The 72,089-nt window shown below is 34.5% G+C and overlaps 3 protein-coding genes across 5 annotated transcripts; 1 reads left to right on the plus strand and 2 right to left on the minus strand.

Moving 5' to 3' along the window:
- The first annotated feature begins 9,905 nt into the window (after positions 1-9,905).
- Positions 9,906-16,499, plus strand: LOC132313386 (TOM1-like protein 6). The gene is made up of 9 exons (XM_059812131.1): positions 9,906-10,332; positions 11,066-11,144; positions 11,355-11,453; positions 13,476-13,589; positions 14,044-14,207; positions 14,309-14,390; positions 14,501-14,586; positions 14,767-15,048; positions 15,242-16,499. Exons 1-9 carry the CDS (start codon positions 10,205-10,207, stop codon positions 16,236-16,238), a joined length of 2,031 nt encoding a protein of 676 aa, XP_059668114.1. The 5' UTR covers positions 9,906-10,204; the 3' UTR covers positions 16,239-16,499.
- An 891-nt stretch (positions 16,500-17,390) lies between these two features.
- On the minus strand, positions 17,391-39,751 carry LOC132313385 (regulatory-associated protein of TOR 1). 3 transcript variants are annotated; one of them, XM_059812129.1, is made up of 23 exons: positions 39,021-39,751; positions 35,409-35,511; positions 32,575-32,657; positions 32,345-32,503; positions 32,139-32,255; positions 31,898-32,058; positions 30,729-30,883; positions 30,469-30,613; positions 30,307-30,385; positions 30,082-30,183; positions 28,772-28,855; positions 28,565-28,675; positions 27,966-28,319; positions 27,675-27,864; positions 23,664-24,236; positions 23,121-23,450; positions 22,897-23,020; positions 20,266-20,390; positions 20,010-20,155; positions 19,818-19,919; positions 18,782-18,867; positions 18,395-18,479; positions 17,391-18,207 (listed from the first exon to the last, which is right to left on the minus strand). In XM_059812129.1, the coding sequence occupies exons 1-23, from the start codon at positions 39,318-39,320 to the stop codon at positions 17,869-17,871; spliced, it is 4,053 nt and encodes a 1,350-aa protein (XP_059668112.1). In that variant the 5' UTR covers positions 39,321-39,751; the 3' UTR covers positions 17,391-17,868. The 3 variants fall into 3 exon arrangements, with proteins under 3 accessions (XP_059668112.1, XP_059668113.1, XP_059668111.1); XM_059812130.1 differs by having other exon boundaries at positions 23,739-24,236; positions 32,333-32,503; XM_059812128.1 differs by having other exon boundaries at positions 32,333-32,503.
- Positions 39,752-61,306: 21,555 nt separating this feature from the next.
- Positions 61,307-65,913, minus strand: LOC132313387 (alanine--glyoxylate aminotransferase 2 homolog 2, mitochondrial-like). Its single transcript, XM_059812132.1, has 9 exons — positions 65,442-65,913; positions 65,087-65,317; positions 64,801-64,971; positions 63,343-63,486; positions 63,066-63,245; positions 62,144-62,369; positions 61,948-62,061; positions 61,770-61,856; positions 61,307-61,638 (listed from the first exon to the last, which is right to left on the minus strand). Exons 1-9 carry the CDS (start codon positions 65,676-65,678, stop codon positions 61,595-61,597), a joined length of 1,434 nt encoding a protein of 477 aa, XP_059668115.1. The 5' UTR covers positions 65,679-65,913; the 3' UTR covers positions 61,307-61,594.
- Between the last annotated feature and the right edge of the window lie 6,176 nt (positions 65,914-72,089).

A 72,089-nucleotide genomic window follows, 5' to 3' on the forward strand; every position in this document is an offset into this window, starting at 1 on the left:
TTAGTTGAATAATACATCATATTTTATTTTATTTTTTGCATAAAACTTGTCTCTATGTGATGAATCAAGATCTATGAATTTAAATCCCTCGAAAAGTTTTTAAAACTAGCACGTTTCCCAACAGTGGTATCAGAGCATGGTTTGATTCATTACTAGAGATCATGATTTTATGAAAATCATCATTCATGGATCCAAAATTATATTCATATATATATTTTTATTGATGTATGTTGATGTATGATTTAATATGTTGATATATATTGATACATAATGATGTATGAATAATTGTGAATGAATGATGATGTATGGTTGGGCCATGGATGAAGCTTATAGGTTAAATTAATGTAATTTTATCTTTGGATGAATGTAATTAAGGCTTTGATTTAGCCGTTTGAAAGTTCAATGATGTAATTTAATTTTTTCCATTGTATTTCAAATTGTAAATATTTTTAAAGCCATGTAATCTTCGTCAAAGGATGCTATGAAGCTTCAAGAAGGTCCAAAAGGGTTAAATTATGCTTCAGTAATTTTCTGGAATTTTTTGGAATTTTTCTGGAATTTTTTGAGGCTTAATTTAATTTTCTGGCATTTTTTTTGGATTTTTTGGAATTTTTTCGGCGTTTTTCCGGTGGCCGGAGCTTCGCCGACGGCGAGAAGGGGCGTCGGAGGTGGCCCGGATCAGGTGTGGCGTCAAGATGGTGAGCCTGGCGCGTGTTCCACACGCGCCAGGAGAGTGCACATGCTGGCGCGTGCATTGCACGCGCCAGCCAAGGGAGCTTGACCTCCACGCGCGTGAAGGCGTGTGGAGGCGCGTCCCACGCGCCCCAGGCTCGTGGGAGCACGTGAGTGTGCATTCCACGGGCCCCAGGCGCGTGCCGGCGCGTGGGAGCACGTGGGAGCACGTGCAGCTTGCCCTAGGCGCGTGCCAGCGCGTGTGAGGTCCTCCGGGCTCGTTTCAAGCGGCGTTTTGCTTCTCCTGACGCGTACAAGCTTCCTATGGGTGTTTACAGACAGTTGAAGGATGCCCGTACAGCAAGAATAGTTTTTAAATGTTAAAAGCTGAATCCATTGGCCATTTAATTTGCTTTATCTGTCATTTATTGTTGTATGTGATGCATGAAATAATTAATTGCTAATTATTATTGTTCATGCATTGGATCCATGATATTTATTTAAATGGCTTGATTTATATTAATTAAATTATGAAAATTAATTGGATTAGATTACTAATTAATTTGAGGGCACTTATTGGGAAACGAAAAATTATTTTTGTAAATTATTTTTAAAGTGTGCTTCAAATTAAATATTAGTGAATCGTTTAAAGTCCAAATATTTTCTAAATTTAATGGGATTAAAATCAAGACGTTTTGCATGCATTATATCATGTAAATGAATAAAATGAAAACCCTAATTATGAATGATTAAAAATTGAGTGGGAGCGGGGATTTTTATACATTGCCCCATGGCCTTTGTTATTAACACCATTGTAATTAGATCTTCAAAAATAAGGCCCCACGCATGATTTGAAGAGTCTTAATATTACAAGAATGGTTGTCTCATGAAAATAAAAATATTAAATGTTCATTGTAATTAGATCTTTAAAAATAAGGCCCTACGCATGATTTAAAGAGTCTAGATTATAATGACAATATATTTAATGTTTTATTTTTCGTTAGAGCATTAATAATGTTATACACTCAATCTAAAATCAATAGTGTTAGCTCCCCAACGGAGTGGTCTACACTAGGTGATTTTAGAAAGGCTAAACATAATCGGGAGTCATTTCATATAGATAGACAAGGCATTGTCTTAAGAGATATGGAGATGATGGGATTTGCCCGCCAATAGCAATAATGAACTTCGCCAACCGAATAAGTTATTGGTGTATTGGTTATCCGATTTTTCATGCAGTGGTTAAGGGACCCACATACTATTTTAATGGAAGTGCTCACCTAATAGTAAATGAATCTCAACAATAGTAATAATGAACTCCTCCAACAGGATAAGTTATTGACATATTGATTGGTTGATTTATTATGCTACAGAGTTGAGGGACCCGCATTAATTAAAAGGGATTGTTCACCAATAATGATAATGATCTCTTATTCGATTGAGATTTATTGTATTATGTGGTTAACAAGCTCATTTTAATTTTAAATATGCATGACATTATTAATAGTTCACCTTGCATATTGTATGAATGCATTTATATTCAGATTAATTATGTCTAATCCAGTTTATCTACTTGCTTACATATTCTATGATATTGGACCTTATTTATAATGACTGGAAAATGAGCTTAGATATTTTATTCACAACGTAAGGGTACAAATGTATTTACTACTCCTAAACCTAATCCTTTTACTTTAAGATACCCAAGAGAACATTAATGCTTTGAATAAGTGAAATAACGCAAATGAGATGACTTGGTGCAATATTCTAGAGTTTACCTCGAATACGCTCCAAAGCTAACATTTACATTATTTTATTTTCTTTAAGCATCATGTTAAATATCAATAAGATGTTTTGGTGAGATTAGATAGAGAGTATGCTGAAGTACTATATCAGACTTGAATAGCATCAAGATAGCCTAAGGAACTCCAGTATGAAATCGAATTTTGGAAAATGATTGTTTATTATTTAAAATTAGCTGGAGATCAATAGGGCTGACTTGGGTGGTAAGTTTCAAGTTAACATGATTATTGCCTTGTTACCAAACTCGTTCGACTCTGTTAGAGTGAATTAAATAAAGAATCAGTTTGAGTTCACACTCGCTGATATTCTTATAGAATTGGTAACAGATGAAGGGATAATCAAGAGTATGGGCGTTCCTATCAATCTAACCTAGTCTATACCATCTTCTTCTAGGCCCAAGTGGACGGGCAAAGCAAAGAAGAAGGATGATAATAGGACTAGACTAGCACAAAACATGGGTATTCAAAAAGGTTAAAGGGAATAAGGCAGTGTAGGTTGAGGGCGAAGAAACCTGTTTCTTTTGTCGCTAACTAAAACACTAAAGGACGAACTGTTTAAAGCAATGACGTGGCATAGGAAAATATATATTTAATCATTGAGCCATGTTATGTGGTTGCGTCTATTAATTCCTGATGGATAGATTCTGGAGCCACTAAACATGTTTGCAATTTATTGTAAGGATTTCAGGAATCCAGAAGCCTTGATGATATGGATATATATTTATCTTTTGACCTGATGCCAAGGTTGTAGTTAAGTCAGTGGGAGTATTACATCTGAAATTAGAGAGTATGAGGATATTAGTATTAGAGAACTATCTTTATGCACAGAAGTGAAACACAATCTCATTCTTATTTCACTTTTGGTTTATAAAAACTGTGTTGTTATTTTGTAAAACTGGTTTTATAAAATTGAAGAGATATGCGATTGCTTCTGGTGCATTGAAAGATGGTTAATATACTATAATCACAAACTCTTAAGATTTGCAGGATGTAGAAACTAATGTTGCATCTTCTAGATTGAATGTTAAGAAAAAAAAAATTGTTATTCCTGACTCATTGTATTTTTAGTGTCTATTTTTTGGTTGTTATCAATCAAAATAAGATTCAAAGATTGGTCAAAGAAGGTTTATTACCTAGTAAGGTAGGGGAGCCTAAACCAAACTTGTGAACCCTGTTTTGAAGGATAGATAACTCTTAGGGCTTAATCAACCAGATGAAATAGACATAAAGGACAATTGGAGTCGGTACACACTGACACGTGTGGTCTTATGAACATCCAAGCAAGATTACTCATGTTTTGGATAAGTTTATCTGATGCAACACAAGTCTTAAACTCTTGGTATTTTCTGAGAAGGTTAAGACTGATGTGGAACACATATTAGGTAAACTTATCAAGACACTTCGATCTGATCGAGGATATGAGTATTTCTTGGGATAGTGCAAAGACTATATGGTCAATGAGGGTATTATGTACCAGTTTTCCGCAATTGACGCTAAATGTATTTAGGTGTCAAATAGGAATAACAGAATTCCACTTAACATGGGTAGATCTATGATCAGCTATGCAACATTATCTCTTTCATTTAAGAGTTTAGCGTTAATGACATCGATGCACATTATGAACTGCATTCCATCTTAGTCTGTCTCAAGGATACCGTTGAGCTATGTTTTTTTTACTAAATATTAGTTTGAATCATATGCACATATGGGGTAGTCTTGCACATGTGCGCTTGATATGAACAAGTAAGTTGGAAGCAGATCATAGGCATGCTAGATTTGATAGCTACTCTAAATGTCACTAGGATAGATTATTTTATGATCTCAAAGATAAAAGTTAATTGTTTTCACTCACTGTTTATCTATAGGAGAATCATATTATGAATCACATACCTAGTAGCATAATGTTAGAGAATTTGGTATGAGTACCAGATGTACCACATGTGAACACACTTATTATAGAGATTGAGAATAATATATGAATTCCCTATTGATGCGTTAGCATCATCTACTACACAGATTCTTGCATCGGTACATTGATGTAGTGGGAGGATTATTATCCAATTCGACAGAATCATGTTTTTAGGTGAGACCATTATGGACATCCCTGTTAAACATGAGTTGGACCCAGTAAGCTACACGGAAGCGTGAACCGATGTGGATACAGATCGTTTTGGTGAGTTACTATGAAATCAGAGTTGGAATCTATGTATTCTAATAAATTCTGGGATCTTGTAGAACTTTCTAGTAGGGTGATTCCTATGGAAGGCAAGTTAATCTACAAAAAGATACCAGAAGATTTCTTAGTGAATAAATCATGAGTGTACAAGGGAATGTCATTATTTTTCTTAATTCTATATATTGATGACATCCTACTCATTTATAATGACGTGGAAGTTTTGTCATCAATTAAAAGGTAGTTGTTCAATTACTTTTAAATGAAGGAATTTCAAGATGTAAGCTATATTCCTAGGATCAAGCTTTTGCAAGATCAGGTTAAAAGGAAAATAGGCTTATCTTAATAATCCTACATTGATAAAGTTTTGACCAGGTTTGGTATGCATAACTCAAAGAATGAGTTCTTGCTTTATTGATATGGATCGCTCTCTCTAGTAACTAGTTTTTCAAGACTAGCAGAGGAGATTGAGCAAATGAGACTGGAACAATATGTTTCGGCATATGAGAGTCTCATATATGCCATGGTCTATACCAAACAGGACATCCGCTACATAGTAGGGATAGTCAGTAGAGATCAGTCCAATACTGGCCTTGACAACTGGTCTATTGTGAAAAATATCATTAAGTACCTAAGGAGAACCAATGATATCATATTCATTTATGGATGTGATGATATGGTCCTAGTCAGGTATGCTAGTTCTGATTTTCAATCAGAAGTAGATACTATGAGGTTCATAACTTAGTGTATGTTCACTTAATGGAAGGGAAATCAGTTGGTAGATTATCAAGCAGATTTCAACTGTTGACTCAAACCTACAGGTGGTGTATATTGCAGCCTTAAAAGTGGCAATATAAGCCTATTGGTTTGATCTCACTGATTTAGAGGTTGTGGAGCATACTAGCTTGCCTATCGAGCTATATTGAGACAATAGTGCAGAAGTAGTCCAAACCAATTACCCAAGGTTCCATAGATGAACAAAATTACACTGATAGGAAGTATCATGTTCTACATGATATTGTCCGGCAAGAAAATGTACTTATAGCTAGAACATTGCATTGGAACACAACTTTGTTGATCCATTATCAAAGGTGTCATTGATCAATAATTTTGATCATCATCTGGATAACATTGGAGTTAGGTGCAATTTGAATTGGCTATGAGGGCAAGTGGGAACTGTTGGGATTTATATGCCCTGGCATAGCAAATTCCTATCTAGATTGTATTGACATATGTTCCTGACATATCTGAAATATTTATGATTTATATAATTGGTGAATTCAATGTATTATGTTTCGATTCACTATGAAATTGATAGTGTCCAGTTAATTACAAGAAATATTTATATATATGTATGTGATGACAATCAATGCATGATATATAAATAGTAATTATAAATTGTTCATAGTCGGTAATTATGGATGGACTCATAATTAATTAAGACTTGAACTGGATCCGCGTTAGGTTGAGATATATTGCGAGAGCCGTCGTATGCAATTACTCCCTATTACCGTCATGGCATTTGACTCTTAAGCATGAGAAAAGTATAGACTCTTTTATTAATTAATAATTACTTTGATTTGTTCGGCGGATTCTTCGGGATCCTTAGACCGACACTTTGGGTAGTTATGTAATTAATAGTTAGAGGGTTATATTTTCAATATTTGCATCATTGCTACTTGTATTTATTTTGTATTGATTATGGTTGATCACAAAGTAAATTCGAAGGCCTTCGTGTGTTTTTAGACAAAATGATTTATTATATATTTATTTATTTAAATTATTATTTTTGTCAAACAAATGTTTTATTGTGATCGAGCCAGAAATAATCAAAGGTACCAAAATAAATATATTAATTAAGTAGTCGGATTGATGGCTATATTTATCCGATAACTAATTATGCATAGAGGGGTCAAAGTGCAATATTGACTTAGAGGTTATTTATTATTTAATTGGAGTTCAATTAATTTCTTTTAGTGGAGTAGAAATTAATTTATGAATTAATTGAATTGGGTCCATGGACCGGGCCAATTATTAATTCATTGTAGCCAATAAAATAATAGGCCCAATGGATTCTCACTCATAGCCCAACTTGATATTGGAATCATATTAGATTTGAGACATATGAATTAGAGATGGAGAAGGATTTGTTGTTTCCTTTTCTTTATTTTTATGTTGCCTATAAATATACATGGTCTATGTATATTTTAGGGGGTGATTTTTATGAGAAGGAAAAGGAATAAATTTTCTCTCTCTAGAAAATTAGGGTTTATGTTCTCATCTAATGGAGGCTCCCACAAGCCTAGTTTTCCAAGGTCATTCAAGGAGGCTTATGAGTGATTCCTAAAGGCAAGACCATTACCAAGAAGATGGAGATCCATGGAAAAGATGTCTAGCAAAAGGGATCTACAATAAGTGAGAACATTCACTTTAGAGGAGAGATCTGAGGTTTACTCAAACCTTGATGTAAGTATTCAATCTTTTAGTTGAATAATACATCATATTTTATTTTATTTTTTGCATAAAACTTGTCTCTATGTGATGAATCAAGATCTATGAATTTAAATCCCTCGAAAAGTTTTTAAAACTAGCACGTTTCCTAACAGTTAGATCTACATAGTTGGGGCTTGGTGTAGAATATCTATCAGGCTTTACTTTATCCATCAAATAATTATGTTCTCAAGTTATGATTTGAGTTTGAGATTGAATATTAAACAAGTAATTTTCGAGTCAAGCTCAGCCACTTTTATACGAAATCTCAAGTTGAGCTCAAACTCGAGTTTGAACTCAGATCTAGTTTGAAGAAGGAAAAGTTCAGCTTAAGGGACTTAATTGATACTTATCACCGCACTTGGATACATATTTCATTTATGAATTTAAATTTGTTGGAATATAAATTGCAACATATACTACAGGGTAAAGATATATATATATATATATATGGATTAATTGGAATATGAATTTATATGTACATTTAAGTGTAAAATAGATGCATATATAGTATGTGCATATATATATATATATAACCGGCCATGGAGTACCATGGAGTAGAAACTGTTGCTATTGTATGTAATATATATATATATATATATGCACATACTATATATGCATCTATTTTACACTTAAATGTACATATAAATTCATATTCCAATTAATCCATACCAATATTACATACAATAGCAACAGTTTCTACTCCATGGCCGGTTAAGGCTCACATTGAAGCGTCTATTGCCAATCCATACATATTAATCATTATCATTGTTAAAAAAATCATGATCAAAGATGCTTCAGAGGCTTAGTTATCATGATGGTGTGGTTTAGTCAAAGGTCTACATTTCCAACCACCAATTCAGGTTCCATATATATATATATATAACACATTGATATTTCCGACCAATATTTTGTTATAATTACATATTAATCATTATCATTGTTAATAGAAGCTATTGCTATTTTTATCCATATTTTAACTCTGTTGTCACATAAAAAAAGTTGACGTAAGACAAGCTGGTTTTGACTCCTTTTTGTAAAGGATAATAATCACTTAAACCTGCGCGTGACCCATGTCATTGGCATTTATCCCCCGCTTTTGTTTTCTTGCAGTATTAAAAAATCATGGCGGACTACGAGAAATGATATATTTGGTACAGCTTGACCAGTTGAAATTAAATATATATAGATATAGGTATAATCTATACACATATTATATATATAGACCCAGGTTTAGATATATCACGAGTAACACATCCATTGGTCAGGCTCCAGAAACCACAACCTAATGATCTTCCCCTCTTTCCTATAAACAGCCCATTGAGACCCAAAAGAAAGTTCCAAGTCAATTTTGGATGAACGATAAAAAGTCAAAGAAAATTGAATGATGGTGGACATTGATTATTCTAAAACCTCCATCATCGTTGATCATCTGTCTCCACACCTTATCATTAATGAGAGAATAAGTGATATTGGTAATTTCATGCAAAACTTGGGCTAAAATCTGAATAGACCAGCCCATATAGGTATATAGAGAGCCGGCCCGATAGAGACAGAATATGGGTCTCTTTAGCCAGCTCGCAACCCCAACCAATCCAATCCCTTTCTCTCTCTGACTTTTTATTACTCTTTTTTTTTTTTTTTAGGTAAAAGACTTTTTATTACTCTTCTGCTCTGCTAATTTTAGCTAAACACTGTTCTAAAAACTAGCAAAAGTTGCAAGAATTAAAGCAAAAGATTATCATCAACTCATCCTCACTCTCGAGAGCGTGTTTACACCTTCACACTCGCTTTTTGGACAACACAATCTTCCTAAATTTACTAAAATCTCCCTTGTAAATAGAGCTTCGTATGAATGGACTAGTTTGTGCATTGCTCAAATTCAACCCATCATATTCATTTAAATAGGTTGTCATCGTCATATATATATATATTTGTATATCTCTATCCTCAGATAGGATTGTTACCTTTTAAAATTCTTTTACAATTTTAAAAGATTTCATACTAATTTGTTAACGTCAGAAGTGATGATATATATAACAAATATATGAAATCACTTTAAATTATTTTACTTTTTCAAACAATAGATATGTTTAGATCACAAGTGAAGCATATGCATTAGTAAATTTTTAGAATAAGTAAGTTAGACAATGATTTGATAATGACAGTTTAAATTCATGAATAAAGAATATAATTAGTCTGAATTTCAACTTCAATTTCTTCTTCTTCTTCTTCTTCTTCTTCATCAATATTTTTCAATTATATAAGTTCACTTTTTTGTAAATTTGATAGTGCAGCGAATAACGTGGGACGTCATAATTCCTCCTCCTTAAGGTTTAGCATCCTGCATTATTATTGACGATTTTTCTCAAAATACAAACTTCAAGATTTTGTGTTCACTTGACTAATGACATATATATATATTTTTTAAACGAATCTACACAATTAAAAAATGTAGCAACTTATTCAATTAGAAGATGAAACATAAAAATGAACTAAATTGAATGCATCTGAGTGAATTAAAACAGACTTTGACTATATCACGAATGAGTGAACAAAAAGTCTAAAATGAACTAAAACTCTATCATTGGTCCAAACAGAATCGGATAAACTAAATAATTGAGTAGGTTGGTTGGTTCATTTGCAATCCTTCTTCCAACCAAACAGCCCCCATATTAGAAACGCGTAGCTTCCAGATTGTTTGAGCGCGTGAGCAAACGGCTGAAAAGCATTCCAAACTTGGAAGTTGATAATTCAGAACAAGAAAGAGAAAGAGAAAAAGAAAACGAAATTTCCGGAAAGGAAAGTGCCGAGAAAGTTAAAAAACACAAAATTGAAGAACAAAGAACAAGAAGTCGCACTTTCTCTGAGTCTTGGGTTTTCTCGGAAAATATATATCTCCGACTATTTTTCTCGGAAAACTAACAAGTTTTATACGCCTCTCTTGTTGTTTCCTTCTATTAATTCTTACCTATCCTCTATACAAGCAAGGTCTCTGTTACTTTTCTGTTCCTAATAAGGGCAATTGATTGCGAGGAATTTAGGTAGAGAGAAAGAGAGAGAAAAAATGATGCTATCGTCTTCCTCTTCTTCTTCAGCTAATGTTCGAGTCCTGAAGGCGACGAGCGATCTTCTAAATGGACCTGATTGGACTATGAACATCGATATTTGTGATTCCATCAATTCCAATCATTGGTACGGGTTTAGAAACTATAGCCTTTCGTGTTCGTAGAGTTGACTTTTTTTGGCTTTTTTAGGGTTTCTGTTTTACATATTTCGGTATTTGATTATACAGATATACGTATATATATATATATATATATATATATATGTAGATACATATGTTGGTTGTATTTGGATAATGGGTGTTTGGTTTTGTATAGCTGAATAACGAAATGTCTTTAATTTCTTAATTTAAAGTTTATCTGGGGCTAATGAAGCAAAAGGGTTATGATTGTTTTCTTTTACTTTCTTCTGTTTGGTTACTGAGAAATCGAGTAAAATAAATTTATTTTAAAATTCAATACTATAACATGTAATCTCACGTTTTCACAGAGCGATATACTCGTTTTCTGGGCATATTTTTGGTCCTTGATAATAAAAGTTCGGAACTCGAATCTTGATTTTATATTTTATTTTTCTTTCCTGTCATATATTTTCTCTGAACCCAAACTGTTGTTGGCTAGAAATTGGAAATATCTCGTCTTTGTGCTTTATTATCGTGTTCAGAGATAAGGAGGCCTGGGTATAATATGTCCTATGATTCTGATCTTATACTACTGAAATTTATACTTTTAGTGTGTTTTTAATGATGGAATTTGATCTATTTTCATTCATTTTTATATCTTATGCTAAATTTGTAAAAACAAATTATCGTTTAAAATAGAATATTGATAATTTACTGATGGTTATTTGTTAAACGGTGCAGGACTGCAAAAGATGTTATTAAAGCTGTGAAGAAAAGGTTGCAGCATAAGAATCCTAGAGTTCAATTACTTGCCTTGACGGTATTCTAATAGAAACCTATAACATACACGATTTACCTTACATTCATTTAGTTTAATTATAGGAATTCTGCAAAAGGCAGGGCAAAATTGTTCGTCTGCTGCCACTTGCCTTGCAACATAACTTGATAATTCGAATTTATCATTTAGGAAACTATTGCTCAAGAACGTGTCTTTCTAATCCACTAGTTACGTGGCATATCTACTTTGCAGCTTCTGGAGACAATGGTGAAGAACTGTGGTGATTCTGTGCATTTACAAATTGCTGAGAGGAATATACTACAGGAGATGATCAAAATTGTAAAGAAAAGGGTAAGTTCTGCTTTTGTATCTGTTTGGGATTTTAGATCATCATGAGGTGCCTGGTGGTTTTTCTTCACTTGTTTTGAGGTTTAGTTCATGACTCCATTTGATTTTCTATTTAAATATCATCTGTTGCAATCTTATTTTCATTTCTACTATATTCTTTTATTGGGCTTGTAAGTTTTGATGTGGGTAACGGGATAGTATTCTACACCAAAATATTTGTAACTGATTAAGTATTCTACACCAAAATAGTTTGGTGAATAAGTACATGTTAGCACTCAGCACAGCAGGTGGCTCCTAGTGTCCATGCAAGTAGTGAATTGTATTTGCTTGGTTTAAAGATGTAATTCTGTGTGAAGTAGCATAAATATTAGGGTCAATTACAATGACACCCCCTGCTCACACACACAAATTTTGATTTTAACTTTCAGACCCCATGTCAGTTATCTGTCACTAACAGCGTCAAAATCGTGTGAAATGTCATATATACTCTCATCTTTTAAATGCAATTTAATAAAAAATATCAGAGATTGCAAAAGACAAATTTAACCCTATTAATGAATCTCCAAGAATGACGTTCTCTCTCCATCACACACGCTCTCCCTGTCTCACCCTCTTCTCAGTTGGGATGCAACCATGGAACCCTAACACACCTCTAACATTGATCAGTGCAAACCCTAATCACCTAATATCCATTCAAACCACCCTTTTGCTCCAACTGTACACTCACATCATCATCATCTCTCATCTACTGCTCTTTTGAAAAAACCCAAACCCTAAAATTGAAAGCCCTAAAATCCAAAAATGCCAACCAGAGGCAGCAGATCAGAGAAGGTGAAGAGAATCTTTCAACAATTTGACGCCAACGGAGACGATGGCTTCAATGGAGACGTGGTTGTCCTCGTCGTCTCCGTAAACCCTAGGGTCAAGTTCAGACGAACATATCAACACAATTCTTGACAAAGTATTCCGAACCTAGTGAATTCATCCATGGAGAAAAGGGTCTCACCTACGACGGCCTGTTGTGAACCTAAGATGAGGAGCCGGCGATGTCAATCGTGACTTCAATGTGCTTTGCCTTGAGCTCAAACAGGACAACACCAACAGAGTTTCGATGTGCAGGTGACGGTTGGGATGTGAATGAAAGACGGACCAAACGCTTGAAGTGTGAGTGAAAATTAAAATCAAAATTTCTCTCAGAGGGTGTCATTGTAATTAACCCTAAATATTATTACCAATCTATAGTTTTCTTTTCGAACCACATAAATGAGAAACGTGTGGTTTGAACTTCTGAGTGTCTCTTATTGATTTTTGTATTTGTGTCATGTTTCTTTCGTTCTTTCTTTTTAGCGTCCTCGTTGGTGAGTAAAAAGTAAGGTGAATGGAGGGGCATTCCTAGAATTGAATACAAGAGTTCTTGCACCTTACATGAATCAAACAACTACATGAAATGCCAGCATGAAAAGCTTGAACCCTTCTTAATTTGTGTCTTATCTTTCCACATGTAATGATATATTAACATTTTAATAGAGAGGTGGTAAGTTATGAATGTAATTGTTATGGATTAAGTGGAATGTTTATGTTTCAAAGATACATCTGCAGGATGCGGTACTTATGCTGTTCTGTTTGTTCTTTTTATAGTGGCTCCATTAACTTGTGGGCCATAAGGTTATTTTGTCTGATGCATGGATTTTGAGTTTTTCCTCATTTTGATTATTATTTGTCTGTAAATTATTTTCAGGTCCTTTCTCATTTGTCTTCCTTTTAACATTTTTTGTTGTCTTAACTTTTCTTATGTAATCAACCATCTTCTTTCTAAGTTTGTTATGTTATAGGGTGCTGTCTTAGTTCTTAACTAGTTGTTATGGTCATTGGTAGACATAACAAAGCTTGCTCTACTTTATAGTTCAAAAGACTTCAATGTTATTTTGTTTCACTAGTAGACTTTTTTGAATTTCACGCAAGTAGTTCTTATTATACTTTTCCTTACCTCCTTGAATTTTAAAAATGTTTGGATGGCTTTTGCAGGCCGATATGCATGTAAGGGATAAAATCTTGGTACTGCTAGACTCTTGGCAAGAAGCATTTGGTGGGCCAGGAGGAAAATATCCTCAGTATTACTGGGCATATGAGGAACTGAGGGTAAGCATAGATTTGATGTGGTTCAATTATTTTGCTATCTGTTTTTTTGTTGCTTGGTTTTATGGTAACAATTGACAATGTCATCATGATTTGTTTTGATGTACTTCGACTACTTTCCATGGTATTATGACATGATATAACAAGGCTTCTCAAGGCCCTAGATATAAACATCATATAGTGTCCATGTTGTTGCCTAATTTATAATGTCGCAGTTGGCTGCAATTCATTCTATGTTTAATAGATCCTATGAACAAAATCAACCTTTTATTACTCTGTTATGTTACAGACCTAGTTTTTTTCTTTTGGGAGTGGGTTTTGCTAATGCATGCTGACTCTCCCACATGGTAAAGCTGTTCATGTTTTACTATCAAGTTAAAAATTGTGTGCAAAATTTATTGATGGTTAACAAGGCATAAAATGTATAATAATTGACAGATACAATATTGTTTTGCAGCGATCTGGAGAAGTATTTCCCCAGCGTTCATCAGATACACCTCCAATATTTACACCACCTGTTACCCATCCAACTCTAGGAGCTGCTCAAGCAGGTTATGGAATGCCTAGCAATTCTTCAACAAGGCTTGATGAAGCCATGGCAGCTGATATGGAAAATTTAAGGTAAAGAGTCTACTTTTGTTGCACACTCTTGTGGTCTCATCTTACTGTATGCTATATTCCACTTTATCTTGTGATTCATTTTCTTTTATATCACCCTTTAGTTTATCAAGCATAGATTCTATGAGGAATGTTCTGGATCTCTTAATCGACATGCTGCAAGCTGTGAATCCAAGTGACCGTGAGGTATGTGCAGATGTGGTTTCTACTTTGCCCTAACACCAAGTTACCAATGAGGTTCTCACATTTTCTTTTGCTTAGGGGAGAGAAAACTTAATGCTTTTTTGTGTCTGCAGGCTGTTAAAGATGAAGTAATAGTTGATCTTGTTGAACGGTGTCGTGCCAACCAAAAGAAGCTGATGCAGATGTTGACTCTAACTAGGTAAGTTCTCTTTCATCTCAATTACTTTTTGTCTAATTTGGATATCTTTAACAATGTATGCTTGATAATATTTTGTGATATTTGTGGGCATTAAGTGCTACACTATATTTTATTTTGGATGTGTTTGTCAAGCCAATGCTTGTCCCATGGATTTCTCAAAAATGTCTGTGGTTGTGGCAGGGATGAAGAACTTCTAGCTCAGGGTCTTGAGTTAAATGATAGCCTGCAAAGTGTGCTGGCGAAACATGATGCTATAGCTTCTGGTTCCCCCATGCCAACTCAAGGGACAAATATCAACCCCCAATTGACTCAAGTGCGAGACTCCAGCCTCAAAGCAACAGAAGGTAGAGAATCCAGCCCAATAAACTCTAACCCCTCTGCACCAGTTGTTGCTTTGACAAGGGGTATGCTTGAAGAAGAAGAAGAAGAAGAGGAAGATGACTTCGCACAGCTAGCACGAAGGTTGCTTTCAACTGACAGTCATTTGTTATATATAAACCTGTAGCATCATGTTATATAAAGATCCACCATTTTTATCCATGGAGGCATTAAGAACTTAAAGACCTTTTATCTAGAGTTGATGTACTGTAATCAATATTGTATTTTAGTGAACCCTGGTTTATAACTTGGTGTAATTCATGTTCTATGTGTGCAGGCATTCCAAAACTCAGTCCATTACCTCGCAAAGCTCATCTACCGGAACCAGTGAAGGTACCTCAGTGAACACTAGCTTCAGTACAACTTCATCCACTCCAGCAGCATCAGTCCCCATTCCGAGCAATGCATTAGCTTTGCCTGATCCACCTGCACCAGTTAGGACCACTAAAGAGCAAGATATGATAGACCTTTTGAGCATCACCTTGTCAACAACCACCACCTCTCCTAACACCCCTCACACTCCTGCAGGATCCACACAGAACGTTCACCAGGCATCCCCAACCGCACCAGGTTATCCCTATGCCTCTCCTACTTACCATGGAAGCCAGGGGCAGATACCCCAACCACAACCACAACTCCAACCCCCAACTTATCGTGGAAGCCAGGGGCAGATACCCCTTAATAGTTATGTTGTTCCATGGGCTCAGGCTCAGCCCCAGGCTCAGCCCCAGACTCAGCCCCAACTACAGCCCCAGCACCAGCGCCAACCACAGCTCCAACATCAACCTCAATATCCCCAGCAGCAACAACAGCTCCAACATCAACCTCAATTTCCCCAGCAGCAACAACAGCTCCAACATCAACCTCAATATCCCCAGTACTCATCTGCTTACCCTCCTCCACCGTGGGCACCAACACCAGGTTATTTCAACAGCCAAAATCATTTGTCTTCGAATTCTCACGCATTCTTGACTCCACAAGCCAACACTACATCTTATACACCCATGCAAGGGGGCAGACCCTTGCAGCACTTGAACTCATTCCCTGCAAGAGGCAGCGGCAATATGTCAGCTATGAATGGAGAGGTACAGGTGAGCTCCAGCCCTAGGACCACTGCTCCTACAGCAGGACAGAAGCCCTTTATTCCTTCATACAGATTATTTGAAGATCTTAATGTTCTTGGCAATTCTGATGGAAGATTTAAGATGACGAGCAAAGCGTCTCCACCCATATCAGGAACATCCAGCCAGAGTATGGTCGGTGGAGGGAAGTAAGATCCTTCACGTGTATGATACTCTCATAAATTGAATTCCGACAGGATTGATGATACATGTCAATATGATGTATATGAGTGTCTTCCCATCTCTCTACATATTTAGTCTTTTAGATTGTTATAGTGGTAGCCTTGCTTCACAGCACCACTCTCTGCAGTGTGTATCAGCGCTTGCACTATGAATATATCTGGTCTTCTAATTGATGATGATATGTGCCGCTGCAACTCAACCACATTCTGGAAATCAATTTTGTTTGCTTTATGATTCTGTTTGTTTAATTATAATTTATATCTCAACAAATGGCAAGCGACTCTTATCTTACATAAAGTATCTCTTCTTTTTCTACTGCACATGTTGGCCTTCAACTTCTCACGATAGGTTTCTTTTGAGGAGAAGATCCCATTAATCTTGCAAGCATTATTATTTAATCTTGGATTGAAATCCACTGATTTTAGGGAACTTTTTTGTTGCTTGTTCTTGATCCAAGAGAGTGATTAATCTCCTCAGAGGCATGCAAACCATGATTAATTGTTAGTTAATGCGCCGCTTATTACCTACTCTTGTGCAAGTACGAACCTTTCTGTCTCATCACTTCATTTGAACGTCACATAAGTACCATAGCAGAGCAACCATGATTGACCCCTTTATACGGGTGGGATCCAAATCCTTATTCGTTTCTTCCTTCACCATCAGTTTGCCTCTCCTCTCATTCTATGTTGATTTTCTATGATAAAACCCCAAAATTTCACAGGCACGGCCAGACACCTCGGGCCAAAAACAAAAAGCTCGTCAAATAAATGCAATACAACGGTCTATTTGTAATGGCAGATCACATGGCTTTTATAGAACTAGCTAGAGGCTCTCTTCTATTTATCAAGGTAAAGCCTAGTTCAACGATGGATTTATTGTACTACAATAATGATGGTAGCATAATCAACTTGAATATAGGAGAATGACTGTTGTGTGAAATGAGTCGGTTCTTGTCATCCCATTTGAAGATTGTAACCATGATCCAATGGGGTTGGATGAACACAACGAGAAGCAAACTTATCTATGATGTCTTGTCACAAGTTCCAATTGGTTTTACAGATGCAGGAATTAATTAATTACAATGAGTTCAGGAACCTAGAGTCCTAATTTAATTTCTGGGGATGAATCACAACACTGCCTGTCAGCAATACTTATTATAATAATAATAGATTTGATGCTTTTACAAATTGGAGGGGGTGGGAAAGAAAGAAGCAAAGAAAAAAAGAGAAAAGAAAAGAAAAAAAAAGGGGAAAAGAACACGCCAAAACCAAGAGGGCAGAAAAAAGCAGACTATTTACACCATATTCACCTATACACCACAAGATTATTTGCCGAAGCCTCCCAAGGAATTTGCTGGTTTTCCCAACCTGAGCGACTTTCTATGCTGGAGGCTAATGAATTAGATAGCATACAATTTCAACAGTGGCCCAACCTATATCTCCAGAAACATCAACTGCAAGGACGAACGCGGGCAGCAGAATGATTAAAACCCGATGATCCATTAGCACCCACAATGCCACATTGATGGCATTGATAAAAGCACCTGTGCTACCTCCCAATAAGATGGCCTTCTGAGGAAGGAGGTATGAATGATCTGTATTCATCTTGCTGGAGAGATTTCATCAGCATAAATAGAGACGCAAGCATCTTCAGCACCAGCAGCAAGCAGTACTTGATATGGATGGAAGGTGAGGCAGCTTACAGGTCCTATCTTCTGGGCCATGAAGGTAGGGTAGTATCGGATCGAGCCCAACTGTTCACCCTCCAAATTGAAGACTTTGATGAGCTGTTTGGCTGAGCCACTGGCAATAATGGGCGCATGCCGATGAACAGCTAAAGCTGTAAGCGAGCCTCTGTGAGCCTCAATTGTGAGGTATGTATCCTTTACCTGTCTGATGTCAAGGAACTGAATGTCACCAGCCTGAGATGCACTGACAAACTGAAAAGAAACAAGTGAAAAAGATGAATCAAACAAGAAAGAGTGGTTCTTGTATGGCCTTAGTTTTATAATGATTTTCAAGAGGAGAAAGGATAACCTAATACAACAGCATTTGAAAGAACAGATAGATAATTAAGCATCCAACTACTTTCCTAAATGGGAAGTAATAATAAGGTGCTCTGTTTACCTTTGCACGATCAAGTCCGGGTTGAAAGCCAATCCCCACAACTCTTTCTATTCTTTGGGTGTGCGGCCGTGTTGCACAAACAAGCCTACATTACGAAGGTTATTAAAAACAAAGATCAATACATTATTAATACATACAATTGGTCGGAGAGATGGGCACGCCCAGGAGAAAGAGAAGTAATGGAAGAGAAAATTTGGCTGTGGGTTTTAAAGAAAGCTTTATGTAATAGCAACAGTGAGATGAGATGATGTCACTAGATATAAGAAAATTCCCCAGGCAAAACACCCTATCTCACATAATCAGTAGAAAGCACTGTATTATCTAAAGATTGGAAAACATTACTGATGAAGGAAATACTATCATAAGAGGACCTTTATAGGTTCTTACATTTCAGGTGTTCGAATGTCGAATAGTCTGACGGAACCATCCACAAAACCAGCAGCAAATTGACCCCCATGAACTTGAGAAGCAGACTACACAAGGCATGAATAATACCCACTATTTTAGTACAAACTTGCCATCTACAACAGATGCAACTAAACAAGAATCACAGAAACAAATGAACAATTAATGTAGTGTCACTAACAACGAGAAATACGAATGTACACACAGACAAATATATATATCGCATTATTAATAATCTATCATGACAACAGCATAATACCCTTAAAAGACAACGGTATCCGATGTATATTCAATTTCTGTCCAAAATGCATGCCAGAAAACAATATGATTATATGACACACTGCCTGCACATAACATAAGCAATACCTACCAAATGAACATGAAAAAAGACAAAAAAGCAAAAAGAAGAAGACCGCATACAGTCTGAAACACAATAAACCGTCAACACTCCAGATATTTAAGATAGTTGTTATATTAAACCAAATGTGGCTGATCCTAGAAGTCCCAAGGATAATATACATTTAGGATAGTGCATTGTCAGCAAGGGCGGATCCAGAAATTGTCAATGGGGTGGGCTAATATTTCTTTGGGTGGGCTAATACTAGTAATATTTTTTTTTTTTTTTTGGCTGGGCTAAAATTGGGTATAGCAAAAAAAATAATAATAATAAATTTGGGGTGGGCTCAAAGCCCCCACCCCTGGATAATTATGGCTGCTCAAACCAAACAAAGAATAATAGACATGGAGTGACAAGCAGAATCAATCAACTTAAACTAATAAGCAATAAATACTAAGAAACTAGCTTTTGATACATTTTCGTTTACCAGGGTAAAACAAATTTATATTTACTTTACACAGACTATACATTATGTACAAATGAGATCTGTCAAAAAGAAAAAGACATAAAAACCTAGTCAAAAACAATTTCAAGAAGAAAAAATAAAATCTTGCCAAATATGGTAATACAGTAACATCATATAGATTTTAAAACTGAGTAGGATGATGAGGCAAAACCAACCAATGCTGAGATGCTGCAATCTGGTGTTGACTGAATAGAATGCACAAGCTGCTCTTTATCCAAATCCCAAGCCATAATGGAAGATATTTCACCAGAAGCATACTGGGTGTAGCAGCATTACAGAAATATATCAAAACAACCTATATAAAAAATTTAAGCTAGGAATCGAGATTCATATCCTAAAGCATATACCAGATATCCAGACTGCTGCTGCCAATCCACAACAGCATTCACACTTCGCACACCAGGTCTATGACCTTGGATTGAAGAGAAAGCAGTTACAAGTTTCTGTTTACCCTTTATGGAGTAATCTTTCCAAATTCGGATATTTCCATCACCTACATAGAATAGCATTACACCAGTTAGATTGAACTTAAAGTCAGAATTTTAACAAAGGATCCCCATAACCAATTCGCAACGAAACGAACAACGCAGTACAGAAATTTACTTGAAGCGACAAGAAGCAAGCTATCATCAAGTTCATTCACAAGGCAGAGCTTTGAAATTCCTTTGTCAGGATAATCATGATTGTCAAAACTGTTCAGTATGGAAGGCTCCTCATAATTCCATACCCTGAAAAGAGAACAAAAACTAAGCAAATAATAGATACACAAAATTTAAAAGGAAATATAAATGACAAGAAAGAACCAATCTAACAAAACATACGATAAAAAAGAAAAGGAAAAATATATTCCAAGTTTCCATCCACTAGAGCACCTAGTTCATCTAGACCACGCAACCACATTTGAGTCACACCCATGATAAGGAATCACTTACCTATTTAAACAAAATTTGTAATGTGAAGTTAAATAATCAACAACCAATATATATATAACCCAAGCTGAGAATCCATGTAACATATGTTCATATTAGAAATCAAAATTTTCAAAAACCACCTGAATGGTTTACAACAATATAAGTAGGATGAAAATACTAAAATTTCAAACGGAACTTGGGAGCCATAGAAGTAGGAATGGCAACGAGTCGGGTTTGGGCAGCGAGGCCCTTCCCCGTCCCTGCCCCCGTCTAAACTTCCCCACCCATTCCCGTCCAAAACCGTTTAGCAAACCCCCCCGCACCAGTTTAAGTTCCCCTGCCCCGTTTCTAATTCCTACCCAAATTTGTTTCCTCACTATCCGACTCAAATTTTAAAAACTCATATTTAGGAATATAAAGCATATAAACATTCTTCCAATATTTAAACAATTCTACGAAATTAGCCAAATAAACATCAACATTCTTCCAACAAGGTCAATTTCGTACAAAACATATAAGGTATAAGAATAAAGTAATATTTTTGAATTATAAATTGGGCGGGCCGGGGTGACCTTCCCCCGTCCCTACCACCTACAAGGGTTTTCAATGTAAAACCCGTCCTGTCCAAACAACCAAATGGACTGTCTATTTTGCCATCCCTACTCAAAAGCTCTACGTTTTTCCACATACAACAGCCGTGAGCTTCTACCACATGGAGAAAATGCTATGGTCACTGGAACCACATGAAACACTGACTAACTACAAAACATCCTTTGATATTATAGCTAAACAAAGTTAAAAGGGATTCAAAACATAATTTAATCTCAATATGAACAACTCAATCAACATGAATGTATTTTGGGATTGTCTTTACCTAAGAAGCACGGACACGGATACGGGACACGGATACGACACGGACACGGATACGACACGACACGGCAAATCTAAAAAAATTAGGACACGGACACGGCCAATACTATATATATATATATATATATATATATATATATATATATATATATATATATCAGCATTAATAATTTTAAAAAAAAACACTGATATGTTTAGGTTGGAATATATATATATATCACTGATATGTTAGTGTATATATATATCAGCATCTTTAGGACACGGACACGGCGAATTGTGGCATCTTTAGGTTAGTATATATATATATCAGCATCTTTAGGGTAGTACATAACAAAAAATAGAACATATCAGCATTAAAAAAAAATTAAAAAAAAAAAAAAATTAACATATCAGCATTAAAAATAAAAAAAATAAAAAAAATTCCAGAAAAGTGTGTCCGAGCTGTGTCCGAAAATTAAAAAAAATAAAAAAATTCCAGACACGTTTTTTGGCGTGTCCGACACGTGTCGGAGTGTGTCCGACACGTATCCGTGTCCGACACGTGTCGGACATGGATTCTTCGCCCATTTTGGAGTGTCCGTGCTTCCTAGGTCTTTACAATTACCCAGTTCATCAAGAAAAGGAGAAAATAAAAATGAAGAAACCAAACTCAACTAAGGGTACAAATGAGGTGGCTTTGATAAAAAGCTTTTTAAAGGAATGCCAGCTAGATCTTTCCAAAAAGTTAACTAGGAAAGGAATCGGGTATCCAAACCTAAACTGCACTCTAAATTCAAGAGAAAATTTAAAAAGCTCCCCCGAATGTGCTGGCTTTTGAATATTTAAATAATCTGAATTCAATGCTTTTAAGGTAGGATGAGGCAGGTTGGACAAACAGCCGAGCCCATTGTTGTCTTCATGAATATTGACTCACAACTGCACCTTACATAGTGACATCAATGCATTGTATCATATTCATGAAAACCTAAGAAGAATGATTTTCACTAAATTCCAAATTGGACCAAATTGTCATAGTGAGAGCTAACTTTCCAAAATAACTGAGAGCTTCTACATTATTTAGCCCATTCCACCATATTTTCAACACGTTCGTCAAAATTCTTTAAAAATTCTCAGCCTAAAAATTAGTTATAGAGAAAAAAAAAAAATATTCTAAGTACTTTTATTATTTTTGTTCTATTATTTGGATGAGGTTATTTCCATTTAACCTCTGCTCAATCTAAGTACCCAATCTTAAATTGTTTTCTGCCAAACGAATGTAAAGCCATGAACATGTCAAATCCAGATCACAAATATGCAAACCTATTGCGAGCATGGAATTAATTACACTGAAACTTATGCTTAACACCGATTTCCAATCATGTGAACATACTACATTGTTGTTCTTAGGACACAGTCAATGCTTCCTAAAAAAATCTCCGGTGGAGGGAGCCAATGTAAAGAGAGATTAGTGTACCTTATTCGTTCACTCTCATCTGCAGTAATTACAGCCGGAGAGAAAGGCAGCAGTAACGCTGTTTTCGTAGCTGTCTCAAATTTTGTATAACAACTTGCAATTTGATTATGTAGTTTGTTTACAGCTGGAAAAGAAAAAGAAACCAAAATTGTATTAGATCCTCAAAACAAAAATGTCAGCCAAGAAGAGAGAGAACTGGAGATCAATTAGTTAAGAGAACCCACAAAAATGCTGGCATTTTGCTATATGGTCAACGGCAATATTTTCCCTCTCTTCTTTTCTAGCTATTATTTCTTCACTATCATCTGCTGGGGTAAGAAGTGGCTTTGAGAAGTGACCATAACTCCAATTGTAGATTATTGATTGTGGAAGAAAACTGCGCTCTGAGACCACAGAAGATCCACCACAACCAATAAGCGGATCGGCTAATCCCGTGTCAGGAGAACTCATTATATGCGGCCGGAATTCTAAGGAACAAACTCTTCGCATTCCTGTTAAGTAACTTGATCGAGGAGGACTAACTGGAGGGGTTCTAAATGTCAGGGGCAAATGTCCTGTAAAATAGCTCAAAAGAATCTAACATAAGCATAACAAGAATACAATGACACAAGAAATAGCAACACAGTATTTGAAAGCTGATACATTATGGCTAAAACGTTGCAACTTTGATCACACTGTTAAGTCAACTGCAAATAAGAATATTAGTAGATGATCAAATAGAGAACCACCAAGACACAATATAATAGAGAACCGCCAAGAAGAATAACCTGCATTCATGTCAAACCAAGAAGATGAACGAGCTAGTCCAGTAAAGCTAGGGGTTGCAGTTGCTGTGGGTTCACCTGCCCGAACACTGCTGCCAGTGGACTTGACAGACTTTGTCACCACTTGCTCAATCCCAATAATGGAGAGTACTCGCCGGCCAAGGCTTGCAATGCGTGGTGATGGATCCTTGGCTAGTGTACACATAGCCAACACACATTGTGAATACAATGCATTGTCTAGGGGTCTTGGCCTTGTGTGGTTAACATCCCCATTACTCACAGAGTCATTCAATATGCCAGAGTCAGAATGTTGAGAAGAATCATCAGACAATGGAGATCCATGCATTACTCCAGAAGTAGCAAGGGGGCTGCTGGTGGAGGCCTTCCCATCACGAATTTGGGGAGGAATAATGCTTCCATGCGGCATGTAATGGTTTGGAGTAGAATAACCACTACCTGTACCCTTGATAGCCAGAGAAGGAAAGGAACCCAGCACAGAGTTAGGCTGAGGTTTCCAATATGCAGCAGCAATTGACTTCAGGTGCTTATTGTGGCCAAAGGCAAAGCGAGCAAGAGCTGGAAAGGGCAAAAAAAAACAAAAAACTAAATAATAATAATAATAATAATAAATTAAAAATAATAAAGTAAAATTTAACTCAAATCATCAACAATTTACATGTGATATCACCCACTCAACCCAACCCAAAAGTGTAACAGATATCACTAGTATATAGATTATGACAGCAGATATAGAAAATGTTTTGCATCTAATAAGCTGACTTGATATTTTTGTAAACTTAACTGCATAATAACTAAGGACGGAATTTATGGAACCACGCAAAGTAGAACCGTAGGATGCCAAATAACAATATAGACCCCTTTTGTGCCATCAGCTTAACGCTAAGAAGCACGGAAACTTCGAGGTGCCATGGCAATGTCAAACACGTGTCGGATACGGACACTCCGGGGATGTGGCAGGACACGTGTCTGAAACGGCTAGAACTGTCCCCATTTTAAAATGATTATTTTTTTGAGACTGACATGGCAGGGACACGGCACGGATACGTCAAGACAAGGCCAGGACACGTTTTGGATAAAGCGGGGTGACATTTGTAAATATTTTAAAATATAAAAAATATATATATAAAAAAAATGGTGCTTAACTTGAATTTTAAAAATTATTGAGTTAAAATGTGACCCTGCTGATATCATCACACGCTCTTAGACATCAGAATAAGTCACCTTTTCCTGATCAACCAATCCATCACGTTGTTGTAGGCCTATTGCCTTTGCTCTTGTGCTCAGTTGTGGGTTTTCTTCCCTTCTTAATAAATTCTCAATTACCAAAAAGAAACAAATATTGCAGCTACTCATTTCTTTTCTATAGAATAAAAAATAAAAAATAAAAAACTTGTAAACGGCCAAGGATGAAGGATGGATGTTTATGTAGTAAACTAGTAAAGTTTGATTGCCTAAATGATAGAAATGAAGTTCTTAAATTTTGCATTTATTGCATAGTTGAAAATTTTAACATAAATGGATAAATAATTTGTTTTTTTTAGTTATAGTATATAAGTTCAGTAATATTGAAAAATTAGAAGTATAGTAGTATACACTATTAAATGTGTATTAAAAGTTAATTTTTGTGTATAATATTATGTTACTATTTATTTAATTTTTTGACGTATCCTAGCTGTGTCCGTGTCCTATTTTTTTTTCAGATTTGCCGTATCCTCATGTCCGTATCATGTGTCCGTGCTTCCTAGGCTTAACGGCATCTAGGTTCCCATTATGAATTCAAGTGCATACAGTTTTTACATTTTAACTCTCACATTAACACATTTCAAATTATGACCATGTAAAGTATTACTGAATGCAACCAAATGAATATATAACCACCTTTCCGTCAGCCATTAGCTTAGCTGCATCTGAAGGTCCATTTTCAAGAATGCTCAGATTTCACAAATTATTTACACATTTAACCTAAGTTGAAATCCCAACCAGTTCTTACACAATTCCTGTATGTCCTTTTGACTGCAAAAACTATTCTATTATGCTTTATAGTAGCCAATTGCTCTAGGTAGGCCACCTGACACCTCATAGAATCCCTGTAAGGTCCCTAAAATCATGAAACACCAAACTGGCTCCCATTTATACCAATCCTACTAAACAGCCATATAAGGTTATTCTCGTGTTCCTTATTAAATTAAGGCTAGGCACAACTAATACTATAAAATGAAGACCAAGATCCACTGAAAATGTCCCAATACGACAACCATGTAAATCATTTTGACTCTGCAACAACTCTTCCATTCTGCTTTACTCTAAACTGCCACGCTGACTAAATTAGGGCATGTAATCCTCATGTTGACTAGCTTGACTCATTTGACAAGTACATTTCTACATTGGTTCCTGTTCCTCTTTTCTCTTTCTTTTGTTCAGGCAGCAACTTCTTGTTTGGTTAGAACTCATTTAGTATATTTCAAACCAATTGATTTCTCATCCAAAAAAAAAAAAAAAAAACCACTGAATAATTCAATACTATGTGCAATCATCAATAAATTATATACTATTTCCTGTTCATGAAATCAATTCATCTTAAAAATTATATCTATCAAATATTGTAATGTTCTCTTATAGCTGGTTCTATACAAATTGAAAGTCTTTGTGCTAATAACTTTCTGTTTATGTGAGAGCTAATGTCCTCCAAAATTATTAGAAAAGACTTGGAATAATTGAAATCTCGCGTTTTAAGTCATTGTCTTCATATCTTACTATGCTTTTTCATTAGTTAAACTTGTTCAATGAGTATTTCAAGAATCCTATGATACAAAAATAATGTCAGGCATTAGCTCTCTCATTTGGTAAAATCTTATGGTTCCCAATCAGGTCTTTAGTACTCCATGTCTATCTAACATACAATCCCAATCTCAACAACCTTGCGATAAAAAACTATGAAATCACGACATGATTTCTGAACTGATAATTAACAAAAAAATCCATTGAACAATTCCAGAAAGGGGATTGATCCAACCTTTTCAAAAAAAAAAAAAATCAAAATGAGAAGGTAAACAGCTAAAGGAAGCTCCAATAAATATTCATTTCATCCATCTGCTATTTAGGCATTTAATTTAAGTTGTTCATGGCAAGACACTCACCAAAAACCTATGTTACATGGACTCGTGTACATGTGTCGGGTACGGGTACGTGTCCGTGCATCGGACATGTCAAATCTCCAGACGCTTGGACTCATGGACACTACTAAATATTCATTTTATTAAATTATTTTATTTTACTAGAATGAAGTAAAGTTTTTATGTAACAAAGTGTTCAATATAGGCATTTAAGTCGATTTAAAGTAATAATATAATAAAATTGAATGATTTGATATGCTTTTTAAGTAATGTCCAACCAAAACTGTTGGACACATATCCCATACCCACGTCTGAGCAATATGTGTCCGACACGGGTACTTCACTTCTTCTGAAAAGTCAGTGTAACATAAGCCAAAAACCATAAATCATGCACTAAACATCAAGACTAACTATAGCATGTGCAGCATTATGAAGGCCAAGGCATTCTTCTTCTTCAGTTGATACAACCAAATGTGCTGGTGTAGCATATATCTAATCTTCAGAATTCATATGCCTCTTCAATCACTTAACTGCAATGCAACTCTTAGTACATATACAGTATTTAACATCCCTCTTTCTCTTTTTCCCTGGTCATTAGATCTATTGCACTCGGGGGCTAACCAGAACTTGAAGGATATTCTAATTAGGCAAAGAAAAGATGATGCGAGTGAATGACAGAAATGACAGTGATATTACAGATAATGTGCGAAGATTTTACAGCCAACAAAATATCCAGTTCACTTTTCGAAATCAAACAGAAACCTAACTGCAATTGTTAATTGTTTTCAAGAAACAAAAGAAACAACTAAGTATTTTGGAAACAGCAAACAATTTTATCAAACTACTTTTCATCTGAGGGGTAACACAAATTGTTACATACCTACAGCAACCTCTGCACGAACCAGAGGACTTCCATCTGAAACAACATTTAAAAGGCTCTTGACAATACTAATTTCAGCCCTAACTTTTTCATCATCATCAAATTCTACATCTCCTCCAACACCATCTCTAGATGAGTCAAACCCAACGTCAAGCAGGGTGCCCAGTGCAAAAACAGCAGAAGCTCTAACCTGAAACCAAGTGCCTTCTACATCATCGAAGCTGAAGATTAAATGAACAACTTTAAGAACTTATTAGAAGGTAAACATAATTACAAAGAAACAACGCAAACCTCAGGTTGATGTTCAGAAAGAAGAGGTGCATATATATCAGGGGCATCTGCCTGCAGACCTATTATTTGCGCCTCCGTGAAATCCTCCCACAGCTTTCCAAGACAGAGGCAAAGCCACTGAAGAAATAGTGGTTCAGTTGGTGCATCAGTTGAAGTTGAACCCTGAAGCTGCTTCAAGCACACATGAATCAAACCAGCTTCAATACAGGCTTCTTGACCCCGTCTATGTCCATCTACTATCACTGCCAAAACAAATGCTGCCATTGCACGCTGTTCTGGATATGCTTCCACACTATCAAGAAACCTAATAAAATATGTGTGCCCACCATCCTTAACCAGATCAACCTGGCACGACTATCATTCCACAAGACAAAATTTGAGTAAATACAACAGTACGTAAAAAGAAGGATGAAAAACATAATGAAAGATAAGGAAAAATCCGGAACTCTAATTATTGCAAGACTGGCAGAGATTGGTAAAACAAAATAACATAGTGGTAATAATAATAATAACAAAATATTGTTTTCTAACAGTAGTGACAAAGTTCATTAAAAAATATCTAGTAAATAAAATAAAAAAAATCTCTCTCCAAGATATACCTTATCAAGTGCGAGGATCTTCGTCCATATAAATACAAGAATTTGGCGTAGTTCTGGAGTAGTTGTTTGCAACAGCTTTAGAACATATGGAAATATTCCTACAGACAATGCCTGCGAGAACATAAAATCCGTTCCAAAGTCCATTTTCAAATGAGACCACCATAAACTAGTAAAAAAAACAATGATTGTACAGCCACAAATGATTACCAGATCTACAGCCCAAGGGCCCATATCAAGGAATCTTCCAAGAAGCACCAGAGCACGAAATCGATGGCATTGACTAAGTAAAACCTAAAATATGGAAAGTTTTTATTCTCCGTCATTATACTCTTAAGGAAAAGTAAAAAAAATAACAGAAGCCATTAAAAATGAAAAGCAAAGTGAGCATATATATTGAAATGATGAGACAGAACCCTCCCTAACAAAACAAAAAAAATGATCATGTTCATCAGTATCAGAATATACAATTTAAAGCAAACAATATTATATAGCATAGATGCATTTTATTTAAGAAACAAAATTAGAGTGAACTTCAACAGGAGGGATTACAAGTGGAGAATTGGGGCACCCAATCTTCTCTTTCTATTTGCAGGAGCAATATGCTTAAGGGGAAATTGGTTTTAAATATTACTCCTGCGGATCTAGGGAGGAATTCAGTGGCCCCTATCCTTACTTTAGATTCCAACGAGAATGTTACTTTTTTCTTCAAACTCAACTTGAGAGAAATTAGTACCACTGGCAACTCAATCAGCATCATCACCATGGGAGCTTCCAAAAATCTGTTGGAATAAATATATAAAAGTCACCTAAGTAATGGGTTTTCTCCTCCATGGACAATCAAGTCATCTGATTAATTTATTCCAAATATCTCATTCAAGAGCATCCTCAGCATTTGAAGAGAATGGAATAGATAGATATATCACAAAGTATTGACTACAAAATCAAAATGGTTGCATTGCACGCGATGAATCATCATTTAATTTACTAATTGAAATGTTATCCCACAATCTACCATGAAGCAACTGCTATGCCTAGAGGCAGCTCTTTCACCTAAGCCATTCAAGTCCACAGCCAAGCAAAAAGGTAATTCTCACTGAACACTGGCATTCGAGGCAAATTCCATCAGAAACTCCGAGTCTGTAGTGCCAATTATTTCTACTTTTCATAGTAAAAACCAGTAACTTCAGATTCTTGCACAAGTGTATTTTAAACTTGGAGAGACTAAGATACAGACTCTCCTACAGACAACTGATCAAGTCAAATTCCTCCTAAATGACTTCAACAAGTTAGTGAGTCATTGACCAAATGATTAAAAGATTGGTCAATCTATAGCAATAAAGAGTGAAAATCTTCACCCAACCTTACCCAATCAAAACTAAAGAAACAGGACTTGACAGGAGAAGCGGAAATCATGAAACCTACATCCCAGAAAATTTATTTCAAGTCACCATATTAGAAAAAAAGAAATAACAAATATATGGCCCCACACTTGACAAGGACCATCAGAAGAGCCACACCTGAAGAACAATTGGTAACTGCTCTGGTGGTTTCTTCTTCTCAGAACCATGATCAAGCCACACCTCAAAAGCCGTCAATTGTTCTGTGAAAAAAGGACTTGGCTGAAACAGAGCAAACACATTATCAATCAGAAGTAATAAATACAATAATAAGCACAGAAGTTTAAAAAGTACCAAATCAGTAAAAAATTTCATATCAAAATATAATAACTTAAGGAAATGCACCTGGAATTCTGCATTACGATCCTCGACCAGTGTCGGAAGCTGAGAAAGGCAGATTTCAGCAGCCATGTCCCATGCGTCCCTATATTGCAAATGGTGACAAAGAATGAGAAACACGTAAAAAAATACAAAACAGAAAAATGTCAAAGGGATCTCCATAGATACCACATATGATGTTGATGGGTAGGAGGCAACAGAGGATATGACAATGGAGAACAATTTGCAGAACGCATTATTCTCTCAGCAAGTAAAAAATTGCGGAAAAGGCTTGCAACTAATAGATCTTGTCTGAACAATCTCTGAAAAAGATCTGTGGGATGCAAAATTGAGTCAAGGCTACACAAATTAACAAAAACAGAAATACACGAAAATGCAATGCACAAAACTGTATGATGCCACATAAATCAGTAAATTTCTTTCATTACCGTGTGGGAGAACATTCCAGGCAATTGTGTCAGTCACCGCAGTAAAAATCCAGTTAAGTTCCCCTAAAAGTGTTTTCCGATCATTTTGGCGGCCAGGAATTTTGTCTATAAGTGAATAATCAAAAGCTTCACGCAGTAATGAGCGAGTGCAGAACCTATGAAACAGGACATGACAATTAGAAGGTCAGCAAGCCCGATAAATAAAAACATAGTTAATAACCCAAAACAACCATTACTTTCAAGGTAAGCACAAATTAAATGAAACACCAAAACGGTAACAAATGTGTCTGGCATCATTTGGACAGGACAAACGCTCAATCTCGCATGTAGATGATTCACATTAACATCACAGCAGCCACCACAACTTAAAACTAAATCTTAATAGGTTCTTTTATGGGAACTCCGTCCAAAAGGGGAAATAATCAAATTGATTCATCAACACATGTCCTAAACCAGTTTCAAGATAAGAGCCAAAGTAAATAAAATGATCGCTCAGGAAGACTTAAAAGATCACATCATTTTTTAAGAATTTTACTATCTCAATTTTACTGGTAACATAATCAATCATCCTCCAGAACAAAAGAATGAAGCATCCTTTATCTCTAGGATTTCATGCTCATGAGATACGTGATTGTAAGTCTATTAATTATATGTTGTCCATCTAACAACCATCACCTTACTTCTTTTCTACGGGCTTTTGGCCCGACAGTGAAAGATGTGACATTGCAAGTGCAACATGAGGGGAACTTATTTCTTCCAGATGCCAATTTTTTTAACAATAGGCTGGCCAATGACCATGGATGTCACATTTAAGAAAATATTTCAGTCATAAACCATGAAAATTTCAAATCATAATGACCAAATTCCCATTTGACTGCAGTGTTATAGAGCCCTTTCCTAAATTGTACAACCCAACCAATTTAAACCCGCCCTAATAATGTTGTTCATCTCAGAAGAATTTAAATTATGAAAATTAAGAAATAAATATAATATACAAAGTTGTTCATGAAAAAAGGTTGTGATAAATATTAAGATGTTGGACCCTGAAGATGGATTACCACAGACAAGTAACACGGTTAGCAATCTCGCCAGAAGTTGGAATACACTCCAATAAATAAATAAATAAATAATGATTATCAAAACAAAAAGGCATAAAGAGAATGCATTACCATCTCAATGCCATCTTAATGGGTGTGGTAAGGCAGGACGTAAACACATCAGCAGGAAATTCATCACTCTGCGGAAGAGTTTCATGTGCTTCACAAGCAGCAAGCAGAATGCAATCCCGCAAGGAGGGTCCAGAGGAGTTCGACATACTCAATTCCTGGAGCTATATAAACATGGAAAATCAAGTCAGCATTTAAGAGATAGGAGGAGGAGGAGGAGGAGGAGGAGGACAATCTTGAATACCTCTATGAAGGCATTGACAACCATTCCAGCAGCAGAGCAATCAAAAACGTATATTGATGGTGTCTTCAACCAGGAATCAAGTTCGCTGATCGGCAAAGGGATATATTGTGTATAACTCTACACCAAATGCTTCAGTCAGAACAAGACAAATAACTAGCAGATGATGAGCAAAAATGTCATGGAAAAAGCCAGACCAGTAATGGAACCTTATTAAACAGCCAAATTTCACCGTTGGGAGTTGGCTTTGGCACACCGTGTCCATTGTAGTGAAACAGAACTCTCTCAGACTTGGCATATTTGCGACATGTAGTGCAAAGTTTCTTCACTTCATCCACGGTAGGATCTAACTGGATCTTGTAGCGAGCCTGCTCAAAACTCCAAAATTTAGATCAAATCTGAACTTGATAAAACAATAAGAAAGTAAAAATCTTCTTACCTTTGGTTGCCACCTCTCATACTGAAGACTCAAGGTTTTCCCAATGGTTTCAAGAGCTTTTTGAGGTGCCATAGAGAATGGATCTGCAAAAAACAGAGAGTATAAGAAAATAGCAGAAGGGAATGAACCTTTTCTTTTATATTAGGACGTATTAGCAACTTACTTTCAATAATGCTTCAATTGATTGCAAAAGGAGACAAATGAAGGGGCTAAATATTGGAACATGAAAACTAGAGTTGAATACACACGTATACATGCATATGTGCATGTTAACAGCAATACCAAAACATATTTTTGAAGCAAATCGATACAGCAAAAGGAAACAAGGAAGCTCACATACAGGAGCCACAATCTAAGCACTTTGAAGGTGAATTATTCAGCATATCTGCCCATAAGGGAGTGTAACTTAATCAAAGATTCAAATGGAATCATAGATATATAGTTATAGTTAGGGTTGCAAATAAATCAAACAGTGCATGAAGCACTCAGGCTCGGTTCATCAAAGGCTTGGCTCATGCTTATCCATTAAAAGAGTATGGGAGCTCAAACAGTCACTAAGAGATTGTTCATTAACATAACAAGCTTGAGAAACGACAACAGGTTCAGCTCCATTGGCTTGCGAACATATGCCTAATAGGATATGCAATGATTTGAAAAGCTTAATACCCATTTATTTAATAAGGAAAATAACAAATTGTAGTAAATATATGAAAAGTAACAAGATCTTCTTAACAAAATATTCCACAAACTCACAAACCAAGCTGAGCTGAAAAGATCCCAAATTCATCTTGGCTCAGTTAACTTGCAGCCCTAATTAAAGCTATGAAACATGAAGTTGATTTGAAACAATCCCAATCACTGATTCTGCGTAGCATTCAGAGGATGACACAGCAAGTCAGATAATTAACTTGTAAAGTTCTTTGTCTAAAAGTTATGCCTAAAACAGGATTAAAAGAAGTATCACACCCTCGTTCCCGGTAAAGTCATCCCCTATGCCAAAAGAACTTGACAACGATGCCAAAATATGATGCCAAGCTCTCCATAGAATAACATGGCACTCCTACGGAAACGAGATGAGCTGCTCTGCCAGGGTGATAAAATCCTTCCTGCAATTAGTTCTGCGCCCGAAGAAGATTCTTCGAAAACAATGACCAAAAAATGGTAGATAAGAGGTGCTGCCCAATTTATTGATTGAATCTGTATTTTGCAACCACTACAGTATTTAACGATGCCAAAATATGATGCAAAGCTCTCCATAGAATAACATGGCACTCCTACAGAAACGAGATGAGCTGCTCTGCCAGGGTGATAAAATCCTTCCTGCAATTAGTTCTGCGCCCGAAGAAGATTCTTCGAAAACAATGACCAATAAATGGTAGATAAGAGGTGCTGCCCAATTTATTGATTGCATCTGTATTTTGCAACCACTACAGTATTTTCTATCTTGCTAAATTTGATTTCTCGCCAATTTAAACAAAGGCAGTTAAACTGGTGAGATTTTGCAGCTAGCAGGAATGCGCAGACTTGTTCTGAGTTCCACATCAGGTCCGATTGGGTGATCCTGAGCTTCTTAAGTGGGTGCAGGGAACCCTACACCCACGAGTGAGAAGTTCATTTAAGTGTTGAACTGACCCTATGACGCCCCCATGCGAGGATGCAAAGGTCTGGGAGAAGGAGCACGTTCGCTGACGTGACCTGAGACCTACATCAGGTGCGTAATGTGTGGTCATCACCTTTTTAAGTGGGTCATGGAAGATTATAGGAGACTAGTACTTTTGGGCGTTGAAACAGCACTATGAAAAATGGCTGACAAACCAATTGACCACAAACTAGAAAGTGGATCCAAAAAAATAATGGCAGTATCTGCAATTACAATCAGTAAAAGCAGCATAAAAGAGACAATAAATGACAGCAACTGTAAGACTACCAGGAGATTAAAGATCAAAAGCAGATTATGGTATCCATCAGTTTATGCTAGTCCAACTTATTTTTATTTAGACAGAGATTTCCCTAAGGATAATAATAACAACTTTATATGGGATCATGTAGAAATCACACAAGCTCATCAAAAAGGCTATGAGTCATTCAAAACTCCAAAACTCTTAGTGTGCGGGAAAGATTTAGATGAATGTTACCCAAAGAAATGAAGATAGATCAACAAAGTGAATATATGCTCCTAGCATGTTGATTCATTGCCTTACGAGAAGAAAAAAAGTATATAGGAAGGCTATGGAACCAACTACTCTATTATATTGAGCAAATTAACAAACAAAACAATGAACATATTCACTAAACGAGTAGTTGGGGATTTTCAGAATTCAGATGTATGAGTACCAACATTGGAAAAGTAGAATAAATGAATGGGGCAAGAGGATCTTGTTAAAAATAAATGAAAGAAAATCTTTTTTTTTCTTTGATAAGTACACATAAAAGAAATTTTTTTAAGCTAAGGCTGTTAAATAGAACACGATTCTAACATATTAACAAAGCTCTGGAGTATGAATCTAAGACCAACAGTAACATATAACAAAACAAATATATTTGTTTTTGGCAAATTAAAAGGAACAATCAAAATCGACCAGTTCAGGGATAACGGAATCATCCATCAAATGATGATTCAAATCATTCCACATATGCAACTAAATCATATTTCCCCAAGATTCCATAGATAATGATATTGATAAATATTAAAAAGGTCACACGTTAGGCATGAAAGATATAAGTGGAAACTTCCAGTAGCAGCAGATAAATCATAAAAGAAGAATATAGCAATAAATTTTCCACGACAAACAAACAAAAGTAATAAAAAAGAACAAGCAGTGTGATAATTGTACCTATCCAGCACTCCATTCTGGCACAAGGAGATATCTTAATCACATCGGGTGGATCAACGCTAATGTTTAAACATAAAACGAGAGCAACACATCCTGTCTTCATCTGCAATAACAGTGCGTCATTAAAACAGAAAGGACGTGTAAATATAATATATATATATAATATCAACTACTTAACTTTGAACAAGAATGAACTACAAAATGAAACTGCTAAGAAAAGACAACTCAAAAAATAATAATAAAAGAGCATATGAAACTTTTGCACCCTACCAGGCAGATTGTGCTAGAACCGAGCAAGAGACACCTTTAATACTTTACTTTTTTTAGTCAAATTCAGAAGGAATATCTCAGCCAACCAGGAAAGAATAAAGAGATTGGAAATGCATTGCTATGTATTAAAGAAAAGTCATCATTAGCAATTCGAAACAAATGTTTGGGAGGTTTTCCCTAAATTTGCTAGGGGTATAACAATTCCACCTAGGTCTAGAGGCATTTCCCCATTAATCATCCAAACCTAATTTTGTGATTCTTATTAAGTGTTCCATAGAAAAAGAATCTGACATACGATCACATATGTAACAATACTTTCAGAAGATTATCATTGAATGCCTTTTTGGTTATATCAAAATTAGATGTATTATAACCAACAGAAGAATGGTTTCTTATTTGTGAATGTTTCCCCCCTTTGCGGTAAGTAGTGTATGTATTGTATTATACTCAATGACAAGTAATCCTGCCATCCATACAAGAGATACATCAGCTCAACTTAACAAATCCTCTTTTCCCACGAATGTGTTTATTCTAATTTTATCCTTTTTGTCTTGTCACACATCCGTCTCAACATTCACCAATTCTACGACACACATTTAATAAATATTTTGTTCCGTAGTTGCCAACCTTTATGTCTCATTAACCATGGTCTGTCTAATAGCTGTGTTTATAAGATATGCATTTCAATTTTATAAAGCATTATGAGTTGCACAAGAGGATTTGATTAGATTATCAAACAAATTAACCATTCAAAGAATTTGATTCCAATGAAAGTCAGAATGCTATTCATCAGCAGGACATCGACATTCCAATTCATCACAGAATCACAACAAACAAAACTCAACAGATATACTCCACAAATTGAAAACAAGTATCATTTTCTCAAATTTCATTAAGTTCATTTTGTCGCCAAAATGGTTTCACTTCAATCCAGATAGCAGTGGTAATGCATAAGGTCAAATTGGGTTCCATACCTATAATAACAAGAGTATGTTCCACCTGAATCTTACTCATTTTTTAAAGGGATCTTGTTACCGAACATAAATTGTCATTCAAATTGCATGATCCCCAACCCAACATGTCTAACTTTTTCACTCCATTATCTTAATCTTTTAATTTTAAATTAAGCCTAAGAATTTTTATTTCAAAAACCACTAATAATTTAAATTTATTAAGAAATAATTAAATAAATAATAAAATCACTGTTACATGTTTACAACATGTTAAATAAAGTGATATTTTTGAGAAAAGCATAGCACAATGACACGTTGGGCCCAGAGGGTTCGAATTGAACCCAATCAATTGATTTAAATGAGCCAAAAAAATCAATGCAAACGTGATCACTGGCCCCACGAATTGTTTATAAACAGGTTGAAAGAGGCCAATCTAAATGGGTCAAAACCCAAAAAGTCCATTAGATTTGTTGGGCAACTTTAGTTGGTCGACAAATCAAATTAAAATTTTCCACACTGTACACAACCCTTCTATGGATCTGTTTAAATCTACCAATACTTGTCCCCATGATTCCCTCCTCCAACCGAAACCACAACTCCTCCAACTAAAAATTTGATGTGTTGGATATTTTTTAGAAATGAATTTATATACCATTTCTTTCACACTCGAGTATGAAATTGAGTGGACTGGAAAGGACACATGTAAATTGGAATCCACATCAATATTCAAACACCAGAATCCACATTTGAATCCAAGTTGGATATTGTGAACATAATCCACTTCCGACCCATTTAATCCTACAAAATCCAAAGAAGTTATAACTCAGTAAAATCTAACTCAAATTTGATTAGGTCATAGTTTTACTTGATCTATTTTTTCACCCTACTTATACCCAAAAATAATATGATTTGAGGCAACTCTACTGAAGAAAATAATATCCAACATGTCTTTTAATTCGGATTTAAAATTAAAGTCCAAACCTGATGAAATGGGCTTCAAATTGGATTAGAACTCAAATCAAATCTTCCAACTCGAATCTAATCAAATAGTTATTCAAACCCAGCTCAACCTCGAGTCAGGGCAAATATTAACCTTCAAGCTTGGATTAACCACTATTTGCCAACTAGAGGTCAACTGGTTTGTCAAATCTTAAATCTCAAACCTAATTTGCTCTCAAGCTCAAACTCAAGCTAGAAATCAAGATTGATAAGGAACAAATTAGTTAGACCCTAGCAATCACATATAAATGAGTTGTTCTAAATAGTAACAAACCTATTCATCAACACCTATTCATGAACATGTTTGCAAAAAGTTATTGGTAATCGACCGGATTACTTAACAAGCTTGAAAATTTGATTGAACCCAACTCGTTTACTAGGCAAACAAACAGAAACTGAACACTTGATAAGTCAAACCGAGGCTGCTCATGAATGACTTAAGTTCATTTGCAGTCCTACCAACATTTAATTTATCTAACCAAAAACTGAAAAAGGGAATGACAATTTCATTCCTGCATTATCCATATTCACCACCATCAGTCAAATGAGAATGACAAATCTGGTCATCCATCATTTTTATTCCATTTCACAATGCAATTTTTTTTACATTTTCCTATTACTACAAGCCAAACGTAGAATAAAAGTAGTTAGCAAAGTTGCACAAGATGAATTTATACAATCATCATAATTATTTGTAGTGCAGATGTCCTAGATCTTCAGTCAACTTGCTTTGCCCTGGAAATCTACTGCCTACTTATGAGAAAAGAGAATAAATACTCCACCGGTAATGCAGGTGTCCTCAACGGAACTCTTCTATATACTTGTGGGTAAAAAGAATAAACACAGCCCTAGACAATTGGACTCATTAAGCAGACAAACATGCTCCATACTGCAAACTACCACAAACCCTCCAATCTACCATTTCATTAGCAGTGTATCATAGTTGAAATGGTCAAAAAAGCCGTCAATCATATCAAGAATCGAACCCACAATATAAAAACATAGATTAACTGAGGCTTTTGATAATGATGATCCTACATCAACTTTGACTTGCAAGTGAGACATAATTTGCTAGACACCATGTTAACAACAATGGTTCTCTGCACAATTTGCTTAACACTAGCATAAACACCTTGTCCAGTTCTCATACTTTATATAATTTCCAATAATCTGGTGAAATGGGTTTAATTGAGTTTATATATTTTTTCAAGGCTTGAAAAAATGAAGCCAATGTAGCAATCACATAAAACAGGAGCACAATATGTTCTGAACCAAGAATAAATCTTAATAAAAAGTGTAAATTCGCAAAGAAACAACAATGAAGATAAATGATGAATGGAGGGAAAAAAAACAAGAAGGATAAATGGGATGTAACAAAGCCTGAGCTTACTCGGTCCTTGGGCCGCCATTTTGAGACCAAGCCACTATCAGACGGGCCAGAAGGAACACAAGCCTCGAATGCTTCATGTCGAAGATCACACAATACAATCGTCTGCGGTAAATATGCCATGCTCGTCGCTGTTGTTGTTGTGGTGACATTGCCATAACTGCTACTTGCCGTCTCAGAGTCCCTATCCCTTCTGTGGCCAACAAAATCCCCGTCTTCATGGTTCGAACACTCATCCAAGTGATTCGAAACCGCAACTGACGATTGAGAAAATCGAGACGCCATCAAATCTCCCAATGCCATTCAAATCCAACCCCAACCCTCCCAAAAATACCAGAAATGAAGTCCAATAACAATCAACCTTGCCCTAATCGAGTCTTATTGGGAAACGATATACACCGAAAACTCATACCAAAAATCAAGGAATGAAACCCTAGCCCTAGCTTCTCTGCTTGGTGATGAAAAATCAGAGCTTGTTGTGGTCCAGTGCAGAGATAGATAGAGAGAGACCTTCCCTAATCAACGAAACCACTGAACCAGCGGCGCATGGATATTCTTCTGAGGTACGACAGCGAATCCAGCTCCGCAAACCATAAAAAGGCTTGGAACAACCGTGCATAAAGGCTCTGAAAACCCTAGAAACCCTATGTGTCAAAGAAGAGGACGATGGAGGCGCGTATAGCGAGCAGTGCGGCTAAACCGAAAAGGGAGTCGAAAATTAGAGGATTTTTGTGAAATATAGTGAGAGAGAGAGAGAGAGAGAGAGAGAGAGAGAGAGCAAGTTGTGTATAAAAAATTATACGGAGCATGTGTATAAAAAATTATACGGAGTATAAAATATAGATATACACCGAGTTTTTTCCTATCTTTTTTGTTATTTTTTTTCCCTGGCCCTTTTTAGATTAATTATACAAAACTCTCTCCAGTATAAATAATTTACATGAGATTCTAAAATAAAGTTAACTTCTTTGCATTGTTAAAAGTTTGTAAACAAAGCATATGATTTGATAATTCAATTCAGTATTTAATTTTGAATAAATTAAATATGTTTAAAAACATAACTTAAATATTTCTAAATACAGTAAGTACCACTTGTAAAATTCAAGTGATATTATTCGTCACTGAAATTGTATGGAACACGAGTCAAAGACTCGCCGTATATTTCAATTTTTATTAAAAAATATTTATTTTTTAATTATCACTTTAAAATTTTCAACACTTAAAAAAATTCAATTCTTACAAAATTCAGTTTTAAAAGTGTCTTAAAATTTTAAATTATTTTTTAAAATTCAATTGTTCTAATTCTCTTACTATTAAAATTTACAAATTACTTCTTAGAAACAACAACTAATATGAATTTTTTAAAAAATTGTTGAGAATTTTATGCAAAAAATCTAAAAAGGTTTTTTTTAATTTTTAATATAAACTTAAGGTGAAGTGAATGAAAAAAATATACATTTTTTATATTTTTAAAAAATATATATAAAAGATTTAATATTTTATGGTTTGAATAGGATGAAGTGATAGACAATTTTCATAATATGTGAAAATTTTATGCAATTAATATATTTATTTATTTTTCATATTTTAGTTGTATGGAAGACAAAAACACGTAGTGCCGCCTGCATAGGATGTTAAAATGGTCAGCAGTCAGCATGCGGAAATCTTACACTACTTTGACATGACCTTCCTTCCATTTATACAGGCATCAGGAATTAAATTTGTCTGAGTTTATTTATTTTTTATTTGTCCTTTCCTCTGCATCGCAAATTTTAATTTTTATTTTAAAATTCCATTTTCATGGTAGTGGTGACTTAAATTTATCATTATAATAGTAAAATTTTACTATTATATTATTTTTTAAAGTATGCTCAAATTTGGAATTAAAGCAAAATTAGTTTTAAATTATTGCAAGATTCTTTATATCACAGAGGTTCATGACCACTATTTCTCCATTTGTGGCTGATATTCACTGTTTGAATTTATGATAACTAAAGTTAAAAAATTTACTTTTACATAGAAAAGTAAACTATCCTTTTAAATTATAATGTTAACATATAGGAGTATATTTAAAGAATATATACATGTGTGTATCTTCAGCAGATTCACCATAATCTTCCAAGTTAGAAAAGTCAGCAATATATTAGACATGTGATATATTCATGTGTGTAAAAAGTCTTTTTAGGTTGCTCATGACATTCTGATAAGAAAGAATTTTGTTTTTAAAAATTATTAAGAGTGCATTTAGTAACGTTTTTGTTTTCTGTTTTTACAGTTTTAAGAAAGTAAAAATATAATTTTATTTTTTTAAATAAAAATAAAAAGCAGAAATAATATTTATTAACACTTATTATTACCACAAATTTAAAAATATAAAACAATAACAGTATTTAGTAATACAATATATTTGTTACAAAATATACATAATATTTTTTTATTTTATTTTTTAATTTTTTCATTTGTATTTTATTTTTTTTATGGCAAGAATTTTAGAAGTTGTGATTAGAAGGGAGGGTGAGGGAGAGGATAAATGACTTGAACACGAACTCTCAGACACATGGAGTACACATGGAGTAACACAATCACTGAGACATAATACTTGCTTCCATTAGTATCAAAAATCTATAAATCTAAAAAATCCAATTTAAAATTATACATCTTAAAAATACCAAATATATCATACGTACAAAATTATATATATCAAGGTAAAAAATTGCCACCAATTATGTATATAAATATGTATATATGCATGATGTATACATTTATTATATGATATATAATATATTTAGCATATGATAATATATTATGAATAAAAAATATTAAATAATATATCTTATATGTAATAAAATATATATTGTGTTATAATATTGTAAATTCATTATAATTTAGTATTTACATATAATATAATATAGATATGATATATAATAATATAAAATATTTACTGCTTAATAATTTAATAACATTATATTCTATATCAAAAATTATTTTGTTACAAAAATAATTTACATTATTATTTAATATATTATATATTAAAATATATTTTTATTAAATAAAAAATAATATACAATATTTAATATATTCTATATTAAAAATATATATTTTAATTAACATTTAATATACAACTTAGTATATAACACAAATAATATGAATTTTATGTGAAATGAATAGTGCCGGTGTAGTAACATTAGTGAAAACGTTTCTGTACTACAATGCCGAAAATATAAGAAATATCATTTTTATATTTCTCCTTTTCTTCACAAAAATTAAAAACATTTTATGTTATAGAAAAATAAAAATATTTTATTGAACCCTGTTTTTGTTTTCGTTTTGCCTTTTCAGATATTGACAACAGAAAATAAGAAACATTTCTTGTTACCAAACGCATCCTAAGTTTTTGTTTTGAATGGCTAGTTCTCTCTCTCTCTCTCTCTCTCTCTCTCTCTCTCGGGCGCAAAAGTTTCCATTTATATTGATTCACACACACACACAAGTTTCCATTTATATTGATTGACTAATAGATATATACATATATATATATATTTATACAGGTAATTGTAAATTTTCAAACATGCATATATATATATCGTGTTAGCTGTGTGTGCATACAGCTAACATGATAATTCTATATAGAATTGAGTTTGTAGAAACAAGGAGTGGCTCCAACTATTCAAACACAGGTCATATATATTGTATAAGCCATCACGAAGAACGTACTTGGAATGAGATAGTATACGCTTTAAAGACTTATCAAAAACATGTGCTGTGACTCATCTGTCGTGACCCTATTAGGTCCCATTCAGTTTGTGCACACAAAGTTAAACTCAATGATTAAGCACTCGATCATTTGAAAATTAAATTCCAAAACCTTATATATATATATATATATATATATATATATATTATTCAAACATATATGCATCGATGGGCCGTCCACGTGTTTGTCACTGTCTCATCTGGTGGCCTCCTATATACGCTACTGTGGTGGCCACCCCAGTATTGCTGCCGAAACGATATTCTAAAATTTTCACATCTTATTACAATTGATACATACATAAAATGACTATATATATATATGTATTTGATTAGGACATCTATATGTATATCTGAAATTTTGATTAGGACATTGAAATTGAACTTCCACGCACAGAGAATTGAAATTGTACATCAAGCTTCGTGTGAACGAACAAGTAGTCCCTAATGTACGTCACTTCCCATACTTTGTGTATATATAAGACTAAAGGGACTGGTTTGCGAGGGACATAACTATTATCAATTTCACACCAAGGCGTGCACCATAGAATTATGATGGAGACAGCAAAACTTGAGAAGACGGTCTAAGTTTTTTTTTTTTTTTTTTCTTTCTTTAGGTAAATATAATAACGTCATATAATTGCAACTTGAATTCTCAACCTCATTTTCGAAGAAGTGGCCGGTGGAGACATTTTAGGTTTTTTCTCACTAAATAGGAGACATTCTAAGTTCGATGACTAGTGCTTAAGCTTTTGAGAAATAGGATTTAATGCAACCCATGCTTGAATATTAAAAACAAAATTTCCAAACTTATAAACATAATTTTTATGGTTATATATAACTATATATATATATATAATAAAAAATAAAATAAAAAACAGGTTCGTTGATGTGTTAATTATCAATTTTTTATATTTTTTATATACATTCTAATTAATTAATTAGAGGCATATTATGCTGTTGTTGGATCTTTTGTCTTTTGTTTACAACAAATTAAACTAGATAATTTTGTTTACATTGGTGCTTTTGAAGCGTGAGATTATTAATGAGTTTTATTTGAAGGCAGCCGCCTTAGGTAAGTAATGACCTAATTATGGTACGTCAACTCCAGCATCATCAATTAAAAATTGTAATGGTTGATGGGTTTTATAGATATAATAAATAAATACTCTCAAAGTAAAAATGGTTATAAGCAATTTACCTACGTTGACATCTCCCAGATTATAATGTTATATAGCATGTATTCATGAAATATGTTATATTATAAGTTATAGAATAATAAAATCAGGGAACATATTCCCTTTCATGGAATATATTAGTCAAATTATATATGGTTCTTTGAAAATGAATGTATCAGTTCATTTAAAGTAGTCTTAAATATATTAATGTAAGATAGTTACATGTGTGTGTATAATTGTGTGTGTATATAGATATATATATATCTAAAGCTTTTACAGTAAATCTTATCCTCAACAAATTTTCATCTCAAAATAACTAGGAAAGCCTATATACGTGAAGCCAATTGGGATGTGCATATTTAATTAGCTTTGATGTATGTGTGCCAGTTATATATTTTGGATGAGTGACTGTCACTATAAGAAATTCTTATAGTTTAACATTATCACCACTAGTGTGAAAACTTGGGCTGGATACAACGAACACATGAATTACAGTATATAAAATCAATTAATATATACGTTGTGTGTGTGTGATGGTTAAAATAATGTTTTCTGCCCAATTCAAGCAGAAGTTGTCACGACTAGGGAAAAATAACTAAACGGGGTATAATATTAGGAATTGTTGAGGGAGGTAAATAAGAAAGTCAATGTTGTATAGTAATGCAAATCACAAGTTGTTGTTGTTGTTGTTTTTTATTTTTGCCATGATTTGCAACTTTAGTTGTGGCTTTATTAGAGTAACTTTACTAAAATTTAAAGCAAAGCATGTTGCAAAAGCTTTAAGAATATGTTGAACCAGCATTAATTAATTCTAACAAATGGAATTGACATTATCACTCCCTACAGAGGTGCTACCTAGCTAGCCCTTTGAAAAGTTGGACTACATCTTTTGAAAAATAAAATAAAAACACTATGTAAGATTATACATTATTAAGATATATTTAGGGCGGATCTTGATGCAACAATAAAGTTCCTTCATTGTGACATGGAGGCGATATATTCATAATTGGAAACAATTTTTCTATATGCACACAAAGATAAGACTACGTCCTCCTTCAAATCTTGACGAAAATCTCGTAACAATGAACTAGATTATTGAGGAACCTTGTGTAATGAGCTAACTTATGCATTACATGTGTGTGAAGAATACTTAATGATTAATGGCAAAAATGTCATAAGTTATATATACTCACATATATGTAATGGTAGTGATGCTGTTTGTGGGGGAGGGAGGTAAATAAGAAAGTGAATGTTGTGTAGTAATGCAATTCACAAGTTGTTGGTTTTTGTTTTTGTTTTTGTTTTTTTCAATGATTTGCAACTTTAGTTGTGGCTTTATTAGAGTAACTTTACTAAAATTTAATGCAAAGCATGTTGCAAAAGTTTTAAGAATATGTTGAACCAGCAGTCAACTTCTTAACCTCAAAGTTAATTAATTCTAAAAAAATGGAATTGACATTGTCACTCCCTAGAGAGGTGCTAGCTAGCTAGCCCTTGGACAACACATCTTTTGAAAAATAAAATAAAAACACTATGTAAAATTATATATTACTAATACATGTGGAGGACGAATCTTAATGAAATTGTAAAGTTACTCCATTGTGACATGAATGTGATATGTTCGTAATAAGAAATAATTTTTTTATACGCACACAGAAGTAAGACTATGTCCTTCTTCTCTTAACGAAAATCTCATGCAATGAACTAGTTTATACAGGAAGACCATGCAATGAGTTAGCTTATATAGTACATGTGTGGGTGAAGAATACTAATGATTAATGACAAATATGGTCATACCTTAATACTCACATATATGTAATGGTAGTGATGCTGTTTGTGGGGCAGTGAGGTCATTTTGCAACATGAACTAGGTAGACAGCTCAAGTAGCCAACCCAAGCATTCCAATGAGGCATGTGGGTCTACAAGAATCAAAGTGAAAGTAGACAAAGTAGTCTAGGGAATATATATATATATATATATATCAAGTAAGTGATGGAGTCAGTGGCGTCCCCCCTCTCCTTTCCATGACCCTAACTTGCATGAGAAACCTCTCTCTTTCACTCTAGAAAACAACCTTCTCCATATGATATGAATTTGTCGTGTAAGGGGGGGGTTGATGCGCATGAGGAGAAAGGTTGACCTAGAAGTCTTCAATTTTATAAGAAAAGTATTTGTCACCTTACCAACTTTCTCATGTCCAGCTTTTCTTCATTGCTTTTTGTGCATCATAGACTAAAAAGAAATTAAAGGGTAACATCATGTACACACATGTGATGAGGATCCAAGGCGAGCTAGGAATTGTACGTGTCCCTTCCACCTTCCATGTAGGGTTCAAGCATCCAAATATTCATTAAAGCTAATTTGTTGGCAGTAGTGGTAATTTCTTGAACAGGACATGAGAGAGTGGGTGATATATTGAATTTTTTTAGTGATCACATGCTTTTTGGAACATCTTGAAAAGATGCCTTGACTCATGAGCCAGCCACTATGCTTCCTTTCTTCGTAGTGTGCTTTGATTTTTCAAACATACACGCACATTTCTATAATTATATATTTCTATATGTGATTTGAATATTAATCTAAATCTCGTTGCATTCATCAATCTTCATGCTTATACCATCTTTTGCACATATATTATATATAGAACATTGATAGATCTTTCAAAATCGGATCGATTACAGTTAAAAAAAAATATATATATGTTATATAAGTAAGGACGTTGCTCCTACTATATCACACTATACTCTGATATGGGTCACACTCTACTCATACAAATAACATTCCAACACTTTTTAAAATTGGAGAATGTATGAATTTTCTTTTATATATATATATATATACACACACTGAGAATTCATAGTTAAAGAATTTGAAATGGTATAAAATCTACTTTAGTCCTGTAAAATCACTTTCTATGTGATGCATATGCCTTTTCTTAGGTCACTGGTGACATCATCATGGAAAGATCATCATTTTACTAGGATGATATTTACAAAAATAAGGAAAATCCGAACATAGATACAAGGTGGGCGTGAGACGTACATGTTGTGGTGGGTTGCACCCTAACTTGTGTTTGTCGGTTTGGGCCGTATTAAGCCCAAACAATAGGACTCTAAAAATAATATATGGGACAATATATACAAATCTATCTCTATATCTATATCTATATGAAAAATGATAATGGGGCCGAACTGGAAACCCCGAAAAAAAGATCGAATCTTCCATGGCAAAGCCACGTCAGATTTTATAAAATCTCGTCGTCCACCGGAGAACCGCGTTGTTCGCCGGTCGTTACTGCAAAACTCATAACCGACCTGCTCCATCTGAGTCGTCGCAGCCCAGCCCAGCCCGTCACCATCTCATAGCCGTCACCGCCGCTGCACCAAACAACGCCCATCACAGCCGATAGCATGCGAGCACTGCCACCGTCACCATCGAACTCATCTTCCTAGCCAAAGCCTATCTCTGCCATCACCGCCACTGCTCTAGCCACCGCCGCAAATCTCGACTTCTTGCCGCCGCCGATCTTCTCTGTCGAGTTGAGCAAACAACGGAGATAAGATCTCTGCCGTCGCGACTCCGTGTCGAAGCCAATTTCTGCCACCACCGATCTGATCTGCCGCCTCAGTTTCCCTCAACCAAATCCTATCCTCTCGCTGCAAATCCCAACCTCTCTCCTCCTCTCTTCACCTCCTTTTCTTTACCTTGGCAAAAGTTTCATCATTCATTATCTTGGATGTAGCTGGAGTGAGTGGCATATGGAGTGAAATAAAATTTGCAGTGGGGACGGCCTCATCAAAGGAGACCAAATCAACACCAACAACCCCTGTTGGTGCTTGATAGGGAAAAATATAAACCTACCCTACCCTCGATAAGATTGATTAGATTTCATTATCAAGGATAATGAAATCAAATCTGACGTGGTTCAACAAGTAAGAATAATCCTACTATAACTAAAGAAGGTCAAAAGGATTAAATCATATCCCGACAAATCTGGTAATAAATCTCCTATGATTTCGCACAAGCTGAAGATAAGGTCAACCATCGATATCAGCGGAACGATTTTGATTCCAATCGACAGCCATAAATAGGGCATCAAGCCACTAAAGAAGGTACGACGTAAAAACTATTATTAATCCCTGCCTTCTTTTTAGACCTCCGTGACTAATTTGATCGTCGGAGAGCTCTTGGCAGGCACCACACCGGTACCATCAAGGTTCATCGATCTTCTCCTCTCTTCCTTGCAGGAAAACGGTATCGCATCAGACTGCGCGAATTTCAGCCTCAACAGTTGGCGCCGTCTGTGGGAATCACGATTCCCTTGAATCAATTAATTACTCGTTGGGTATATACGTTTGCAGTCCGGTATGGTTACCGAAGGAACACCGTCGCAAGGATCTGGTCAAAGGGTAGAGTCGGGTGAAAACCTAGACGTCCTAAATGACCAGGCACGACTTGCAGCGTTGGAACTACAGGTTCAAACTCTGAGTCAGGGTATGAACCAGTTGATCCAGCAAAATGTAACGCTCTTGCAACACCTTGTTCCACAGGCTCAACAAAACTTTCCAGGACAAGATCTCTCAAGTCCAAACGAAGGTAATGAAAATCTTGAAGAGAGGGATAATCATTCCCCCCAAAATGAGACTGAAGTGGAACAAAGTTAGGTGGGAACCCGACATAGAGAGGTGGTTCACCTATCTCTCCTACGGAGTTCCCGACCTCCTGAAAGCATAGCCTTCTGTCTTAAGGAAAAGACAAAGAAAGTTACCCATCTCGATTTGCAGATCAAGGATCTCAAGGGGAAAATGGAAGATGTAATGCAGACTATGAAAGGGAAAGGTCCTGCCGCCGTAGATAACCTGGTACAAAGGACCAACTTGCCTTTCAGCCCCGCCGTTATGAAATGTCCACTACCTAGCAAGTTCAGGATGCCCTTGTTCGAAAGCTTCGATGGGACCAAAGATCCCCTCGATCACCTAGAAACTTTTCAAGCTCTTATGCATTTACACATTGTGCCAGATGAAATCATGTGCCGAGCTTTTCCCACTACACTTAAGGGATCAGCGAGAGTTTGGTTCAACAAGTTGAAGCTAGGAACCATCAACACCTTCGAAGAATTGAGTAAGCAGTTTGTGAGCCACTTCATTGCAGGTCAGAGGCATAGGAGGCCGGCTACCTACTTGTTTACCGTGGAGCAACAAAGGAAGAGTCGATTCGGGAATACATCACCCGATTCAATGCAGAGATGTTGCAGGTAGAAGAGGCGGACGACAAGGTAGCTTTGACCGCTTTCATAAGAGGACTCCAAACCTCCAAATTCTTGTTCTCCTTATCAAAAGAACCTCCCACCAGCATGATAGAGTTGCTAGTCAGAGCGCAAAAACACATCAACGCTGAAGACACCATGAGTGCGTGGAAGGAAGGAGAGGACAAGAAGAGGCCAGCCCCTCTCGCCAGGGATGAAAATAATACCAAATATAAGAAATCGTTCTTCAGCCAGAGTGACAGCACATATCATGAGAATGACTCAGATGAGTATACCAACTAGAAATTGTCTCGCGGCTGGAATTAGCCTTATCAAGTCATTCACAATAAAGACTAGGGGCATCTTAGTTAATCATTTTAAATGGAGGGTAGCTCCATCACGTGTTATTTTGTTTTTAATAATGATGGTCTTTAATAAAATTCCTTTTAGTTTATATGTGCAGTATCCCCGTACTATAAGGGATAGTAAATGAGTGTCCTGTATTACAAGGACCCGGGCTGAATAAATCCCGTAATCCGTATCCCCGTACTATAAGGGGATAGTAAATGAGTGTCTTGTATTACAAGGACCCGGGCTGAATGAATCCCGTAATCCGTATCCCTGTACTAAAAGAGGATAGTAAATGAGTGTCATGTATTACAAGGACCCGGGCTGAATGAATCCCGTAATCCGTATCCCCGTACTATAAGGGAATAGTAAATGAATGTCCTGTATTACAAGGACCCGGGTTGAATGAATCCCGTCATCCATATCCCTGGACTATAGGGGATAAGTATCTTGTATTATCAGGACCCGGGTTGAATGAATCCCGTAATCCATATCCCTGTAATATAAGGATAATAAATGAATGTCCTATATTATAAGGACCTGGGTTCGATGAATCCCATAATTAATATCCCCTTACAATAAGGGATAGTAAATAAAAATCCTTTATTAAAGAGGTGAGCTGAGTAAAACTCGTAAAGTTCAATTCCCTTACTAAAGGGACGAGCTGAGTAAAACTCGTAAAGTTCAATTCTCTTATTAAGGAGTGAAACTCGTATGATTTATTCCCTTATAAAAGGAAGAGTACTGTTCCCTCGGGTGCAAAAAAAAAAAAAAAAAACCCTGAATTACTATTCACATGAATAGTGCCGCGGGAATAGTACCCGCGGGGGTACTGTTCACCGGGGTTGAAAAAAAAAAAATTTATTATTACTATTCATGAACAGTGCCCGCGGTACTGTTCATGCACAGTACCCGAGGGTACTGTTCCCTCGGGTGCCAAAAAAAAAAAAAAAAAAACATCCCGAGTTACTATTCACATGAATAGTGCCCGCGGTAATAGTACCTGCGGGTACTGTTCACAGGGGTATTAAAAAAAAAAAAAAAAAATTCCCTAAGTTACTATTTACGTGAATAGTACCCGCGGGTACTGTTCACCGGGGTTGGAAAAAAAAAATAAAATAAAAAAAGAGAAAAAGAAAAAGAAAAAGTATTATTATTATTTATTACATTCCCAAAGCTAGACGTGTAAGCTTGGGAATGGGGCGCAACTGATAGGGAAAAATATAAACCTACCCTACCCTCGATAAGATTGATTAGATTTCATTATCAAGGATAATGAAATCAAATCTGACATGGTTCAACAAGTAAGAATAATCATACTATAACTAGAGGAGGTCAAAAGGATTAAATCATATCCCGACAAATCTGGTAATAAATCTCCTATGATTTCGCACAAGCGGAAAATAAGCTCAACCATCGATATCAGCGGAACGATTTTGATTCCAATCGACAGCCATAAATAGGGCATCAAGCCATTAAAGAAGGTACGACATAAAAACTATTATTAATCCATACCTTCTTTTTAGACTTCCGTGACTAATTTGATCGTCGGAGAGTTCTTGGCAGACACCACACCGGTGCCGTCAAGGTTCATCGATCTTCTCCTCTCTTCCTTGTAGGAAAACAATATCGTATCGGACTGCGCGAATTTCAGCCTCAACAGTGCTCGCCACCAAACACCCTTCTGTGGTCACCATCGGAACAGAGTATTCTCTGCCGCCGAGCAATAAAGGACCGGCAATACCCACCGGATCTGTCTTGGCAGAACTCAGATTGCAGAGGACCGACAATACCCACCGCCGACCACCGTTCCTATCCATCTCCCTTCTTTTTAAATTTTTTTTTTTTTTTTTTTTTTTTCCTTATTGAGGAGTGAGAATCTGACATGGCTCTGCCATGGATGATTCCGTCGTTTTTTTGGGGATACCTTTCGGTCCCCTATCATTACTCTATCTATATTCTATTATTAAATGTGTAAAGAGTTTCAGTCTTTCAATATTTCAGTATTTATTTATTAATATAAAGAGTTTCAGTCTTTCAGTATTTATTTATTAATATAAAAAAAGAGTTTTTATAAACAAAAAATTACCTAAAAATTATTTAAAGAGTTTAATTCAAATTACAAATTACCTAATAAAATTTATAAAAATTAATTTAAAGAGTTTAAATCAAATTACAAATTATCTAATAAAATTCATTTTTCTTGTCTCACATTGGTTTTGAGTTAAAAAGCATTGTATGGAAGCCTCTTATAAAACTATAGACTTAAAGAAATATTAATCACACATTTCTCGACCTTTTGGCTAAGATCAAGTATAGTATTAAATTTAAAGACTAAGATCAAGTGTAGTACTAATATTTTTTGGGGCGGTCTTTTGACTAAGATCAAGTATAATACTAAATTTTTTTGTATTGACCTTTTGGCTAACCTTTCTCGACCTTTTGGCTAAAATCAAGTGCAATAGTAAATTTTTTTGGGTTGCCCTTTTGGCTAACCTTTCTCGGCCTTTTAGCTCAGATCAAGTATAGTACTAAATTTTTTTGGATCGGCCTTTAAAAGTTTCAGTTTATTTATTAATATAAAAAAAGAGTTTTTATAAATAAAAAATTGCCTATTTAATTATTAATATAAAAAAAAAGAATTTTTATAAAAAAAATAAGTAACTAAAAATTATTTAAATAGTTGAATTCAAATTACAAATTACTTAATAAAATTCATAAAAATTAATTTAAAAAGTTTAATTCAAATTACAAATTACCTATAAAATTCATTTTTTTTGTCCTACGTCGATTTTGAGTTAAAAAGGATTACATGGAAGCCTCTTATAAAACTATAGACTTAAAGAAATATTAATCACACATTTCTCGGCCTTTTGGCAAACCTTTTTCGGCCTTTTGGTTAAGATCAAGTATTGTACTAATTTTTTTTTTTTAATTCAAAATTTATTTTTCTTATCCCACATTGGTTTTGAGTTAAAAAATATTATATGGAAGCCTCTTATAAAACTATAGACCTAAAGAAATATTAATCACACATTTCTCGCCCTTTTGGCTAAGATCAAGTGTAGTACTAAAATTTTTTGGGTCGGCCTTTTGACTAACCTTTCTCGGCCTTTTGGCTAAGATCAAATATAGAGTTATTAATATAAAAAAAGAGTTTTTATAAACAAAAAATTACCTAAAAATTATTTAAAGAGTTTAATTCAAATTACAAATTACCTAATAAAATTCATTTTTTTTGTTCCGCATTGGTTTTGAGTTAAAAATGATTATATGGAAGTCTCTTATAAAACTATAGACCTAAAGAAATATTAATCACACCTTTCTCGGCCTTTTGGCTAACCTTTCTCGGCAGGCTTAGATCAAGTATAGCACTAAATTTTTTTGGGTCGGCCTTTTGGTTAACATTTTTCAGCCTTTTGGTTAAGATCAAGTGTAGTACTAAATTTTTTTGGGTCAACCTTTAAGAGTTTCAGTATTTATTTATTAATATAAAAAAGAGTTTTTATATAAAAAAATTACTTATTTATTTATTAATATAAAAAAAGAATTTTTATAAAAAAAATAAGTGCCTGAAAATTATTTAAAGAGTTGAATTCAAATTACAAATTACCTAATAAAATTCATAAAAATTAATTTAAAGAGTTTAATTCAAATTAAAAATTTCCTAATAAAATTTATTTTTCTTGTCCCACATCGATTTTGAGTTAAAAAGGATTATATGGAAGCCTCTTATAAAATTATAGACCTAAAGAAATATTAATCACACATTTCTCGGACTTTTGGCTAAAATCAAGTGTAGTACTAATTTATTTTTTTAATTCAAAATTCATTTTTTTTGTCCCACATTGGTTTTGAGTTAAAAAGGATTACATGGAAGCCTCTTATAAAATTATAGACCTAAAGAAGTGTTTATATGTAAGTGTGCCATCTCCAATTGGTATGAGACCTTTTGAGGTAAAGTCTAAGAGCAAAACCATGCGGGCTTAGGCCCAAAGCGGACAATATCTTACCATGTGGTGGAGTGGGTCGTTACAAAAAAAAAGAGTTTTTTTTAAATAAAAAACTACCTAAAAATTATTTAAAGAGTTTAATTCAAATTACAAATTATCTAATAAAATTTTTTAAAATTATTTTGAAACAGTTATAGTTTTGGATTTTCTAATATATTTTGTTTCTTTTGAGGTGATAATTATTACAATATAAAAATTGTTGATACCCTTTTGAATTTTAAAATATATAGAATTTTTATATAGTATTTATTTATGAATGTTTTGTAAATTATAGAATTTTATTTTTATATATTTTTAAAATGGTTATAATTTTCATTCATTCATCAATGGAAAACTTTATTTTGTTTCTTTTAAGGTGACAATTATTACTCTCTAAGACATTTTGGGCTGAAACTGTTTTACCTATTTTTATTATTAATTATAAAACTATAAACATTTAATAAATATATGAAAATATAAATTATATAAATTACAAAACATTCATCACGTGCATTGCACGTGCTTTTTATTAATATATATATATATATAGACACACACACATTAAAAAAAAGTACAACAAAAATAATATTAGTAACCCTTGGAAAAGGGTTAATAATGATTTAGTAAATGGTGGATAACACCACTCTTATAAGATAGTGGAGAGTGGGACAAGTTGATGGAATCAACTTGTATAACATGGTTGATCAACTAGGAATTTTTAATTTATTTTTGTTTGGAAACTGGTACATTGGTTTCAATTTTTTAGTGTAACACGAGAGTGATCGTTGTTTTGTACTAGTTTTAGTGGGTAGTCTTAAATCCGGAGTTGTCAGCTATTGAATGGATTTCTATGTTTGGGTCCTGTCCTTAATATTGGGCTGGCCCATTGGCAGGTCGGCACTTGGCAACCATATCTGTTTTTAGATGATTAGGGTACTTGATTGTCTTTTTCTGTTAATCTGGTATCTCTCCGGTTGTGAGTGTTACTCTTTTTGTAGATTCTGTTTGATGTATTCCTCTGTGAGAAGTGTAATATATATATATATATATAGAGAGAGAGAGAGAGAGAGGGGCGAGAGGTGAGTATATAGGCGCCATTACTTGATACAACCATCAGAATACGAGACGTATTATGAAGATGCCATTAACACAAAGTATTAAACAGCTTAGCTCCATTTGTTTTGTAGTAAAATATTTTCTTCATTCACTTAATTAAATATGTATGTATATATATATATATATACATATATTACTTTTTTGATATTTAACAAAAGTCTAAGTTTGGGTTGAGCCTAGTAGGTGAGGTGTAAAATAATTTGTCAAAAATTGATAAATAAATTATTTTGTTAATTTATAATTTTTTTTTATTTGTAAATATTTTATAACAATCAAATACTAAAAAAAATAATTTTTAAAAATATTTACATCCGAACAAATAGAGCCCTCGTGTCTTTCTTTTACCACACAAGGTAGAAAGGACCTAAGTAACAACCAGCTTCTACATTTCTTAACAAAATGTAATAGTCTTTATACAATGATGGGTTTTTATAATTACAAGATAAAAATAAGAATCAAATAGATCAGAAATTTTACCTGAACAAATGAGCCCATCAAAATTCTTAAAGTTCAAGCATCATTAGAATAACTCTAGCTTGAAAAAGCGTTCTTTGAGTTTTTATTTCCAGTGAATCAACCTGCTCACGTGTTTAATATTGATTGAAAATTTGTCTAAAGTCAGGAGAAAATCATATTTGACAGGTCATTTTTTTTTTTTTTTTTGAGCCCAATGTAGGGCTCCAAGTGCAGGTACAGGGCCCACAATACATAATAGAAATGTCTGCCATTGCCAAATGCCACATCACACAGTGTCTAAAACATGTCCCACTCCACACAAGGAGTTGTGCTTTACAACTAAACAATGATGGCCTTTCACTTTTTGTGTGCTTTGAGAATCAATCATGGCCGTCCATCAAGTAGACTACTAGCTTCATGCCATCACAGACACAGACTCATTGAGGAAGGGAATGCTACTTCTGAGGTGTACAACAAAATGATGAGGCTGCCTCATTCAGCAATCTTCAGGCTTAAACCTTCTGAAGTCAATTGCAATCAAATCCATTTTACACCTGAGGAGAATAAGTAAGGTGGTCACTGATCTGTTGTTGAGATGGGCTTTTGGTAACTTGGGCCCATAATTGCAAGAGTGGGGAAATGAAAATCTTAAAAGTGTAATTTAGGTCCGTTTTGTCACCTTAAAATGCAGCCCTAAGCCCAGCATATATCCCGTTTAACAAGGTTCATGGCCCACCAGCAAGCCCATCATCGTTAACATTTTTATTGGAAACGGAATCCTTCTAACCACGGTCTTTGAATTCTGTCGCGCAATATAAATTTTTAGTAAGTGTAATTACTCACGAATCACGCATATCATTTGAGACCAAATATTTTGGTGCCTTACCAAAATTGAATTTAAGACATCTGAGTTTACACTTTGTTCCTTGCTCACCCATCATTGTTATTGTCATAATCATGCTCGTATTATTTTTGACAAACGTGCATATTATTATTATTGTTTGTTAAAGCAAAATTGGCTACTGTTTGTCTACATTTTGCTTTAATCTTTTTAGGTTGGGACGATGTTTACTAAAATGGACTGGGTTCATGAATTGGGTTAGGAGCCACTTGCGACCCTTAAAATCATGTGGACCTGACCCAAGATGTGAATCGCATGTCGACATATTTCACGCTAAATCCAAGAAAAAAAAAAGTACGGACGGTTCAACATAAAGTTCCACCTAAGGATGAGTACATAATGTCCTCATTGTTTATTTTATTTATTGGTTGTACTAGCCCTCTGACCTTTTTTTTTATCCAATTCCAAAATTGCCCCCTCTTCTACAAAATCAAAAGAATAATAATAGTAGGAAAAATACTATGTACAAAAGTCCACTCACCAACCCTTATAATAGCTTTTAATTAGACTATATTTAATCCCCAAATTAGAATGTAAACCAATGTTAAATGTGTATAAACTTTACATGCCCTTTTCTTCTCTTGTTCCTCTCTTTTTATAGACTTGCACACACTTTTATGATGGTTTAAATAATATGTTTATAAAACAATTGCAGTTATTATTATTTTGCCAATGACATGTTAAAAGAGAAAACAACATGGGTCATGCATGATTTCATATGGGTATTTTGGTAATTAACTACAGTGTTAATTATAATATATGTTATATGTTTATAATTGTATGGTATTAAGAATAGAATAATGTAAGAAACAAACCACAGGTGTGTCTGAGGATTTGTCATGCCAAGAACAACAAGAGAGAAGTGAAAAGAAGAAAAAAGAATGACTAGATTTGAAGATGCAATATCGATATTGACGACTGTAGTCCTAAGAAAGAGCATAAGTGTGTTTGGTGAACTCTCATACTTGTTAATGGACTTGGTTTCAATTCTCAATTCCATGATCAGATTTTCCGGCTTGTTTATCCGGCGATCAAGTGCAGTTTCCGGCAGGTACTCGCCCATGTCGTCGATGGTGGCTCGCCATGATCGGTAGTTCTCTCTGACATATAATTATATGTATGTTGCAATAATATATTTTCGTTAAATGTTGGTTTATAATATTCTGTTTGGTGATTCTAAATCTAAAGGCTCGTGAGTTGAAAATAATCATTGTGATCTATTTCCGTCCTGATGAAATTTCTTGGAACTTCATGCATGTTGGCTGAACTTTTTTCCCCTAAGATTACCAAAAAAAATAAAAATAAAAAAATAAATCTATTGCCTTGAGTCGATATGTTCAATTGAGGATTCAAATTAAATCTTAAATGCACATAGATGTGTGTATATATGTGCAATATTGGTGATAACCCAATGTAATATTGTTAATTACAAATAAAAGAAAATATTTGATCTTCAAATCAGATAATATCTAAATAACATCCAAGAAGATCATGGCGGATCTGACGGCTGCTAGGTTTTTAGTATTTCATCTGATGTCGGAACAGATAAAATGACACGTACAAACGTTCCCACGTGAACAACATAAATAGCTCATGCAAGTCATACTTTATGATTGAAATCTTGTCATGCTATTGCTGCATTCCCACTCAACACCACTGCACAATAACATAGATAGCTCACGCAAGACATACTTTATCTTTGAAATCTTGTCATACTATTGCTGCATTCACACTAATCTTTTGCATTTATTCATTCTCTAATCTTCCTCAATACTCTTACTTTTGCAACAAATATATAACTTGAATATTTGATATGAGATATTACAATCAACTACATCAGATCGATAACTAGCTTCGTAGAAATTGTCAGTCTATTGTTAATTAATTAAGTAATAATAACTCCGAGAAGCAATAATTTGAAGTTCTGGCCATGTTAATGAGTTTGTTGGGGTTCATCCTCTCAATTAATGTTGAAAATATATCATTCATTTTCAATCTATGAGTCATTATTGTTCATTCATTTTCAATCTGTCGGACATTTTTGTTGTAATTGGACTAATCTGTTATGCTTTAACATTTATGAATCGTAGACATCATGAATTCTTTTTAATCATAACATAATTTTATTAGGACACATCTCATCTTATCACAACATATTAATTTAATTTTATGATATGAAAGGTTGTCATATATAAATTGTAATCCTTGATCTAATTCGGACAATGCCTCCATCTTCAAGAAAAATTAACAACCAAATTAGTTTTTCGAGCTCGAAAGTCCAAAAAATAATAATATTACAAACAACAACAACAATAATTACAAGTTCATGAGAGCTTTTGATTAGATTTTATTTGGTCTAAGAGTACTTTGTTTTACGTAAATTTAATGTCTCTTTTTTATTCGGCAAATAAAAAAAATTCTGTCTTCTAGAAGGTGAACTAGTTTTAATTAAATGGCTGTTTAAATGCCTTTCTTCTCCTCTTCCTTTTTACTTTTTGTTAATTTAGATATGCATACACTTTTTATTTTCTTTCTTTATATTTATATGTGAAAGCAAGTTCTTATAACATAATATATGCGTCTATGTAACGGCGTGCACACACACAAAGACGGCAGAAAGCCAATAAAATGTATGATGGATGGACTTCAAAAAAATCAAACACATGCATCATTCTCATTTAAAATTGTTCATCCATTTACGATTAAAAGGATGCAAAGGGTACTTTGTACGTGTAACTGTGTTTGATCTCTATTACATATGTATATTCAATAATGTAACTAATATATCATAAGGATTTGCCATGCCGAGATCACCATATAAATGACTAGATTTAATTATATGTATCTGTTTGTGTTCGCAATGTCGATATTGTTGAGTTTAACCTAATGAAGAAAGAGCACAAGCCTGGTTAATTGACTTGCACACTTATTAATGTACTTAGGCGCGTGCGTCTGATAAAATTTGAAATTAACTATTGAAATATTTAAGAGCTGAGTTTTAAGTGTAGCTATGAATAAAGAACGTTTTTTGATATTTTAAGAGTTTAATGATAAGTGATAAACTGAATTGATTCAGAATTCTCAAATAACCATTGCCAGTTTGCTGCCTTTGATCAATACTGATGTTTTTATTCTTTGGTGCACGTGCTAATTGCTGTAATCCCTTTAATTGGTTGTTCATATCATCTTGTTTTTCCTTCATGTTACTTGTCTGTTACAGTCCTATGTTTATGCTGCCTTCCTAGCTATTTGACCATGGTTCCAGTCCTATGATTCTTCCCATGGCGTGTTCTCATGTTCGCTCCTAGCTTGTCATTATCAATAGTTTTCTTCGATATAAATATATAATCGTGTATTGCAATAATGATTTTTTTTTTTTTTTAATTATTGGTTTGTAATTTGGTTACTATAAGCTTGTTGAAATACAAACTCACGAGTTCACAGTATTCATGTGGTCTGTTTCATTCATGCATGAAGCCTCTTAGGCCTTATATGTGCATGTGCAAGTTATTGTCCTTTAATTTGGTACTCTTGCTTGATGATAAACATGCATGCATGTGTGTATGTCCAAGGATGCATGTCGAAGGCTGATTACAGATGTAGATATATGCGTTTAATTAGAAATAAGAAACGAGAACGGTCATGGAGGATGTTAAAGTGCTTCTAGGTCATCCTCAGTGCTGTACAGCAGCGGACTATGTGATCACTAGGTGTTGTGTACTACAGAGAATCTTTACTCTTTCAGCGGCCGGGTTGCCTAGAGAAGGTAACTGGGTGGCTCATGCTATTGCATGGCCCCTCAATAGCCGTCGAGGTTTGGCCTCAGTGGCTGCTGGATATATGTAGTCCATTCTGTTTGTTCAAGTCTTTAATTTGTAGTTGTGTTGTTTGCGTGACAAGGAAAAAAGAAAAAAAACAAAAATTCCTTATTACAGTTCATTTTCAAATAATACAAAGTCCTTTTCAGCCAATTAATGTCCTCGTGCAATTCTATCACATGTACCATTGATTCTACAAATTCCTTCAATATTGTTACAGTTGAAGTAAAATCTTGGTATGAAGTATATAGGTTGGACCCGATCATCAAAATTACTGATTGATGTACCTTTGATGATTAAGTATATATATCCTTATTTTGAGTGTGTGTAAGAAATAATAGCAGGAAGCCCATCCAAAGAAGAGATACTGAACCTCACAGCGTTGGAAAGCTTATGGCACTTAATTTAACAAACATATATTATTGAAGATTCTATTATTTCTTTCAATCCAAATATAATAAACACGGACGATAAAAGAAACTTCAACATATGATCGAAATAGAAGCTCAATTGATACTGCAAATGACATCGATCCTCAACCTTGGAGTTCTAGACGGCCCATATTCATGAATTATTCTCTTCCCATATAGCTTATGAATTAATACAAATATTATATAGATCTGATAACTAGAAAGATTGGAATTGAGTTAATAACTTGAGATATGGTTGTTTATAATTGGAAGAAAGAAATATATGATCTGAAAGCAAGATTGATCAAAGGGACCTGTGGAATCCTAGGATCAACAAATGAAGTTGTTGGTCATTGACTCATTGCTGAGACAGAATTGGATCTTGAAATAGCAGCCACATTGTTAATATATAATTGTATCTATATATCTAATTATCTTATTTATATTGCTAATCCCACCTTAATAAAATTAATTATAAATGATCATAAACAATTGATAATAAAATGTGAAGTTGTTGTAAAGACAGTTCAATCATGTACAATGAAGGTCATTAAGATAGATGAAAAGTGTGTTGATTACCGAGTTTAACCTAACAAGTGAAAAGTAAAATGAAATTGAAACTTGGCACTCCAAAATCCATCGAAGGCACTAACCCACTGGGTTATCATCTGTCATAATGCTTAGATTACATTAACTAACCCACTGGACTATCGAGGCATCTGTCATAATGCTTAGATTACATAGTATAATTAATCTACTGGACTATCGAGGCGTTTACCATAATACTTAGATTACATTATATAATACTCTAAAGTTTACTAAGGTTTACCGTCGCCTTCACCTACCTTGTTACTTTTTACATAGATAAATTGTGGTGCGCTCGCCTACGCCTTTATATGGGACTATAATGCATATTGTTTTTTCACTTCACTACAATGTACAGTTTCTCTCTTGTTTTTGAGAGGCTTTTCTTGGCATTGCATTTGGAGATATAGTTGCATTTTTTACTTAATCCACTCGTGATTTTATTGTTTCAAACTGCGGAATTGAAATAACGCCTCACTGGCTTAAAGGTATCACTCTGCAAGAACTTTCTTTTTGTAAAACTTATAACACAGTACGGCAAGGAGAGTACAAGAAAGGGAAATTGAGAAGACAACGAGTTGTTGACTCATCATGTTAAGAGATTCACACACCTTATTTATAAGTCGTTTTTATTCTAAACAGCCAATTAAGCTGAAGCTGTAGACAGATTGATATGTAAACCATGAGATATAAACATCTTAATATGTACTACTAGAGGCTCGCGTCTCTTGAACACCCAAATCTGTGGAATGATCCCAGCTTTACTTGACGGCGACTTCACATCTTTGACATTGCATGATCCATAACATCAACAAAGAAATCTGCAATCAAAGAAATCAAGGCAACCACGTTATTATTGAAGCAGAAAATAATTCCAACGTATATAAAAATATTTGGAATAACAAATTACCACTAAATTCTATAATCTACATCAGAGAAGTTAGAATCTAACCTGCATCTTCCTTGGTGAAACAGAGTGGAGGTGTAATTCTGAAAACATTTCCGTAGAATCCACCTTTGCCAACCAATACACCCATATCTACAATAACAAAAATGATAGGAGGCTTAAAGTCTAGAAATGAGCATAAATACTCCCAGTTAAACATGGTGAGGGTAGAAAAAACTGGTACCTTTCATTTGATCCATCACATGCAGAATTTCGGTCTTCGCAGGAGTTTTCAGTTGGCGATCAGTGACAAGTTCAACTCCAAGCATTAGTCCTCTTCCCCTCACATCCCCAATAACTGTAAATACCAACATTTTCACATCAGCAATTGTCTGGTGTATGTCTAGAAGACAAACAAAATAGACGGAGAGGAAGTTTACTTTCATGTTTATCCTTGAGGGCAATGAGGCGCTCTTTCAGGTGGGACCCTACAACATGTGCATTCTCTTGAAGCTTTTCTCTCTCAATTACTTGGAGAACAGCCAGTCCTGCGGCAGTTGCTACAGGGTTTCCTCCGAAGGTGTTGAAGTAGTTGCGACGTGTCAAGACCTCTGCAATCTCAGGAGTGGTTACCACAGCACCAAGTGGGTAGCCATTTCCAATGCCCTGCAGATAAGAAAGTCAACACATAAAGCCATATTTTGTAGCCTGGTAAACCTGCATTCTAGAGAGTCAAAATTTGTTGGAAATTCAAGGATATCTATGAAGATCCTAGTTTATGTTGCTCTCAATCTCATCATTTGGAAAGGTGAAGAACACAAAAGTGGTTCTTCCTCAGTTTGACATGCTTTCCTGTTGTGAAATCTATCAGGGAGCAAAAAGAAAACATTTTGAAGCAACAGCTAAGGTAATGGGAATAAAAGGTTAATCATGAGTTTTCTATATATGTTCATCCATTCCTAGGAGGTGCAAATTAAGCAGCCCAAGCCCTAGTTACGGTCGTCATGTGTGCGCCTCAAACTTTATCAGTTCAGGATTAACTCTACACACGCATCTTTTCTCGGTCTTAAGAAACCCAAACAAGTTCTTTCAGGTGGAACCAGTGAAAATTGAAAGATATCCTGCAGTAGTGACAGGATTCTAAGATATTCCAACCGAAAAATATGACTCTATATGCAATGAAATTTGGTTAAAAGAATTGGTTAATTGAAGCCATAAATTACTGTTAGCAGTACATCAAGAAATTTCAAGTCCGAGAGTTATGAACCTCCAAAGATAGGAATTTATATTATGGTGCATGTTCATCATGAGCATTGATCAATTTGGCAGTGATCACCGAAACAGAAGGATGTTAAAATTAACCTTTGCCATCGTCACTATATCAGGAACAACACCTTGGGTCTCAAATCCCCAGAAATGGCTTCCCGTGCGAGCAAATCCAGACTGGACCTCATCTGCAATGAAAAGTCCTCCAGCTTTCTTTATGCTGCTATACACAGCAGGCAAGTAACCAGGGGCCAACTCTATAATGCCACCTACTCCCTGTCATGTAAGAAATAAAAAAAATTGTGGAGATGTTATCTTCATCGAAAATGTAATAATTAAAGTATGGTAAAAAATCAAGCTAGATAAGAGTTACCTGTATAGCCTCAGATATAAAACCAGCAATGTGACCAGAAGTTCCGTAGTTGATAAGATCTTGGACATCTTTTGCATACTTCTCGCCATCTGAACCAAAGATGCCTCTGTATGGATCTGGGTTCAGAGCATGATGAACTCCACTCTGGAGACCAAATCACAATGGATGAAAAATTAGGAGTCCGAATTCATGATAAATAAGTGGATAGTGTTTCATGAATGCTAGTTTTTAGAACGAGTGAACTTATATACTGATATACATTAGATGCATTAGTAGTGGTATACTTCCGAGCTTTGCTTGAGACTCATTCCTCATTTTGTTCAATATCTTTTACTATGCTTACTGTAAATATTGACACATAGCTCAAGGGAGAAAAAAGGAAAAAAGAACAATAGAAAAAGAAACAAAAGTAAAAAACACCATAATGCAGCCAAACAATGAGGTAAAACAAATTAGCTACATCAGACATGAGCTTGACATCAAAATACAATTTGCTATACTACCTATTTCTGGCTATTGCTATAACAACAGATGCCAGCATTCCATAACAATTTAAAATTAAAATTTAAAACAAAAAGAGCCATCAATCAACAACAATAATTAAAATTAGTTAACGACATCGACAACCATATTTGTCCTCCCACTTAATCTCCCTAGAAATGCACCTAATCTTGAATATGTTAAAAAGCAAAACACCATAAATTAATGCAGTCACATCATGAGCAAACTGTAGACGGCCACAACTTCATGAGCATAAATTGTTCATTTTGTTCATATTAGGCGCTCCATACCCTTCGGATTAGTTTATTCTTTAAATGTAAAAGGCAACAACTTTATCAGCCACACACAAACTCTCAACTTTGCAACCAGCTAACTCAACAAGTTAGATGAGATTAAAGAACTCGTGTACTAGGAACCACCTCATACCGTGTCGCCATTACTAATCGAATACCTTTTTACTTCGGCAGCCAATTAACAATTTAAGTTCTCACCTAAAACACTCTGTTAGTAACAAGGCTGAAGAACTTGTAAGCAAGGGCTTAAGCCTTTTAGATTAATACAAATGAAATGAGGTAAATCCCAATACATATCAGGTTCACAAAAGGGGATTTACTACATACAATGACAAAAATCTGGACTAACCACCACAATATTTAAAATAAAAATATCTTCATTTCTAAATTCCATAGAATTCTAGTGTAACTATGTCTTAATAGTACTCTGTCAATCAAACAAATATTCAAAAAAAAATCCATCTTTGTAGTTCAAGAGGGATACAGATGATAGAAAATTTAATCCAACAAAAAACACGGTTAAGTATGAGCAGAGCAATTTATAAATAAAATGATCACCTTTTGACAACATATAATTTACAAGCATTAAAAGGGCAAACTGCTGGGAGGGTCAAATGTGCATAGTCATAGTCCGCATATAATATATAAACAGTAATATGTATACCTGTATGACATTAAACTTCCAGTTGCATTGTGCAGTAGCCCCCATAGTACCAGCTGCGTTGCCATGGTAGGCATTCCTCAAAGATATGATATCATGAGACCCAGTGTACAATCGAGCCATCATCATTGCAAGCTCATTCGCCTCCGTCCCGGAATTCGTAAAGAACACTACCTACAATTCACATAAAAGTTAAAACCATCCAAAACCCAATTCAGAGTCTTCATCAAACATCCAATTGATCCAATCTGCACCCTCAGATCATCATAAAACTAGTCAAATTAATTACCTTGAGATCACCAGGTAACTTGGAGGCCAGTGCCTCCGCAAACTCAGCTATGGCGTGATTGAGGTACAGAATTGTGGAGTGTTGTAAGCGGTTGGTTTGGTTGACGATTGCCGAGACCACATCGGGATGGCAGTGCCCGCAACACACCGTCGCGATCCCACCGAACGCGTCCAGATATCGCCGGCCCTTCTCGTCGAACAGGTATTGCCTCTTTCCGTCAACCACGTTCAACTGTTAAAATTGAAATTAATTTGATATATATATGTGTCTGTGTGTGTGTGTGTACATATGTAAACAATTTGAATGATGAGAAGATGGGATTGTGGTGGGTGTGATCGGGTGTGTGGGGACTCACGGGTTTGTTGTAGAAGCAGAACATGGAAGGGCTGAGATAATCTTTTCGCTTCTGGAGAATCTCGGCGGAGGAAGGACCGGTGTACGGCGGAGGAGAGTAATCGAAGGGGGGCAATTTGGGGAGGAATGCGTCATTTTCAGGGAGAGGGGTCTGTTTCTGGGCTAACTGAGAGAAGGGACGAGATAGACTTTGAAGATCTTTTCCCGAAAATGGCCTTTTCATTGCGAATCTCTGCATCTTCACTTGATTCTCTGTCTCTGTTCTCTCTGGTTGATTCACGAAATGCGGAGAGAGTTAACAGAGAGAGAGAGAGAGTGCCAGACTGCAATCGAGACAGAGACGAGGTTACATATATATAGAGAGTGAGTCACAGTCACAGGCACAGGCACAGAGTGGAAGATCAGGTGACGTGTCGCGTCTTCTTATGCTATAATAATGATAGCACGGTTTGTAAACAAGGAAACGTTTTGATTGAGCAATTAAAGCAATTCCATCTGAATATGTTACCGACGCCTATTCTAGAAGGAAAAAAAACAAAGAAAGAAAAACCCCAAAACACCCAATGGGTATCCTTCTTGGAAGGAATTAACGAGATAAAGACTTTTAGACTGTACCATTCTTAAATTTACTTTAACTTTTAAATTATTATTTTATAAAAAATAAAAAATATTTTTATCTTTAAAATTTTTTACGAGTCTCCAATAAAAAAGTACAAGGTGGAAGGCGGTGTTCGTGGGGAAGGCAATTACAATGGTGGTGGTGGTGGTGGTGAAAGTGGAATACAATGATGTTGGTGGTGCATGGTGGCAATAGTGGAAGGTCGCAATTAAGGGTGGTGGTTGTGGTGGAAGTCTGGAAGGTGGCGATGGTACGTGGTGGTAGAAGTTCACAATGGAAAGTGGTGACAGTAGAAGGTGGCAATGGCGGAAGGTGGTGGTGGTTGGTGGCGGTGACAATGGTTGAAGCTGGGGAAGGTCACGGTGGTAGTGGTGGTGGTGGTGGGAGTAGTAAAAGGTGATGGCGGCGGCGGTGTAACGGAAGACCAAAAAAAAATATAGAATGATCTTATCAATCTAATAAAAGTACATAGGCAAATTAGTAAAATAATAAATTTATTCTTAAATAAAAATTAACTCCTTAAAACAAGGTTTCAAAAGTAACATTTTATTATTTCTCTGAAATGGACTTCCAGATCATTGGTTTTTCGAAAAAGTCCTTTATACATGTGTAACCGTCACAATATTTTTCAAAAGGACTTTTGAGACTTAGAAGGATTTTTTTAGGCTTCAGGAAGCTCCCAAACATGGCCAAACTAATTAGCATTTATAAGTCTTGCACTTAAAATTCAACTATTATAGTTTTTCAGTATTTCATGGTATAGTCTTATCAAACAACAACTATATAATAAAAAATGATGAAGGGTATATAATTAGGAGAAAAACTTTAATGTTTGAGGAGTAGTGATTGTTGGGATTATTTTAATAAAATTATTATTTATTGTGATTTTTTATGCTTTAATATCATTTTTAATAATGTTTTGTTAGTATATTAATTCTAATATTTACTTACTTCCGCAATACAAATACAAAGAGCCTTCTACCATATTAAAAAGGTTTAAAAAAGAAGGTGGAGATATATATATCTTGAGTTTTTTTCCTCAAAATACCCTTCTTATTATACATACTTATATCCTGTCTTCCTTTCGCTGCCCTATGTGACTTATGCTCTATTGGGTAGAAAAGAAAACAAAATGGATGGAAGGAAGAGAATAATAGACGGACAAGACATCCTCGAAGAGATTATATATTTCAGATTTTGTTTAATTGGATAGAAGAGAAGAATATAAGCTCATAATTTAATGAAAGAGAAAGTTTTAATTGCATTTACTATTGTATCTAATAATATTTATAATATTATAATTCATAGAGGATATAATACTATAAACTTGTACAATTTAGGATAATATTTAATTTAAAACTTTTATAGTAGTCCACTTGTTTTTTCTTATTTTTTCCGCACATTTTTGGACGAATGAAAGTTTATAGAGAAGAAATGATGGATCATCATTCATACTCTCCTTTCTTTCCTTGTATCATTTATACCTAGCAAAGAAAGTTTGTTAATTCCGAACAAAAAAAATTTGCTAATTCCTTCTTATTTTCTCTCCATACTTCTTCTTTGGCATCTTTGTGGAAGCACAATCAATAAGAACAACTACCTAGCTCTTCTTCAGTAGGCTATACCTTGAAACATGGTCATTGTTGCTTTAATAGCATTGGCTTAGACTTATCAAATAAAAGATTGACATTGACAATCTATTAACTAAACGATGAAAAAAAAAAAAAAAAAAAAAAAAAAAAAAAAAAAAAACACATTGCAATTAAAGGAGCATGGAAGGGTAAGAGATTTTATGTCTATTTTCTTAATTTGGAGCTCGAATTATTTCCAAATCTCTATCATACATCAATCTGAGTCGAGACTAATTCTGCTAGATAATAGAGTTCAATACGTGTATGGGGATTTGAATTCAAAAGAAGAGGCATTATTTTAGCCATCTCACTGATACGATACGTACGGTATTTGATGATTAAGTTGACAAAATCAGGGGTCTTAAATGCAATTCTGGAGAAGAATTCAACACAAATTAATATTGTTTGTATACCCTTTTATAAAAAATTATTGCTTTGCATAATGTCACGGGATTTTGAGATCGATTTTTCAATGCTTGTCCGTTTCTATTCTTCATCCAAGGTGGGGTGGGTCGTAAGCACATCATTTCACAATTATTTAACACGTGTATCACATAACTAATGTGTATGATAGGGACAAAATATAGAAACAAAAATTTAGGACTAATTGCATAAAATCTCTTTCACTTTGAATTTTTGCACAAAACTTATTTACAAAAAAATAATAATAATAACAACAATAATAAAAAGACTTAAAACCTCCTGAACTATCCAATTGTTGCAAAGTAATATTACAATGATGAAAATTTCCCTTAATATAAATTTAGGAAAATAGTACTCTTTATTATAAGATAAAAATTAATACAAATAACTCATTTGGCTTACTGTTGTTAAAAATTATTTTTGTGAGTCTTAAAAAAAAAATAAAAAAACCTTGGAACAATTTATTTTAAAAAAAAAATTTAAAAAGGAAAAGAAAACATAAAATGAAAATCATTTCAAAGAAAACCTAAAATTTCATAACTTTACATTAAGGGGCATTTCCATCATAACATCACTTTAATAGTGTGTAATTTTCAAAAATTTCTTAAAGTTTTATTTAAAAAAAAAGTAAAACGAAAAGACAACCTAAATTGAAAATCATTTTAAAGAAAATTTAAATTTTCTTAAATTCATATTAAGGGATATTTTCGTTATTGTAAAATCACTTTGCAAAAATTAGATAGTTTAGAAGTGTTTATGTCATTATTTATTTATTTTTAGGGAAGTTTTGTGCTCAAAAAAAGTGGAGATGGTTTTATGCAATTTATCTAAAAATTTATGGTGAAGCTGTTCTCACTAAATTAGTAAATTTGATGTAGAACTGGATACTAGTTAATACAGAAATGTTTGGATCATTGAAAGACGACATAAGAAGGTGACACATTTTTTGAAAGAGTTTTGACGAATCTATTTTGACCCTAGAAATTCATTTCCAATCGGACTCGAGTCTAATGATTATTTCTCACAGATTTTGTTTGTGATGTATGTCCTTTTCAATCGAATTGCATAGCTTAGAGGAAGATGACCAAATTTTTAAAAGATTTGTGTTAGTGATAAAATCATAGTACTCAAATTGATTTAATTTTTAAAAAACATTATTTTAGTGATTATGCCTCAGGACTCTTATCACCCTTTTTTTAATGTTTAGCTTCTAATAAGAACATTAAATTGCAGACTACTTATTTTATTTTATTTTACGTGGAATTAGCTCACCTATTAGGTAGTCTAGACTCTCAAGTAATTTATAAATTTTAAATATGTACAATTACCTATAAATCACATATGTCATTTAAATTTAAGTGTATATTCAAAATAATAATAATAATAATAAATTATAAATTATACAACACATGCACCGTGTATACATGTATATATTTGGGATAGGGATACCACGTCGGTAACAAAAACACCAGAGTATAAAAGTGGAAAGGGTGTTAATCTAAAGACAATCATGGGATCGCTTTTGTACAACTTGGTCCTTCAACCCTGCCTAAAACAATGGTACCATGTGAAATCATCATCATCATCGTCGGTGTTGATACCTAGAGACTTGTTGTAGTCCAGACTTTAGTGTCACCGGAGTTCATACCTTGTCATCATTCATATCCAAATTATTATTTAGTGTAAATTACGCTCACACTTCTTAAATTTAGATCAAAAACACTTTTTGAACAATAATACTCTCAAAATTTTCAAATTTAACAATCATACCCTAATTACCTTTAAAGCAATATAACATGTCTAAAAAAGTGACCAAAATATCATTTAAGAAAGTGACCAAAATACCCTCCGGTCCATATATCTTTTAATCTCCTCCATTACCCCCTTATCTCTTTCCCTCTCTCCACCAACTACCACCACCATCAAAGTGATAAAATAAAATTAAAAATTTTATTAATATATATAATCAATTTGTATATATATTATATATGTATATATACAGACAGAGAATGGGGGAAGAGGAGGGCGATGGGTGGCGTTGGCGTTGGCGTTGGCGTTGCCCTGGGCACCAAATCGGGTACTAATAGTCTCATAAGACTATGTTGGCATTTCAAAAGGTGAATCAAGTTTGTTATCAACTGGTGATACAATAAGCTAGTTCGTGACAAAATTTTCTCTTTTACACACGCGCGCGCGCGCGCACACACACACACATATATTTGTAAATATTATAATATTATACACAATGTATGTGTTGTCCGATAAAAAATAGTATTAAAAAAATTTAAAACTAAAAAATAAAAAAATAATAAAAGAAGAAGAAAGTGAAGCCCCTAAAAGCTTTAATTAGTTTTAATCATTTTATTAAACATTAGGGGACCATTGTATAGATTGGTCAAATAATGATAGGACTGTCAAGTGGTGCTGATGACTTTTATTTGTTTTTTTATTCTTGAGGGTCATTTTGGTCAATTAATGGGAGGTTATAAAGGTAATTTAATGATTCACATGAGTCAATCCAGATGTCAAAGAGCAACTATGTACTTTTATAATAATTGTGGTGTCTTTGTTTAGTTTATCAAATTTGGAGAGTGTCATTGTCCAAAAAGTGCCAAAGTTGTAAATAGTTTATCAAATCTGGAGATGTCATTGTCTAAAAAGTGCCAAAGTTGTAGATGAATTGTCTTTAACCCAAACCTGAAGTGTCAATGCAGGTTACCCTATAATTTAATGGGAAGCTTTGTTAATGTAAGCTGAGTTTGGCAATGGGCCTCACTTAATTTTGAAACACCAATTAAAAGCATAATTAAATAAAGGTTAATTATCACTTTCAAATGTATGTGGCCATCTTTTGAGGTTAATTATAGGCTTCAAGTGTATGTGGCCATCTTTTGGACCACCCTCACTGATGAGATTTTACTATTTTAGAGGTTTCTATATGGATAACCAATACAAATACAAAGCAAGTACTGGTTTGATGCATGTCACGCCAAATAAAATAAAAATTATTATATACTACTGTATATGAAAAAGCATGCAAGTTAAAAGTTGTGGCCATGATAAATTAATTTGGAGTCACCATATATTATAAACTTTTGGTTCTACATTATAATGATGATGACATTGTAATAAGGTAAGTTTGTTGATAGGTCCATTTTGAGTGCATGTTAATTAGATTACGCACTACCAAGTTTGCTAACTTTGTAGATTTCCATTTCTCGCACTACATTTGGGTTAAGTTGCGGAGAATGGACGGAGCTTAATCTTGTTCCAATTAATTAGGTTGATTTTCATGCTCTATGTTTTTGCTATTATTGTTTCTTACAAGTTAGTTTAATATAGCTTATGTTGAGTGTAGTTTTAAACTTGTTGCTCCAATAATTTAAAAAAATCAAACAAAATATAAATGAATTGATTTAGAGATCATATTAAAGTTTGTATTTATTATTATTATTATTATTATTATTATTATTATTATTTATCCAAAGATTCTCGTCACAAAAAACAAGGCCAATGGTCTCACCACTGCCATCCCATTTACAAGACATGCATTTCATTAGATGTCACAATTACTGAAAGAAGCATATTTCATTTGAAAGTGATAGGCCTTTATGAAAAAGATGGGATTGTTTTTGTTGTCTAGTAAAATGAAAAATTATCAAGTACATCAGACACACAGACGGATTTAAAAAATTATGTGAAAGGGACTAACCTTTAACAACAAAAAGATAAAAATATTGAATTCATGAAATGGGGGCAACAGAATAATTTTACAATCCACTATTAACACTTTTCAAGTAAAAGGTAAGGCATCTTTCATTAATGGATTTCCTTGTAACGACTCTCTTTCTGGAGCGAAGCTCTCAAAATTTTCACAAATTTTAATCTTTAAAAAAAAATATAAAAATAAACAATAATCTAGGTACGCTCACGACTGTAATAAATTTGTTTTCATTATTGAATGAATAAAGCAGTA

The sequence above is a fragment of the Cornus florida genome, unplaced genomic scaffold (genome assembly GCF_030987335.1).
Source record: "Cornus florida cultivar Cherokee Brave unplaced genomic scaffold, ASM3098733v1 CherokeeBrave_3.0.0_Hap2_Chr06, whole genome shotgun sequence".
Taxonomy (NCBI): Eukaryota; Viridiplantae; Streptophyta; class Magnoliopsida; order Cornales; family Cornaceae; genus Cornus; species Cornus florida.

Coding starts and splice junctions, on each gene's coding strand:
- LOC132313386 (XM_059812131.1), top strand. CDS start 10,205: ATGATGCTATCGTCTTCCTCTTCTTCTTCAGCTAATGTTCGAGTCCTG. Junction 10,333..11,065: donor TCCATCAATTCCAATCATTG/GTACGGGTTTAG, acceptor TAAACGGTGCAG/GACTGCAAAAGATGTTATTA. Junction 11,145..11,354: donor TTCAATTACTTGCCTTGACG/GTATTCTAATAG, acceptor TCTACTTTGCAG/CTTCTGGAGACAATGGTGAA.
- LOC132313385 (XM_059812128.1), bottom strand. CDS start 39,320: ATGGCATTGGGAGATTTGATGGCGTCTCGATTTTCTCAATCGTCAGTT. Junction 27,865..27,965: donor TTTCTGAACATCAACCTGAG/GTTTGCGTTGTT, acceptor ACTTGGTTTCAG/GTTAGAGCTTCTGCTGTTTT. Junction 18,208..18,394: donor CCGGACTTGATCGTGCAAAG/GTAAACAGAGCA, acceptor GTTTCTTTTCAG/TTTGTCAGTGCATCTCAGGC.
- LOC132313387 (XM_059812132.1), bottom strand. CDS start 65,678: ATGCAGAGATTCGCAATGAAAAGGCCATTTTCGGGAAAAGATCTTCAA. Junction 62,062..62,143: donor CCTCAAGGATAAACATGAAA/GTAAACTTCCTC, acceptor TGGTATTTACAG/TTATTGGGGATGTGAGGGGA. Junction 61,639..61,769: donor TTTCACCAAGGAAGATGCAG/GTTAGATTCTAA, acceptor CTTTGATTGCAG/ATTTCTTTGTTGATGTTATG.